The sequence below is a fragment of the Haemaphysalis longicornis genome, unplaced genomic scaffold, assembly GCF_048455015.1.
Source record: "Haemaphysalis longicornis isolate Haplotype H1 unplaced genomic scaffold, Haemaphysalis longicornis Haplotype H1 scaffold_6, whole genome shotgun sequence".
In the NCBI taxonomy this organism is placed as follows: Eukaryota; Metazoa; Arthropoda; class Arachnida; order Ixodida; family Ixodidae; genus Haemaphysalis; species Haemaphysalis longicornis.
This window is the reverse complement of record NW_027526407.1, coordinates 155,512,583-155,583,141: the sequence shown is the minus strand read 5'-3', so window position 1 is coordinate 155,583,141 and position 70,559 is coordinate 155,512,583. Positions and strand designations below refer to the sequence as shown.

Here is a 70,559-nt window from a genome sequence, read left to right as displayed (position 1 = left end):
TTCGCGACACTTTAACGCCACGTTTTCTGTTTTCTTAAAGTATGAACCAACTCGCTGATGAATAAGTTTTGTTAAATTGTAGCTGACGGTCGGTTCACTGGTTTGCCACGTAGGCGAACTTTTCATAGTCGCGCTCAAAAGCATTGCCAAGCTCTTCAAACAACTTATTATGTGAAATAATGGTTCAAATAATAAAATAGATCTGTAATGAGTTTCTATAAAAAAAGCAACATTGTTGTAAACTGCAAGCTTGGAAACTCCAATAGTAGATACAACCGTTCTTGCAAAAATACGCTTTACTTCTTGTTTACTAAGCTTCAAAACACCCCGTTTATTTTTCACTTTGTGTTTTTTTGTGGCATTGTGTTCGAATATACGGCCACTAAAGCATTTCAATCCAAGCCAATGATGAAAGTAAGACGAGCGCATGATGTACTGGTGGCCCATGACTACATAGACGGCAGTAATGTGAGCCGCATAGACGCTAGCACCTCATTCCACTCTAGTGTGTTATTCTAAGGAACTCTATGGCCGGATCCCCGTCTCGTCCGCCATTACCGTTTTCCGCAGCGCCACTTGTAGGTGCTGGAAAGAGCGGATAGGCGCACGTGCGGATTTCCTAGCCGGTCAACGTTAATCCGGAGTCCTTCACTGCATATGGTGCGCCTAGCCCAGGCGTAGCTTTCGCTGCTAAAACGTCCGAGATTTGTATTTGAACGAGTACATCATTTGGACATTAAAAAGTGCGTTTGGCATGTGTTACAGGCTTCCAAGGCTTCATTGCAAGTGCAGGATGAAAAAAAACTTACGAAACCGTTACGCCAAAACGTGAAAGAAAATAACTAGACGCGTTCCTGTCGGCATAGAGGGAATGTCGACTGATGTTTTTCTCATATTACTAAGTCACATAGCCCAGTCGTCGCGTCGTTATCATATTATCTAGAACAAGATAATGACGTTCTAGTCCGCAGCAATTATACGCGCCCGTAAAACTCACGTTTCATCTGTATTTAGTTATTTCGGCTTGGGGTACCCGTTACATGTTTCAACTTGGATTACCGCACCAGAAAGCGGCGTAGAATAAGCCTCCCAGGTGGCCCAGTTGTCAAGTCATGGGACGCGCAACTCGAGGGATCCGGCTTCGAGTCCCACCGCGGCGCATGTTTTTTAAATGCAGAGCATTTCTTAAACTCACGATGTCACCCGGCGTTGGCGTGCCTCGGCGTCCGCAACAGCCGTTCCAGGTGCGCCCTGTCCCCCACTCCTCCTCTCCCGCATCACGCTACCCTCCTCGCTCTCAACAACAGGTCCGCACCCCTCCCCCTACACTATATAAAAAATAATATTTACCGGCGCCTGGTTTCGATCCCACGACCCTGCGGGCGGAACGCAAGGTACATGGTGCTCTACCCAGAGCGCCACAAAGCCGACACAGAATGGAAGGCTACGAACGCGCCTTATATCCTTGAATCATTCAAACTACGCCAAGAAGCTGCTGATACAACGCATTCACTACGTGTGGGCGGAACGCGAGGTACATGGTGCTCTTCCCACTGCGCCACAAAACCGACACAGAATGAAAGGCTACGAACGCGCCTTATATCCTTGACTCATTCAAACTACGTAAAGAAGCTGCTGATACAACGCATTCACTACCACCAACTCCCCAAACACTAAACGTTAACGCAATACACCCACCCCCTATGCGACGCATTTACTCGAGTCCCCCTCTCGGGGAGATGGGCCCTTTTTATGCGTGCCCGCTTGCAGTGCAACTGGTTTGCTGCGAATGCACGAACACCATTCTCTGCGTCCACATCTTGTGTCCCTAGAAACGACATTAAATTTCATTTTATGATGGTTTCTCTAAAAAAAAATTGATTCCTTATAGCTACACGACCCAGATAAAGCGTTCCCAGAAGTGTTTCGCACCGTAGAATTGCAGAAACTCTGTACGTTTCTAGGATCCACCAGGCCGTTTGCGATGACATAAACCAAGAGTTTTGCTCCTCGCCACCACCGAGGCCTCTTTTACAAGATTTAAAACTTATGAAACTATAAGTTTACATTGGCAGATCCTTTCCAAAATTCCTAAATCTGGTACCCTACTTTATACTTGCCAACATTGACCCGCGGCGGCCGCTTTTCTGATTGAGGCGAAAAGCAGAAACTCCCGTGTGTACGAGATTTCGGCGCACATTAAAGATCCCCAGGTGGTCCAGTCCTCCAACACGGCGCGCCTCATCGCCTGCGTTGCGTCGGCTCGTTAAACCCTACAATGAATGAATGAATGAATGAATCAATCAATCATGAAACAATGAATAAATGAATGTGAATGAGTAAATGAAATGAATAAATGAATGTGAATGAGTGAATGAATGAATGAATGAATGAATGAATAAATTGACAACATTGTTGAGCACAGAGAAAACATCTAAGGCATATTCTTAACCTTCGCCATCCCCTGTGCGTAAATTTACTTCAAGATTCAGCCGAATTGTTTTTACCGCAGGCTTGGTGCTAACTCCACCATGCGGACTACATATTCCAATTTCGCTCCCTTCGGTGGTCACCGCGCAGGCCCCAGGTTGACTCGCCTGAGGCCTGGGAGAACATCTCGCTGCCCAGCGGCAACTTGCGCACGGTGGACAAGCGCTACGTGTGCGAGATCGAGGGCGTCGTCGTCACGGGTCGCCACTGCGGCCGGTGCGTCGACGTCGGCTTTCCCGGCGTCCTTCGGCAGCTGTTCCAGCTCATGCAGATCCCGAGTCTCGGCGGCGACGCCGGCTTGCCCTCGCTGCGCGCCAAGCCGGACTCCTGGAAGACCGTGCTGCTGTCCGGCCCCGCAGCCACGGGCAGGCACAGCCTCGCGCGGGCGCTGAGCGCCGGCATCCGTGTCTGCTCCGTCTCATACGTGTGCGTGCCCGAGTTTCTCCGCAGGCCCAAGCAGCAGCTCGCCGCCGCAACGCGGGCGGTGTTCGACGCCTCGCGTGCCGTCGTGCCCACGGTGGTGATCCTGGACCGGGTGGACGAGCTCTGCAACTCGACGGGAGACGCGCTGGACGTCTTCTGCGAGTGCATCCGGGAGGTCCTGGACTGGGACGGCGTCCCGTGCAGGTACGTCATCGGGGTCACCAACAGCCCCTGGCTCCTGTCGTCGAGCCTGCAGACGCTGTTCCAGAGGAGGGTGTACGTCCCGCTGCCAGACCGCACCTGCCGCGCCCACATCACGCAGCACCTGCTCAGCGGCTCGGATGGCTACGCCGCCTCGCTTTCGCTGGCGGACATTGCGGACGCCACCGAAGGCTTCACCAGCACCGAACTGACCATGTGCCTCCGCAGTCCGTTCTGGCAAGCGGACAAACGGAAGAGGCTGGACGAACGCTTCGTCGAACTCAACGGGCTGTCCGGCTTGATGCAGGCGAGCTGCTGTTACTCCACGGAGGACGTGGACGAGGAACTGACACCACTGTCCCAAATAGACGACGAGGTAGAAGATCCTCGAGCCCCGAGGTCCTCGCCCAAGCTTCCCGTCGATGCCGAGCTGAAGAAGGCTATTGGGGACATGTGCAAAGTGCTCGCCAAAAACGCGCGACTACGATCCCCACCCCAGCCGGCTGGCATGAGGGCTATATCGAGATCTTCGCTGAGGAACTGCAATATATCTTGACTCTATGTTGGCATATAGGTAGCTAGAACACACGGGATATTTCGCGATGGGGTGGGTTTCCCTTTTAAGGTTTCGTTTGTTTGTTTAGACTGCATTACCGATGCTGTTTGTCAGTTTATGGTGCTCAAAAACGTAAATAAGCTAGTTTATTTCTTATGATCTGTAAAAACAATGTCGTATGGTAGATACTTAGGGCTACGGCCATCTCTTGTGTAAAGGTCGCTCGTGAAGTAAGAAAATTTACTTGTGACTTCAATTATTCAAATATTCAGCGCATCGACGTCAGGGCACGTGAGAACAAGTATTATATTACCTTAAATGCTTAAGGGCAACAATATGTTGCTTTGTGTTCGTGTTCTAAGATTACAAATTGTCAACAAAACAAACAGTGATTTCGCGCACTCCTGCAGGTACATCCTGTTCGCACATGTAAATAAATCCCGTAATTTTTCATTTGGCTTGAATACGATACGTTATACGTAACCGGGAATTTTGAGTCGGGCCTCAAGCTTTTAATCAAACACTTAACGTATTGTTGAAAAGCCTATCCTTAAGTTTCCGAGCGAATGAAAAAAACGGGTTTGGGATTGCCCAAAACTAGTTGTATACGTATAGTTCGAATAAACGCGTCACTCTCTGCGAGCTGGCAGAACACCAATTCAGTGCTGGCTACGCCGGGACAATTTTTTGTGCACGATACACCCAATTTGAACGGATTGGCGGAGTGAAGGCGGGTATTAATTTGCCCCGCTAAGCTTTGAGTGCGGTGACTCGGATGACCTGCTGTGTGGAGTTAATCGAGCAGAAGCAAGAGGAGGACATAAACTCTGAAAATATTTCGGAGTCAAAAGAGGGCGATGGCAACTTGGAATTTACTGGACAAGCATCAACGCAAATAAAAGTCTAAGGACGAGACAGTACACCACCTTTCGGAGGACGCGTTGAAAATGACATTAAACCGTGTGAGTATGGTTAAAGCGGCTGCACGTCGACGCGTGCCGTGCAATAGCTACTCGGCGGGTTTAAATTCTCCAACGTATGATACATTTTGGTCCTGTGGAGGTGAGTCAGAAACTGGTGAGGAAAAATACTCGACATCAGTTGGCGAACCCAGGAAGTGAGATCATACGTACCGACGGAAAGCTGGCCAAGTATCTATCACGTTTGTGAAAAAAGTAAGTGGCTCTGTAGGGTTACCACAATATTTTATTTCACCTGGTACAAACGTGATTACGGGTTCATAGGGCCAAGATATCACCCACGATGAAGCCAACTAGCCTACAGGGCGCAGGTTGTCCGCCCTCGGCCAGATGTGGGCGTGGCTGAGCACCTGTTTAAATGATGGGCCGCGCAAACCTCGAGCCTATTTCCCTTCTTGTTGTCACAGACACACAACCGAGGAGCTTCACTGGCTGAGTTGAGCAGTTCCGCGCGGCTCCTGGAAAGCCGTGCTGCGCATGCGCGAGGTGACATCACACGACGCACAGAACGTTGCTCGCTGCCAGGCGTCTCTCACACACCCCACGCGCCCAGCGTCTTCGCCTACCTCCGTTCCGCACGTAGCGGCCCAGTCCACTCGATGATCATGCGAGGGGTGGTCGGGTGTGGAACCGATGGCTCGTGCGTCGCAGCAGCAGCGGCGTGCGCCTGTGACGGCCGGACTCGACTCTCCTCCTCCCGCGCTCCGCGGGAGGAGAATCGAGAGCGCGGGAGGAGAGTCGAGTCCGGCCGTGGCCTGTGGAGCCAGCTTAGCTCTGTGGCGATTGGTGACGCTGCGCCGGAGCCGCTGGATAAATATACATGTGTCACATGATGCGTATACCGTGTGTGTGTGAATGAAGCAGAGGGAAGCATGATAATCAAGCTAATCCTAGACAACCAGGAAAGCTAAGAATAGCCCGCTGACCCTTAGCTCACGCTACGCATAGCCGAGCTAAGCCACTGCTAATTTTATTGTGGTGTGTATGCGCTCTATCCAGAATGAAGTCACAGCACTGAAAACACCTTGAACCGAAACGGTTTTCCTGAGGGCTTTAGAACGTTGTAAAGCAGAATGTTTGGATCTACCAGCCTTATAAGTAAAAGCTCGTTAATTCAAACTAGGTTAATTCGAACTCACGCCCCGGTCCCGGCACAGCCCTGCATATTTCAAGGGGGAAAACTCCCGATAATTCGAACGCGTCGCCATCCAGTATGGTTAATTCGAACTATGATCCCCTGGTTTCCATCGCTCCTGGAAAAAAAAGGCCCAGAGTGGTTACAAAGTGTTGCAAATCCGAACCAAACCAAATTTACTAGAGATCCACCACAACGAAACATAAAAAACAACAGCATGGCGCGCGCACTCCGCTCCTGCAACAGCTTATTTAGCATCTACAGAGGACACCGCGCCACCGGTGCCGGTGCTCCGGCGGACGCCATTATTATTTACGATGCTATATTTACGAAATCAGCGGCCACAAACGTGTAGTAGCGCCTAATTCGCGATAACGAGTCCATAGGTGGCTTCTTTGTGTTCTGTGCGCGAAGTGTGGCGCGATTTCCATTCATTCTAGCGCCCGCCCTCTAATTCGAACTCCGCTTGCTTCGAACAATTTTATGGTGCCCTTAGAGTTCCAATTAACGAGCTTTCGCTTATAAGCTGCCAGAATCAATGCTGGCAGAAGTAACAGTCATGAGTCGAGCGGCAACGTACTTTTAAGTGTACGTGAGGTGAAAACAGGTATCGAAAATTGGCCCCCACCTGGAACAATAGTGAAATTCAGCCTTCCTTGCTCCTGTGTACGGTTTTTGAACCACGCATTGAAAACGACGGAGCTGTCTGTATAGGTACGTAAGTGTCACGTTTATACGCTACATGGCGCCCCGTTGGAGATATCAGAAAGTTTCGTGCCAAAATAAAATTATTTGCGACGAATAATGTCCTTCAGCTAGCGGATCTTCGACTCAATCTTATAATTGACCGTCACCGACGTGTGCCGAAAGTTACGAGAACAACCAGTGGGTAGCCACTTCCTACGCCTACGGTCCACACCACAATTGAAGATCCTCGAGGCCAGCGACCGCGCTAGGCCTACGTGGCCTAGCCACAACATCGCGTCGCCGAGCAGCCACAGCGCCATGCAAAACGCCTCGCCGCCGCTCGCCTGCGCCACCGCCTACATGGAAGCTGACCACCTCAGCCGAAGAACACTACCCCCGGACAGTGTGTGTGTACTTCGCAAGCGCAATAAGCTCCACGCCCCAGCTTCCACAACAGCCGCTGCGCAACAAAAGCCGCCGGACCGCCAGCCTCATGCCGCAAAGCCGGCGCCACGCAACCCATCGCCGCGCTTGCTTCCTGACAACTACACCATCGTGTACCGACCTCGCGATAGCCTCAACGTCGCCAAGCCGAACACCACTGAGCTCACCGATGCCTTCGCAGGCAAGTGTGCACTCCCACGTACGGCGTTTTACAATTTCGCCACCCTACTGGTACAGCCTGCATCCAACGTGATTGTTTCTAGCACCGCCGACCCCGAACTGGCCATTGCTCTTAGCGGTATACAAACACTGCAAATTTCGCACGCCAGCTGCGTGTTTTCACCGTACACGAAACCCCCGCCCGACACCCGCCGATGGGTAATACACGGCATGGACGCAGCGGTAACCCCGGACACTCTCTCGTATTTACTGCAAGCATACCTCCTCCACGCGCGCATGATGGGTCAAAGCCGATGCGGGCTACTCACCTTTCACTGCCGAAAACATGCGCCGTTTTACGTGAAACTTGGCTGCTTGTTGCACCGCTGCAGACCTTTTATACGGACAGTGCAAGTGTGTCGTGCGTGCGGAGAACTGTGGCACCGCACGGACGTGAGCCCCCATCCCGAGAATTCGCAGTACCCTGACTGTGGACAAACTTCACCCACACCTGACCATGTCTGTACTCCCACCTGCCAGCTGTGCTCCCAACCACATGCTACGGCGGGCAAAGACTGATCGCGCCGCTTCATCCCGGCCACACCAGCGACTAAGAAAACTGGTCAAGCCAACAAGCAGGTGAGCTGGTATACTGTTGCCTCTCGCTCTTTCACCGCTCAATCCCCATCCCAACAAACCTTTATGCAATCCCCCCTCCCACCGACTCATCTCCCGCAGCTCAATTCCAACCACAACACACCATTATGCAGTCCTCCTCCGCACCAACCTCAGCACCTCCCCACATACCCGCACTGGGGATTCTCGTAGAAGAAGTGCAGCAACAAAACGCGAAACTCCTTTCACGGGTAGAAGCCTTCGAAGCCTCCCGTTCTGCCCAACCCCTCTGCTTCCTGCCCCAACTCAAAACAAAGTTGAAGCAACAGTTGACGCCCGATTCCCTACCAAGATAATCCCTTATTTCGAAAAACAACTGCAGAAATCCGCCGAACAAATGACCACGCTGATCGCCGATACAGCGGAACAGATAGTCAAGCTCCTAACAGAATGTATCTCCACACTGGATTGAACCCTTGTTTCCCGACTGCCCACCACAGGCCAAGAAGGCATGCCATACACATGACACCTTGCCAATATAATGTTCCACACACACCACTCCCTCCCCTTGTTCTTTCTCTACCAGTGGGACTACCGCTCTTTCAAGAGTAAGGTAGCTTCCCTCGACCTTCTAACTACTACCACCACTCCCGACATCATCGCCCTCCAGCAGACAGATCCCTCGCGCGTTACTCTACAAGGCTATGACACGTTTGTTCACCCCTGCAATAACCGCGCTGCCATCCTTGTCACCCGCACCCTCACGGCACAGGTAATCACCTTAACTTCCCCGATTGACCACATCTTCATCGAAATCCTCCCACGTCCACCTGACAAACCCAGCCTGTACATCCTAAACATTTACAGCCCTCCCACCTTTCCGCTGTCATCCCTAGAGAATCTACTTTATGACGCAACCCAACAATCAGGGCCCAATCCTTTTGTCCCTCTAGGAGACTTCAACGCCCCCATGTAACTTGGGGCTACCCCCCCCCCCCGCCTCCAAAAAAAAAGGCACAGCTATTTTACATGCGACGCAAAATCACAGCTTCACACTTCACAACGACCTAACGGTCCCCATTCGCCTTGGAACTGGAGTCACCAGGGACACCATCCCTAATCTTACTTTTGCCTGCAACCTGCCTCTACTATCCTGCGAGACTTTACCCGACAAACTAGGCAGCGATCACTTTGTCATCCGCCTCACCGTTCCACACACAGCAAGTTATCGATGAATCGGCACCGCTAACTGACTGGCAAGCTTTCCGACATGACTCCACTACACTACCGTCCCCCCCCCAGAGAACATAGAAGAGTGGTCACCTCATACCAAGAACATATCGCTTACTCCTACAGTCCCAGCGGCTGACCCTCACCTCGAGCACCTATGGGCCGCCCGCAGAGGCCTTCTCAACAATGGCGCCGCCAAAAACATGGGCCCTCAAACGCCGCACAGCCCAGCTTACCCAACAAGCTCTTAAGTACGCACAGCAACTGCATGCCGAAAACTGGCGTACCTGCTGCGACCAGCTGGGTGGCACCCTGACCACCAAACGCACCTGGTGCATACTCCGCCGCCTCATGGGTGCGACCCCTCCCAAAACAGCCACCTCACAAAATATTACCCGGCTACTTCACAATCACCCATGCTCCTCCGCTGACATTCTGACCCGAATTCGCACCAAACGTTTTGGAACAAGCCCTACCGCCGCACGCGTCCCTGACTATGCCGGTGCAGCTAACTCAACCCTAGACGCCCCTTTTACGAAGACTGAACTTGCACAAGCTCTTGCCAAGCTAACCCGGAACACGGCACCCGGCCATGATCACATCACATACGGCCTCCTCCGCACTCTCAATGAAGAACAGCTCGACTCGCTTCTCGACTGCTACAACCACCATTGGTATCAAGGCATGGTACCAGCTCACTGGCGCCACGCGGAAATTATCCTTCTCCCAAAGCCCAGCAAGTCAATCTCCATATAGAGCCTTCGCCCCATTTCATTAACCTCATGCGTGGGCAAACTTTTAACTGTGAATACACTTTATAAGCGACCCCAAACCATCCACCGCCGGCGGCGGCGGCGGCGGCGTCGGCGGCGTCCGCAGTGCTCCTCTATAAAGAAAAACAGCATCCGGCGCCAGGTTTCGATCCGCGGACTTTGCGGCCGCAGCGCGACGCTCTACCGATCAAGCCACGGACGCGACGGTGATATCAGTGTTGACGCGCCTTATATCTTTAACGCATTCAAACTACGTCGTCAGCGGCGTGCGTTGGCGACTCAGCGGCGTTATAGCGGCTTGATAACTGCGTGGTGTACACGTGATACTACAAACCCGATGGAATAGATGGAAGAGAAGGCGGCGAGGCGGTGGGCTGCGGGGGCCGAGCGCAAGCGCCGCAAGCGGGCCGACAACCGTGTATTCGCACTTTCACATTCTCCCCCTCGGGGAAATGCGGGGGAATTTTTTTGAACACCTTGTCACACGACGCCTCACCGACTACCTCGAAGAGACTGACTAACTCCTCCACGCAATGTTCGGTTTTCGGCCCCACTTGTCAACCCACGACATCCACCTGCAACTTAAAGAGCAAATCATTGCCAACCTCAGCAAGACAGCCCAGCTCCATTCTAGCCCATGAAGTGCAGGGGGCTTTTGACAATGTCACCCATACGGCCATTCTAGCCAGGTGACACTCCCTCAAATGCGGAGTCGCTACCTACAATTACGTCCAGTCCTTTCTCGCAGACCGCACAGCGACTCTCCATCTCGGCCCCAACACCTCTGACAAGTTTAACACACCAGCCAAGGGTACCCCACAGTGCTCAGTTATTTCACCCCTACTTTTCAACATTGCACTGTCGGGACTACCATCTCTACTTGACCATATCCGGGGCATTTCACACGCATTCTATGCGGATGACCTTACCATATATATACGGACCAACAACGGATCTCCAGGCAACCAAGAATTTCGTTTACCGCAAGCCATTGATACCACCACTAACTATTTGCAGACGTGCGGCCTCACGTGCGCCCCATCAAAATCTGCCCTTATCGTATACGAGCTCGGACACGGGGACGGCCTCTTAACCCCACCCCAGACCCAACCGTCACGATCAACGGCCAGTTGGTCCCCACTGTGAAAACCCTCCGTATATTAGGTATCCCTTACCACCATGATGGCTCAGGAGCAGCCCTGCTCCCCAGACTCCAACAAATGATATGCCAACCCACCCATCTCATCCAACGCACCTGCACCTGCCGTCGAGGCCTCAAAGAAGCTGATATCTGTCGAATACTACAAGCAATGCTCTTGACCCGCATCACCTACGGAATTCCATACTTGACCCTCAAAGCTCCAGAAATTGCGAAGATCGACATCATCATCCGCAGGGCTTACAAAACTGCTTTTGGACTCCCTGCATTTACCTCTACCGAACGACTTTTACAACTAGGCCTGCACAGCACACTATCAGAGCTCAGAGAGGCGCACACCAACAACCCGTTACAACGCCTACGACTCACAGCAACCGGGCGACAAGTACTCGCCAAACTAGGATACTCCATCCCCCAAACGGGGGACACTATACAACGCCTGTCGGCTGCTCACCGAAGCGACATACATGTTCTCCCGTTACCCAGGCACATGCACCCCATCTACAACGCAGGCCGACGACAAACTGTCTACAAAATACGCGAGTGATCAAGAGGCCTGCTATACTGACGCCGCGCGCTATTGCACTCACCCCGCATACGCGGCTGCAGCCATCCAAGCAAACGGCACAAATCTCGCTACGGCTAGCCTCCTCACCACTTCCATCACCACAGCCGAAGAAGCAGCCATTGCTCTAGCAATAATACACGCCCATTCTTGCTACATAACCGTACTTACTACTCGCAAGCGGCTTTTCGGCGCTTTGCACCAGGAAGCCTATCCATTCTCGCAGCAACCATACTCTCTCAACGGGCTGAACTCGCCCGGACTCGCATTGTATGGATTCCTGACCATACATCCCTTCCTGGGAATGAGGTGGCACATGCCACCGCCCGCGATCTTATCAACTGGGCATTTCCAGAAGGGGAAGACGACGCAGCGCTCTGCGACCCTCCGGTCCTGCATCCCCTCCCTCAAACATACACGGACATCCTCCAACACTACAGGGGCTCCCGCCTTTCCTTCCCCCTCTTCACCCCTCCCGTTCCACGGTGGGCGCTCGAATCTGGCGCCGACTTCAAACCCACACCTACTACCATCAACCTCAACTCCATAGAATCTCACCAACTAGCTCCCCCTACGACTGCCCTCACTGCCCGATAGTCCTAACACAACGCCCCATCTCGTACTGCTCTGTCCCACCAACTCCCCACACCCCTTTCCCCCTGCCTCGAGCAGTGGGAGAGACCTTGGTGCGCAGCAGGCGGCTCGAAGAGCAGGAGTTCCTGATCTCTCGGGCCAGGACGGCTGCGAAGGCACACGGCGGACCGGACTAGGATGGCCACCCACAGCTACTTTCTCTTTTCTCCCTCCTTCCCTTACCCCTGTATTTGAATAAACGTTTCAATCAATCAATCAATCAATCAATCAATCAATCAATCAATCAATCAATCAATCAATCAATCAATCAATCAATCAATCAATCAATCAATCAGTTTTCTTAGCAATTCCTTGTTAGCAATTGCAGACAATCAATATAAAATTCTGGCTTTCATATGAACTACTGGATATGAACTCTACAAATTAATTTGTCGGTTCCTTCAAGGAAACGCAGCCGGACTGGTGTTATAGCGCAATACCATGACTTGCGTTAATGCAGCATCTTAAAACACGATTGTAAGAGTTTGAGCGAATCTCGCTTCAGGTTCACTATCAACATCAAAAAGTTACGCAAGGAGGAAAACGATCCACCTGCCCAATTCGTGCTTGTGAAGTGCCCCTCAAAAACTTTATTTCACGACGACAATAGAAAGAACGTGCGCCGGTCAGACTTCGGCCGAAGCGTCGGGGTCGTCATTTTGAACTTGTCCGTCCTTGAATGGTCGCATGTCCACCTTCAAAACCGAGTGAAGGTTCGACTCCTGGTTGGTCCTGAACGCATCCAACTTGTCTAATTCGCTGCTGGTTACCGAGGCGTGAAACCTGAGCAGCGACGCCTCGAACTCCTTGAGGGTAAGCTCGGGTTCGAGGAGGGCCTCCTTGGGTATCTCCTTCCAGGACAGCTGGATGGCTCCGGGCGTGTCCGGAGCGCACGGCGTGAGGAAGTCGCCGGTCCTGGAGGGGCTACCGGGCCTCCGGTATCCTTCCACCTTGACGAAATGCGTGGCGGCCTTCAGCTTCTGCTTGACCTCAATCCTTGCCTCGCGCTGCAGCAGCGTGAGGTCTTCGCACGTGAAGCCCTCGGTCATCTCCACCAGGCGGGTGAGGTCGGCGTCGGAGAGCTGGTGGCGGCTGTCCTTGAGCCCGCTGATGATCATGAGCTGGCGCGTCTCGTCCGAGGGCAGCGGCACGTACACCCACTTGCGGAAGACGCGGGCCAGAGCGGGGTCCACCGCCCAGGGTGACTTGGTGGCGCCGATGACGGTGACCTTCTGCTTGAACAGTATCCCTTCCAGCAGGCTCAGGAAGTCCGCCTTGACGCGGTAGAGGAAACCCGAGGTCTCCCCGCTGACCCCCGTGCCGCTGAGCGCGTCCAGGTCGTCCAGGAAGAGGACGCTGGGCGCGTGGTTGAGCACCATCTCGAACAGGGTCCTCACGGTCAGGTTCTCGTTGCCCACGACGCACTTGGAGGCGAAGTGCTGGCACATCACGTAGAAGAAGGTCGAGTCGTTGAACTCTGTGGCCAGCGCCTTGCCCACGTGCGACTTTCCGCAGCCCGTGGGGCCGTACAGCACCAGGCTAGACAGCGGACGGCCGTTCTCGAAGAGGCTCGGGTGCTTCACCGGGTACACCACGTTCAGCATGAGTGCGCGCTTGAGCGCCTCCAGGCCGAACACGTCGGACCAACGCACTTGGGCCTCACCCAGCACCACCACACCGCTCGTGTGGAACGCCTTGTGCTCCTCGTACCCGTGCGAGCTGCGTGCGATAGCAGGGCTATTACGACGGCAATGCGCACTGCCCCCCCGTGGGGCAAAAAACACGCAAATGAACAGAAAGCAGTGCAGAAAGCCCATCGCATTCCTAGTGCCTTCCTTTGGTAAATAAACGATTTGCAACAACAACATCCTGCAGGTATTGCACGTGCTTTCCTCGCTCCGGCTGTAGGGTGCGGGCCAGGGTGGTTATTAAGGTATGTGACACCAGAGGGAATACAAAAGATTAAGGGTAAAAAAATTCCCCCACCTCCCCGAAGGGGATCGTGCGGAAATGCGAATGCATTGGGTGCACCGATGAGTGCGGTGCGAGTAATTATCATTAACGGTATACTTAATGAAGAGAGACGAGAGTGTGAGTCCTCCAACCGATGATGACGTTGAAGCAACTGCAGTGACGTCACCGCCAGCGGGAGGTGTAGTGCTCAGGTTGCATTGTGTTACACTTCGGGCTTGCGGTATCGTTGCCGCGAGGGATTCGACTTCACCGACTTCCATCGCTATCAAGGCGCCAGGCGCGCGCTCCACTGCATTATATAGATTCCGAGCGCAGCGAGCGGAGAGAGGGTACGCGGAGAGGAGAGAGAGCCTGCCGAGCTCCGCGATGCGAGCACCCTCACACGCCCGAGCGCGATAATCCTCTCCACTCACTCTCCGCTACTCCGCCCGAGCTCCGCGATGTGAGCGCCGCGGGTCCGCTGCGCCGAGGCGACGACGACGACGACGAAGGCAGAACTACGAGGCGCGCGCTCACGTGCGCTCGCGCTGGAGGAATGCAGGCGCACGCCGACGGAGCACGACAACCCACGACTAAGAAATGCATTCGCATTTAAAATTACCAGTAGCTTAGCTCGGATATGCCAGGATATACGTAGCGCGACCTAAGGTTCAGCTGGTTATTCTTAGCTTTCCTGGTTGTCTATGATTAGCTTGATTATCATGCTTACTGCTGCTTCAATGACACACATACGCTATACGCATTATGTGACACATGTATATTTATCAAGCGGCTCCGGTGCAGCGTCACCTATCGCCCGAGAGATAAGCTGGTTCCACAGGCGCACGCCGGTGTTGCTGCGACGCCCGAGCCATCGGTTGCACAACCAGCCACCCCTCGCGTGATCATCAAGTGGACTGGGCCGCCACGTGCGGAACTGAGGTCGGCGAAGGCGCTGGGCGCGTGGGATGTGTGAGAGACGCCGGGCAGCGAGCAACGTTCTGTGCGCCGTGTGACGTCACTGCTCCTCGCGCAAGCGCAGCACGGCTCTCCAGGAGCCACGCGAAACTGCTCAACCTCGGACAGTGTAGCTCACGCTACAAAAACCACGTGACGGCACTCCCGCCCGCATCGTAAAGCAAAGCCCTCGAACAGGCTCGTTCTGAGTTCGCCAGAACGAAAAAAAAGAATAGAAAGAAGAAATCGCGACCGAGTTTGTGCCTTATCTGCCATAGATTTTCGTAGTAAGTATACTAGAGAGGAAATTGCGCCTGGGAACCCATGTAGGCGTGGGGGGTTACGGCCTTTGGGAAAGATCCCAGCTGCTTGCTTGGTATGCCTGTCGGATTCTTAAGCGTTGTCTTAGGCTTGCTTGCTTCACTATGCAGTGCTATGCCTACGAGACAGCCGCTCCGACCGAAATTGCCGAGACGCGCTTCGCTTCTGCCACTTCGCTTCTCTGGCATGGCTTGGAAACTTGAAATTCACTCAATTAGTTCATGCTCTGACGGCTGTGCTTCATTATCAGCAAAGTGGGAGGACGAGTGCCGGCGAACGACCGTTTACATAAGTACCAGCCCAGAATGTAGACACGTTAGTAGGTAATACGAAGAATGCGCTTCTGGGTTCTTTTTCGCAGTAGCAGCACATATGTTAATAGCGCCCTGACATGTTGAAAGAGCGGGTAATTTGTCGTTGCGAAATTTGTAGCAGATGGTCTTTTAGGAAAACACGAACGAAACACCGCGGAAGCGAGGTGCTCGTTGTCGTGTACCTATTGGTACACTTTCCTGCGTTTTTCAAAAAAAAATTAATATTTGAAATGTTTTCAAAATTTCCATCGTTATGAGTTTCTTCTGAAATATTACATTATTGTTAAGCACCAGCTTAGTCTGCAGAACAGTAAGTACTGGCAGATTCTCATTAAAAAACACGCTTTACATTTTATTCATTTAGCTTTAAAGCAGCGTGTTTCAATTGGCATTTGTGTAGTTACAGACTCTACTTTACGTTTTTGCAGCATTGCATTTGAATTTACGTTCACTAAAACGTTTCAATCAAAGCGAAGGGTGAAACTAAGGAGAGCGCACGGTATACTTGCTACCCATGACGACACAGACAGCCTTGATGTGAGCCGCACAGACACTAGCGCCAGATTCCTCTCTAGTGTATATATTAAGAGACTTATCTGTTTGGAGTAACAAACTTAAGTTATCTGCTACAAGCGCCCCACGAAACTTGCTGTTGCTGCTCATTTCACACATGCCATTATCAAGGTGATGCGCAGTCTCTTCGAGCGTGTTACAGGCAAAGCGGTTGCTTTCGATCAGTCTATTTGAGGGCGCTGGTTTATGAAGCGAGTTGGAGCGGCGTCACGTGGTATGTTTCGGGGGCTTTCTTTATCAGCCAAAATAAATGAGAACGCAATTAGTTCGTCGCTAAAAATACCGCAATTAGATGCCTCTTGTGGGCACCTCATTGTGCCTCATTGAGTGCCTCATTGAGACTTTAATTATTGAGAGAGTACTTAGCCAGCTAGACAATTACAATTAATTAATTAATTGCAATTAACAGCAGAATTGCTAGCTGCTAGTCCACTGTACTGGAAGCATTATGCACTACGTTTTCTTCGAGTAATGTCATTGCTCTTTTTAAAACTATTGGTACATGATAGCCGTGACAACCCGTATCTATCATTTACATGGAAGGTTAACCATATTTCAAAACCTTATGTTAAGCTTTCCGAAAATTCTGTGCTGCTATAAGGCTATCACCACATTTTTAAAAAGACGACTTTTAGCCTATTTTTTTCTCTTGAATACAAGTTTAGCTGGGTAATTTTGGGGAGATGGCATATCCTTCATTTGCAATGGGTGGCCCACAGAGTTACCCATGGCAGGTACTTTATTTTGGGAAGCTTGTGGAAGACACACCCTAAGCGCGACCTTTTATGGCACTTGACACGGCGGAGGTAGCATGGGCAATCGACGTAATCGCTACGCCTGCTATCTTTGCAGCTTTTTCGAGATCTTCGTTGGCGAGGCGACTGTCATCTTCAAGCGTCCGCTGCGGGAAAGGAACGTCGGTGACAGCGCAAGCAAGTTACCGGCATCACATCCGCCAGGGGAAGCGAGCGCTATAAAGACGGCTGTGATTCAGAGGTATGGTCACTTGGCACGGCGGAGGCAGCACGGAGAACCGACGCCTGCTATCTTTGCAGGTTGACATTTTTGCTACACTTCCTTCCTCAGCCGAAAATGTTTTTGTTCTTGCTGCCTCGACTGCTGCCAACTTCTGAGTGCTGCAAGTCTGCACACCATACTCCTGTAACGTACCATGGCTGACCCTGCTCGGTTTCAAGATGAGTTGAGAAAAGAAACGAATGTCTTTAAGAAAAAGTTGGAGCGTGACGCCCACGCAAAGAAATCCGCGAACTTAAGCCAAGCATGGACTTCTTTAGTGTGGAATGTGGAATTCGAAAAAGCTAAGCAGGAGCGAAGCGAGCTAGCGAAGGAAAACAAATCTCTCAAGAAAACAAACGAACAACTACTTTTGGACTGCGAAGCTCTGCGAAAAGAAGTGTTTCAGCATGAGCAACGCATGACTGCCTCGGAGCAATATTCCAGGAAGTGTAACCTTGGAGTGAAGGGTTTACCGTTCGCTGAGGATGAAAACCTTGTTGAAACAGTCAGCGAGATCGGTAGACTTGTAAACGAGCCCATTTCAGAATGAGATATTGATGTCTGCCACCGTGTTCCAGCGAAAAACCCGAATGTCACTTCAAACCTTGTCGAGCAGTTCAAATGCCGTTCAAAGCGTGGCACCATGCTGTAGAAGGGAAGAAAAATGAAACTTCCGATACATGACTTTGGCCACGAGTCTAGCGAACCTGTGTTCATCAACGAGCCCCTGTGGCCTGCAATGAAACTGTTGCGGAAAAAAAGGCGAAAAACTGACGTTTCATTTGGACACGTGGTGGCAAGGTCTATGCGCTTCAAGATGAAAAATCTTCTGTCATGCACATTCGAAGTGCACATGACGTAGAAAAGATTTTGTAAACTGGTCAGGCTTTCGTTGCCTGAACAGTCTATCTTGAAAGATGACTGCATCACCGCGTGATGTTAGCAACATAGTTGAAATCAACCCCGATGTACGCTTTTCTTGCCTGCGCCCATTCGTTCGGCGAGACACAAGGAAGACGAATTATCAGTATTTCTGGGTGAGCTTACTTTTGAATTTGATACTGTCATGTCGACAGAAACATGGTATACGTGCAATGCTGAAATTTACAAGCGTGACGGATATCGAAGCCTTTTTGTGAACGATCTAATAGAAATGGAGGTGGGATGCCTATTTTGCTTAAAATATGTTTGGTTGCGACATTTTGTCAGACTTTTCTTTCATATCCAACGCAGCTAAACGCTTAACGGTTATATAAAATAATTCAATCTAATCCGTAGCGTACCGAGCCCTTGATGCCGATGTAAATACATTTATTGAATTTCTGGACCGCCTCCTCAACAACATTTTTAAATTACGTTATTGGGGTGACTTAAACATCGGCCTCCTGAAACGATCTCCTGCTCAGGAAGCTTTTTTATTAACGGTGGAATCCAATGGCAATTATATTCTGACACAGACGGCTACACGCGTTACGATGCAGAGAGCCACACTTATTGATGTATTTATCTCTTATATAAATATCAGTAACTTACTTTCAGTTGTACTGGAGAGTGCAATCAGCGATCAATTTCCCATTCATGCGCTCGCAAAATTTGCTACGAGTAAAGAACGCGAATTGCCAGCCCAGAATACAGCCTGGCACTCTCTAGCGTTGTTCTCCTCTGCTCTTTCAAATCAACACTGGGACGACGTCTTTTGCTCTGAAAATGCTGACGAGGTGTACGAGGCATTTATTATCTGCTTTAAACGCATATACCACGCCCACTTTCCTGAGAAAACCGTGATAAAGTCTACAAAAAGTCGCAAGCCACTGATAAATCGAGAATGTCTTAAAATGACAATAAAGGAAAACCAGTTACATAAGAAACTTACGAAAACAAAGTCCCCCACTGCTCTCTAGCAAGCCTTAAACAATACCGCAACAAAGTAACGTCTTTTCTCAAAAAACGAAAATAGAAACTTTTTACACAAGGAGTTTGCGAAGGAATCCTGCTGTTGTAGCGCACAAGTTTGGAAAAAAGTTAATAAATTCTTAAACCGGGCCCGATCTCTATCTGGAGTCACAGATCTTGTTTCTGAGGGTGGACGTATTGAGGGGGTGGAACTGGAAGAGAAATCTAAAACGTTTTTTAAAGATATTATCTATACCGGTTTGACTTCTGATATTGCTTACAATACTATACAACGGAACAATATAGCATATTTTTGGAACCAACTGATGACACAAGGTATGCAGCATTTTGTCTTCCTTTAAGAATATTAAGAACAACAGGTCTTGCAATATATATGATAGATGAACTTCAAATCACACCAGTAAAATTTTTCCTCACTCTAATAGCACCTGCATTAACGTATATTTATAACTTTGCCAGAATATTTACAACACTAGAACTTCTCCAAGGCATCTGCAGAAACCTAAAGTAATTGTATTATATCAAGGCGGAGATAAGAATAGTTGTGAAGTTATAAACCGATTTCTATACTACCGGTTTTTTTTCAAAAGGTATTTATTTATTCATTTAGAAAATACTGCAGGCTAAGAATAGCCCAGGCAGGAGTGGGGGTGGTACAATACGAGAACATGACCAAAAAAAAGAAACAATACAGGTGGCACAAACTAACAGGCAAATATACAACATATTACGGTACAAGATCTAAGTCACTTCAAAAAAATTTTCAGTACACCTTAGCATGTTTCCAGATTCAAAAATGTGGTGTGGTAGTTCGTTCCATTCTGTTATTGTGCGAGGAAAGAAAGAGTATTTGAAATTGTTAGTTCGAGCAAAGATAGGAGTCAAGTTTTGTGAATGATATCGCCTAGTTGGACGCGAAGATAACGGAGAAAGAATGTTTGATAGGTCAAGTACACTTTTTTTGCTTAATAGATAGAAAATAAATTTTAGCCTTGCTGTTTTCCTGCGACTTTCTAAAGTTTGAATTTTGTTATCATGCATTAGTTCAGTTGGGGAATCAGATTGGCGAAATCGGTTGAAAATAAAACGGACGGCTAACCTTTAGATTTTCTCTAAATTGTTAATATCTTTTTTAGTATGCGGATCCCACACCTCACATGCATATTCCAAACCAGACCTGATTATTGCATTGTATGCTAGCAGTTTGGTACTGGGGGGAGAACTACTGAGTCTATGCCTTAGCATGCCTAATTTACTACGTGCGGATGAACAAATATTTTCAATGTGAGAAGACCAAGTTAGTTTGTTAGTGATTGTTACGCCAAGATATTTGTAACTTTCTGTTAGTAAAGTGGGGGTACCTTTTATACTGTACGGGTAAATAAACGGCTGTTTCCTGTTAGTGATGCGCATGAACATAGTTTTATCAGGGTTTACATTTATTCCCCAGCGGTCACACCACGTAGTTATGGCTTCGACAGATTGGTGCAGCATTATATGATCATTTGAAGAGTTAATTGAACGGAATAAAAGACAATCATCGGCAGATAAGCAGATTTCTACACCTTGTTTAGCACATGTTGTAATATCATTATTATAAATAAGAAAAAGCAAAGTCCCAAGGACAATTCCCTGGGGAACACCGGAGGTAACAGGGAGAGGGTTAGAATAAACACCGTTTATGTCAACAAACTGTGTACGTGAACTCAAATACGATGCAACCCATTTAACAATTGTAGAGAATTTATGGAATCGAGAACTGTATCGAGAAAATTATTGAAAAAAGATAGTTAAATTTTGCAACAGGTTTAAATTGTTATCCACATCCCAACATTGTTTTTTTGCGAGGTAAATCTACGAAATAAGCTGTATTGTCTCAGAAAGAAATTATTTTTAGCGCTTTTTAAAACAAACAATCATGTGTTGGCATCTTTGTAGATTTTTCGAAGGCTTTCGATCACCTTAACCATAACCGTGCACTTAAAATTAGAACTCTATGGCATACGAGGCACTGCACTAGAACTCCTGAAATCTTCCCTACGTCATTGTCAACAACGCGTTAAAATAGGGCCACATACATCCTCATTTCAAACAGTTAGTGCAGGGGTGCAACAGGGTAGTATTCTAGGGCCACTTCTTTACGAAAAGTTTTCACTCAGCCCGATATGTGTATATACATAGGTAATTCACCGGTGCAGTTTGTAGATGCCGTCAAGATGTTGGGAGCATTTTTTAATAAGACCATGACTTAGGACACTGAGATTCAGTTCATACTGATGGGTATTGTGGCAAAGTTCACCATTATTTTCGCAAAATTTCGGTATTTTCTGCCACAACCTATAAAATCATTTATTTAATATGCACGTTTCGTACACACCTAAATTACTCTTTCTTGGCTTGGGGTACTACCACTAAAACAAATATTAATGAAATATACACCCTCCATAAGAAAGTCATACGCTATATTGCAATCGTAGACTACCTTGCTCACACAAAAGAACTGTTTACTAGTTTCTGCATATCATCGATCTATACTATGGACGAATATTATTTAGCCTTTAAATATAAGCGATGCAATTAACTTAGCTTTCTTGTAATACCGTCTCAGACAAAATCTCTCAGAATATTTTTTTCGCAAAAAAGAAATTTGGCACATTTCTCTCTCTTGTACAATGTACGGACAACAAATGCTTCGACACACACCCTGCCCTCTCTTTTGAATAAATTGTTATCAAAGGCGTGTAATTCCCGAAACATGTTCACTAGTTGATTATCTATGTGCATCATCTATGTAATATTTTCATTTTATAATGTTGTGTTTACATATTTTCCTTTCTTTCTCTGTCGTTAAGCATGCCTGCATGAAGTTTTTTCCCTGTTAGTTTTATGCTGTGTTGTTTCTGCTTTATTTTTATTCTTCGTTCATAAATTCATCCGAGATCGTGTTGTTCTTGTAATATGTAAGGTAATAATGTCATATACGCTCTGTGCGGTTTTGTTCCATGCCTTGCACAGCGGGGCTCGGGCGTCCCTCAAGTGACTTTTTTTCGCTTTTTTCCCGGGCCTACGTGCATCGATCGTTCTTTTTGGCGATGTTAATGAAACTCACTTTGACTTTGACTTAGAATTCAAAGCAAGGTTTTACCTCCACAGGTAGCTGCGCGCAATAACATTGCTGAACACTCGGAATGTCTCGATTAATTAACAGTAATAGTGCCGTCATGTGCCGAAAAGCTGGGCATGACTTCTATTTTTTGATGTTGTGGATAACGGCTGTAGCGCTGTCATCCTCTCACTGCTACCACCCAACGAATTTCAAATTTCCCGCCTTTGCAGTGCTCGCGTGCCCCAGCCTGAAACTGCGCCTGCGGGAGTTCTGTTAATTTTGTGCTTGCTTTTCTAGCCGCTCGTGCTGGCGTTACACTGACACTTTTTTTCACTTAATATCGTAAAAACCAACCCAACGAGCGTTCGTAAGGAAATAAACGTGGGCGACGCCGGTTAATAACGTATATTTTGCCTCAAATATTTCTAGAGTTTTCTTTGCGCTAAACAACGGGGAGATGTATGACAAGCGCCAGCGGTTCACAAGTTTCGAAAGCTTATGACTAGAGACCGGAAGTTTAGGCAAAATGTCTATTTTTTCCTCGAGTCCGTATCAAGCCTATTTGACATATAAGCATGAACTAACGGAAGGGGAGTATCTTAAGCAACACTTTATTGGGCCCATAATGCCTATTTTCACTTTATGGGCTTTTTAGCGCCTATTTTGACTATGTATAAGCCTATATGGGCTTTTTAGCCCCTTAACGGCCTTCTTTGTGTTATATATGCTTTTTTTTAAGAGCGAATGCTCTTTATAAGCGACCCCAAACCATCCACCGCCGGCGGCGGCGTCGGCGGCGTTGGCGTCCGCAGTGCTCCTCTACATTTAAAAAAGAAACAGCATCCGGCGCCAGGTTTCGATCCGAGGACTTTGCGGCCGCAGCGCGACGCGCTACCGACTAAGCCACGGAAGCCACGCTGATATCAGAGTGAGTAACGCGCCTTATATCTTTAACGCATTCAAACTACGTCGTCAGCGGCGTGCGTTGGCGACTCAGCGGCGTTATAGCGGCTTGATAACTGCGTGGTGTACACGTGATACTACAAACCCGATGGAAGAGATGGAAGAGAAGGCGGTGGGCTGCGGGGGCCGAGCGCAAGCGCCGCAAGCGGGCCGACAACCGTGCATTCGCACTTTCACATTCTCCCCCTCGGGGAAATTGCGGGGAATTTTTGTTATATGTCCTTCTGACGCGTTGTTTCCGCGGACCAACAGCGAGAACATTAAAGATGATAGTCTTTCTTGGGCTACTTAAACCCAGAAATTTTGGTCAGTCTGTATATCTGTCTGTCTGTCTGTCTGTAACTCGATTCAGCCACCCGGCCAAAGTAAAATGCTTACTGCGCAATAGTCTTATATACTCACAGCCGAATTAAACAAAAATTACGCTCATCTTCCCGCGAGGGAACCCTGGTGTGATGCGACGAATCGGGGGGTTCAATTGGTGTTTCCGTTGGGTTGATTCTCTAAATCGCGTGAAACGTGTTGTGAACGCGTATGATGCATTTCCATCACAAGCGGTTGTTCCTATTGGCGGTGAGATGTTTGAGTGGCGCCCCCTGGCGCTGACGTCGGCTTAAGGACTCGCGCCGCTGTCGTCTGCTACGCTCCGCTAGTGAGGGGCAGAAGTGCCTGTGCTGGAAACCACCCGCTTTGATGCTTCAGTGCATTAAAAAGTGTATTTCTTGTAATGCAGTTATTTTTGCCAGCTTCTGATACATCTGAATAATTTCAAGCTGCATCCCCCACAAGTTTGCAACACACGAGGAGAGAAAGAAGAACTTTCTTTAGAGCATCGGCCAGAAGATCGTGTGTAACTCGCCCTTTCTAGCTTATTCGCGAGGTTCACCGCTCGGAGCTCCTCGATAAGAGTTCAGAATGCGTAGGCTTCCCTAAAGTACGTTTTTTTTTTTATTGTGGGGTTTAACGCACCGACGCAACGCAGGCGATGAGGCACGCCGTAGTGGAGGGCTCCGGATTAATTTTGACCACCTGGGGATCTTTATCGTGCGCCAAAATCTCGTACACACGGGCGTTTTTGCTTTTCGCCTCCATCAGAAAAGCGGCCGCCGCGGCCGGGAATCGAACCCGCGACCTCGGGCTCAGCAGCGCAACGCCTTAGCCACTGAGCCACCGCGGCGGGTCCCTGAAGTACTTTTGAGATGCTCTTATAAGACTGAGCAGTAAAATGCTACGCACCAAGCAGCGGGCCCTTAGACGCGCATCGCACAGCAGGAAATAAAATGGCTGTCTGCTATTTTTTTTTTCATTGTAATTGACTTGTAGGAATCCGATAAAATGTTTTTTTTCTGTGCAAAACGCATTAATTTTTATGCACCGTCACAAACGTCTTATTAGTAGGCTCGGGAATGTTTGGGAGGCTCACAAAGATTGTGTGGATATTTTCTTCAGGCTGTATTGGCTGTATGGCGTACATACCCTCCTTCACAAATTGTCCTTCTTTATGGCTGCGTGCAAGAAGGTGCATATCCACAGCGTGCGTTGTTTACTCACATGCAAATACAATCAGAAGGTTGGTGCTACGCCTCCGCGATCGCGCCCTACTAGAAGGCGGCTTTTGTGCTCCGAATTTCTATCGTAACCATCATTATAATAATGAACTGACTCTCAGCCCGAATGATTATGACATGATTACGGTGTTGAAGGCTTTAAATAGTGAACGCATTAAATAGTATGCGTGCATATATTACATGAATCGATACCGATGAATATTTCCAAGCAGCTATTTGTTGCTTTCTAACCCTTCCAGGCGTAGAGAAGAAATCCTGGTCTACTCGGGATGGCGTTCTACGAATTGAAAAAAAAAAATTACTCTTACTCTCTTGTCCTGGACTGAGGACCCCGCCACCAAACCAGCTCGTTTTTAATGTTAAATAATGTTTTCTCCTCCTCCTCTTACTCCTCCTGCTCCTGAGTGAAGCTCTGCTCTAACGCATGTCTGAATATTGGGAAAATATGGCTCTGCCATGGGAAATGTACAAAAATATGCCTCCAGGTTTTAACAAATATAGTGTTACAGTATCTTTATCATAGACGTGACTGGTTTTGTTCAATAAAACTCCGTACTGGCTGGAAGGCTGGTTAAAACTAGCAACACACACTGGGTTATTGGGAACTCAGTCTAGTTTTTGCAACCCATATATAGTGCGTGTCGGCATGGTTTCATTGCATGAAAACGTAAAGTGATGTGATACAATACTTTTGGGCGTCCGGCAAGCTTGTAAAACTGTTTTACGTTACGTACGATTACTGGGGATCATAATGCCTCCTGCCAAAGCCAACATCCCCGAAGGCCTGGAATTTGTTTTGGTTTTGCTGTTGTTTCGCTGTTGTCGGTTACTAGCAACTGGCTGTTACCTTTGTTCGAAAGATTGCTTAATACAGAAGCTGTCGCCTAGCTCCGACTCTTCGAGCTCCGCACAGGACCGGCTTCGTAAGGAATGGGGCCACGCCGCCAATATTTGTTCCGTAGCAGTATCCAAAACTAAATTTTAACTCACGCCGTGAGCTAGAGTTTGCGATTTCAAGACCATTCTTATCATAAAAAGTTACGCAGATGCAAAATCTCGCGCGGGCAAGCATCAGACGTCAACCGAGCGCAAAGAAACAGCAGGGAGAGCGAGCCCGAGTGAAGCAGACGACAAATGCGAGAATTCCTAAGCCGACGTCACGGAGGCGCGCTTCGCAGCGCCACCCGTGGTCGCGCTCACCGCCAAGACGCGGGACGATGGGCGTAATTTTACTTTTCATGCACATGCATACGCGAAATGAGAGAGACTACGTGTTTTAGCGGCATTGACCACCCCCAAGCTCTTTATTACATTTAAGAATGATGGCTTTATGGTCAGTAAAGTGGACCGTCAACGGTTGCTGTAGCAATGGTCGGTCAAGCAAGGTCATGTCAAGTGCGAGAGCGAGCGCTTGACTGAACCGCCGCAACGCGATCCCACTTTATATTCACAGCGCTTGAAGAAGAGGAGACAATGAGGGAGAGTCGCGCATGCGCGCACTTGCGCGCGCCGGAGCAGTTGTTAATGCAGCGTTACGCAGCGAAGCGCGCACAAACAAGCGCGCCAGCTGTGGTGTGCTAATGAGCCGGAGTGAGAGTGTTGCACCAGGCTGTTGGGAGAAGAACGGAGGAGAGATGCGGACGGACGGCGCGACGACGACGCAGGAGGGACATGCCTCAGAGCAAGAGATACGTCGCATCTAATAAGCCCGGTTTATATGTTCATACTTGTCAACTTTGTTGAACAAGAACAAGCCATTACGCAAATATAAGACAGGAAATTAGTACACAAGGGATATTTACAGTGTTCCTTTGTTAAGAAATTCCTGGATGCTTGGTTTTTTGATAGCAAATGATATTCTAGAACATCTACTGCAGAACAACGCGTACCGCCTGCTGTTGCCCGCGCCACCTCCGGGCGGCATATGAGAAATCACGCGACAACAGCAACGAAAGGTTCCGCTAGCTAGGTTTCACGTTTTGCTTGGAACACACGTGGAGCACGGCAACGCGGTTCTATAAACCTTGAAGTCGGCCGCCTCGATTCACGTGCGTCTCCGCCGTACTGCGGCGCTGGCATCGAGCAACCCCGCCTGTAGCAGTGGAACGCGGTAAATTCAAATTGCCTTGAAGAAACCTTTAGTGTGTTTACCTTGGGATGAGCGCGACGGAACAGAAACAGCGTGAGAGGTGAGCGGGAAAGCGAAGGGGGCATTTCCTTGGCAAATGTCTACAAAGATTATCGTCTTTTGACGACATTTGCAACGAAAGGAGCAGATACGCGGCCAATTTTTTCCCATCGCCCCGTCCATTGCTAACGCAATAAAACCTCGGCACCGGTGAATCTATGGGATTCAACGGTGCTGTGAAGAGCTGAGCAGGTCGTTCTGCTCTGTAAAGGAATAACTACCTGCAGTTAAGATTTTTCTTCGGATTGCAGTTGTCTTCCAGCAGTAGTCACCGATTCTCCCCCTTCCACCACAGCCAATAGCTACGACTTAAAAACTCGGCTAATGGCGGAAAAGTACTACAAATACACTTGCCGGTGCTAGTAACAGCATTGCAGACGACAAAAGCATCGTAGCCGAAATAAACAATTTCGGCTGCGATAATAAACCATAAACACTACAAAAAATAACAATAAACAATAAACCCCACGCTACACTTGAACGTGACTTGGCCCATTTGTGTGCTTATTTCGCGCTCTTAGCAAAAAGCATTTCCGCAGCTGAGAGCTTGGGCGCCACTCTGACTAAGAATGCTGAGCTTATTTCGAAAGTCCAGGACTTACCCGCCAGAACCCCCAAAGGACCGGTTCCTGATAGAGCCATTCGTGTCTGACAATCTGCCATTCTGTCTGACATAAAATTCCTGGATTCCCTGTGCTAAAAGAGCTGCCGAAGGTTCTGAGCACGAAACATAATGATATTTCAGATGGAATAAGCTCATGAAGTGTCCCTAAGAACAAGCACGCTTTTCCAACTTCGGTGAACGTTGAGTGTTGTTTTTTTCGCACACAATTATCGACCCAAACGATGTACAACTTCAAGCCGCAAATAATTGCGATGGGTGTGGCTTACCATTTCTTTTAAGCTTTTTTTTTGTTGTCGAATCACCTTGCATTTCACGTAAATCTGTTAAAATAGCAACTCTTGTGTGACTTATTTTCCCGAATAACATATAATTACTCTCCCACACAATACGTGTCCGCAGTTGTAACTGCAAGTCATAAATTTGTAGCAAAATATGCTGCTCAAGTTAATACGAATAGAGCTTATACGTGCATAAACGACAATATTTGGTGCCTATGAATGCCTAAATGGCCCTTTTCAATGCATATTATAGGCGCCTAAAGCCGTGATTGTTCGTGGTTAAAGTTCCGGTCTCCACAAGCTATGACATATAAACCGCTTGGCTTTCGAAGCCTCTGTGGGACGCCGCTACGACGGTACGCCATGCGGCTCTATATAGTTAGGTCCGTTATCTCCATGCGCCACCTGATTCCTGAAGTCGCCTGAGATCGAGCGTTAAAGCTAGCTACAACGACAAGGCGAGCGCCTAAAGTGCTCTCACTTAAAAGGTAAAGACAATACAGGCGCAGTTTTCCCCGATATGCCATGCAGGCAACTAGCCCAACTCAAGCTGGAGAGAAATTGTCAAACGACTCCCGCGATTTCTCAGTCCGCACGCAGCAGCGCAGGGGCGGCTTACGGCTGGCAGAGGCTGAGGCTGCTACTCCTGGTGATGAGCCTCTGCTGCTGAGCGGCGCCCGAGGACGACGGCGCCGGACTGCTGCTGCGCGGCGCGCACTCGGCGTTGCCCGCGCGCGCCCCGAGGAAGCGGATAAACTCGTGCGTGCGCTGCAGGTAGCCGCTGCTCTCGGCGCGGATCTCCTTGGCCGCCACGAAGTACAGGAACAGCGCCTGCTTGTAGAGCCGGAAGGCCTCGCTCAGGTTGCGAGCCTCCTCTTCGGCCGCCGCCCGACGGCCGTAGTCGATGGCCAGCCGGACCGCCTCTTCGGCGTTCATGCTTCCGCTCCTGCCCCGCTCTTCCTCCGAAACGATCGGGAAAAGACGGCAACGGAAACACCACACTGAGGCATCGCGTAGCGTATTGGCAAGGCGCGAATTTATGCTTCACAGGGAAAGCTTTTCCGGACACTCTTGAAGAGAAGTTTTCCTTGCCCCTTCCATTCACTTTGAACATGTATCTCTGACATATCACAACGGTATATGTATAGTTGAGAAGGTTCTTGAATTTACAGCGCAAACAACTAAAAAACAAGGGCGAGAGGGAGAGGGGGACGCACGGGCGCCTACTTACAACTGCCGTTTATTGCTGTGACATCTGGTATATGCATACAGCGGATATCAAGTCAACACGGAAATGGAAACATACAACGCGAATACAAAACAACAAAACTGCCACGAAATTACTTCCAACATGTGCTCACACTCTGTGCTTAAACAGTGTTCCAAGTAATTTCTTTTGCTGATTGCATGGTAGAAGGGAATCGTGCAAATGTTTCTTCTTCCGTGTCTTCACATGAGCTTCCTTAATTTCACTTGCGTGTTTTTGCTCGTTTTTATACAACATTGCGGTGCTATGGAAGGTAAGCTAGCGCCCTGCACAGTCTCGACACTGGATGTCCGCTTTTTCATATCTCCACGTTCTAATTCCGTTCATTTAGCTCAGCATTGGCGCAGCTCACTGTTTTCCCGATATATTCTCTCCCACACAATAAAGGGATGCTGCGAACTACGTTTGTGACACAGGAAATAAACTGGCATTGGGGCTTTTTCCTACAATACTGAAATCGAGGGGTTTCACTATTAGGCTGCCTGCACAGCCTCGACAGTTTACTAGGAGCAGAAAAAAAAGAACACTCACATCAAACAATCAAAATTAGAAAACAGGGTGGTGCAAGCTCTAACCGACACACGCACTGTTCGCAGGAGAATCTTGCATAACCGTAAGCTCGGAAATCTTGCATAACCGTATGCTTGGGTGATCAGTCCATCATTCAATATCCGCACACACGATGTCATTACATAGAACTTCATCATCCGCTGTCTGGGTATCTGTAGATAATTGATAACGGCCTTACCCCAGCGTTTTGCGTATCCAGACATGATTTGATTATATTAAATAAGTGAAGAAACGAGGAACCAAGTGAATAAATGAACAAAACTTAATTCGTGATTGTTAAACCATTTCCTGCAGTAACCATCGAAACCGCTGAGAAATGTGACTTGGCCAGACAGTTGGTGTCTTTCCCGTTCTCGTTTTAAAGCGAAGCTTGCTAGGTCTTACTTGGGGCGGTGTCGGAAAGAATGCACTGCAGGAAAGCCAACTTTACTCAGTAGGTTTCCACAAAAGGCACATGATGATGACGATCGTGAAATGCGAAGCTTTCTCCGATGCAAACGCACTGTCCACAATTCAATCAGCTAAAGTCTAAGTCAACAACGACGCTGAGGCAACCGAATCAGCGCATACAGATCACTTATACACAGACTAATAAGGAAAAAAAACTGCGGTTGATTCCGCTGTCATAGGAATCGGTAAAACACGAAAGGGAAATGTGCAGCGGAATCTGCAGCTGAGCATGATTTGCGGGTCGGCGGCTGTCTTGTGGGTGTGCTTGGCGAGCGACGTCTTGTTGGCGGGTCACCTCGCAAAGGTGTACTGGCGTAATTGCCGTGACGGATATGACTGCAGTGAAATCTTGGTGTATCCCGGCATAAACACGTGCGTGTTAAAATATGAAAACCGAAAACGAACAACCCTATGTATAACGTACTCTTTAGTACTAAAGATCGCTTCCCCGCAGAAGACCCCGTGAACAGGGGTGTAACCTTTACAGGCCGCTTGCTTCGTTGTGACGGATATGATGTCAGTCAAACCTTGGTGAATCCGGGAATAAAACACTTTCGTGTTAAAAAATAACAACACCCCTTTCGGTTAGCTCAAAGTTGTCGTCGATTTGGACATCGGCCGATTGAATGGTGGTCATTGCATTTGCATCGAAGAATGCTTCGCGTTTCAAACATCGTTCTTCCGAGAAAAAGGCGTTTCTCTCTCAACATACCTTTTTAAAACAAGAGAATGCGGGCAAGAAACAAAAGTACCCCACTCAAGTATTTTTTTTTTCATTTGCGGCCAATCGACGTACCAATCACTGCGATGCCTCGAAAAGCCAAGCCGTCGCTTAAGGTACAAAGTTTCGAGGGCACAGCTTTCTAATCGAGGTTATTAAACAACCATTGTGCCCCATTTCCTGAGCGTTTTGTTAGACTAAGGTGCCACACATTTGAGCGGGAAAACTTAATCCGCGCGCGAAGAAAGTCAAATCATTTTTCACTACACTTAAAACCTGTAACTAATTATTCAGTAACAATATGTGTCGGGTAGTCTGATATTTGATGTCTATAAACGTAGTGGGGGTAAAGCACGTTATTACAATGCACCGTCGAAATATAATGAGTTCAATAAAACGTGGAACCCTTCAGTCTGTGTAACGCGATGTAGTATCCGGGGTTTTCGCATCTGGGTGTTTAGATGGTTCTACCACCAGAGGGTACGCTGCGCAGCGGGTATACATGTGACATCAGTCTAAATAAATAAGCTTTTTGGCTTGACTCTTCAACTCGAGTGCACGTCTCCGGCTTCACCCCTTCGGACCCGTCGCCGACACGACGCCACATGCGACTACAACACGATTTTAGGCCACAGCCAGCGCGCACATTGTTCCCAGAAGGGAATTTGCAGTAAGGGCACACAAAAAGATTAAGGGCACACAAAAGCTGTTTCAAACATAGTTGGCTAGCAAATTCTTTTTTCGTTTCATGAAATTTGAGCTATTTTTTTAGAACTCACTGCGCTCTAACACAACCGAGTCGGAACTTTAGCTAAAATCAACTCAACGCGGGGCAGCACAACTGAGTGGTGAAACAAAAAAGAAGAAAAAATTCCGGGCCATCTCCACTAACGTGAAAACTGGGGAGGGGCGAAGCATGCAGTGTATAAGTATTCTTAGAGAAGCTTTTTTTGCCAAAGGAGATGAAACCGTTCAGGGGTAGAAGTATGCAACTTCGCTATAAAAGTCTTTTCTATTTGAAGCACAAAGCTCTCTCTCTCTCTCTCTCTCTCTCTCTCTCTCTCTCTCTCTCTCTCTCTCTCTCTCTCTCTCTCTCTCTCTCTCTCTCGCTTTCTTTCCCTCTCTCTAGCGCGAGGCGTAAACGACTCTTCCGGTGTTCTAAGTGCAGATCACTTTACGGGCTCGCCTTGTCGTCTGTGCTCGCTAACTCTCGATGCGACTGCCGGAATGAGGCGCCACAGCGATATAACGGACTCAAGTAGAGCCTCCTCTATACCTTCGTCAGGGAGTCAAGCTGAGGCTTCGAAAAATACGCGGTGTAACTAGCCATGACCGTTCGAACCACGTGAACCGCTGCCGCTTGTCATACATCTCCCGCTGTTCAGTGCAAAGAAATCTGCAGGTACATTTCAGGCAAAATCTGTGAATATAACCGGTAGTCCCGCGTTCATTTAGCAAGAAACGCTCGTTGAGTCGGTTTTTACTATAACAAGCAAAAAAAGCTGCCGCGCAAGACAAAAATTGCGGTTTCGAAATGACGCAGAAAGGCTCCAGCCACGCAAGAAATAACTTAAGCGTACGGAATGGCGCACAACAGCTCCAGCATACGAAATTAAAGTAAGCACAAAGAGAACAGAACTCCCGTTGGCGCAGTTTCAGGCAGGGGGCGCGCGAGCTCTGCGGAGGCGGGAAACTGGCAATGCATTGGGTGGCAGCAGTGAAGGGATAACGGCGCTGCAGCCCATTATGGCGAATCACTTTTCTGCCCTTCCGATAAATTTCACATTGAGTGGAACGGCTTTAAATTTTTTTAGGACGCGTTACGAAGCGCTCCAGCGCGAGGCGTAAACCAGTGACCCGGTGTTATTTTTTAGTACGCGTTACGTTACGTTAAACGAGTTCCCCGGTGTTTTGTACCGTGATTACATGAGACGACGATTACGACGGTGATTGCGACGGCGACTACGACAACGACGACGACAGGAGGTGCCAACAGCTCCAGCCTCTAAGGGGCTTCACCCCGAACCCACTCTTTGCAACTGCAACGTGCACTGAGGTGCTAGACAGGCCTTCAGCTGACCACAGATGGCTTCGCGGGAGCTGCGGACTTCGACTTTCGCTTCTTTCGTTTCCCCGTGTCATGCTGTACCCATTACCGGGAAGTCTTACCTGATTTCTGCCGAGGAATGAATCGTCTCTCTCTGGAGAACCGTAGCTGGCGCCTCAGGACGATTACAGCGACGGCGATGTCTGTGGCAGTCGCGATGCTTGCCTGGCACCGGAGGAAGACGACGAGCGCTAATTCCTTGATGACACCGAACAGGTCAGACCTGCATAGTACTGGGCTTGCTTCCTGAGATGGGCGGTGAACACGCAGTGCGGTTTGAATGCTGCAGGTTGCACGACTGAAAAAAAATCGTTCACTTTCGAGTGAACGAAAAAAGACAAAGAAACAGCAGGGTGAGGAATAGTTGTTACTCCGTAATTTTTTTTTTCATGGGGACATTCACGTAACCCCTGAATGCGCACTGCCTCCGCTCTTTAGCGAACACCTGTACAAGTTAAGAAGGAATGGTTTACAAACAGGGTTGTTCGTTCTCGGGTAGACCCCAAGGTTACCTAATCCTGAACCCGAACGAGGTTCAGGAGAATCGGATTAAACGCTATTTCTCTTCGAATGGACCTTTTCAATGTAGCGGTCTGCACAACCGTGCGCTGACAGGTCCGCCGTTCTTAACCAGTACTTGCAGGAAGCAACCCCGACAAGCACAGCTTTTGAACTAATCGAGAAAGAACTGGCATAAATCTGCCGCTCGCTATACTGCAGGCTGGTAAATGCGGCAGCGATATTGTTGTGCCGAGCTAATGGAAGTTGTGATATCAAGAGAACTTTCTCCCGGCTGAGATACGTTCAACGATAGGACAGGTCTTTAATGGAGACCGACATGTGGCGCATGCAGATCATAATGTATTGAGTTGTTTTATTTCCATAAAGTATACATAATTTTATCGGGGATTTGTAGAGGAAAAAGCCGCGCCAAGCAGCTTGACAAGCCCTAAAATCCATTGACAGAGGCAGCTGCAGCAGGGGTCGAGTGAGAAAGAAAAGAAAAACAAAGAAGTAAATCTTTTCGATAAAAAAGGAAAAGAAAAAATGACAGAGAAAGAGAAAGGGACTCCCTCCCTCAACGAAAAAAACAACAACAGCAACAGGAACAACAATAACAACTACAAAAAAACAAAAGAAGAAGAAATTGGCACTAGAGTTAGAGAGAGAGGGAACTTTTAGTAGAAAAGGATGACCACTGGTCACGATGGACTGGAGGGGGCGAGGGTAAAAAAAATAGCTGGTCGTTCAGTTCGTGATGATCGCAATAGGGATCGCAAATGGGTCCAGAGTTTGTGCAGGTTTGCGTGTTCCTTCGGGGGAAGACCCACTCAGACAACCCGTGCTAGACCACTTTTAATTCAATAAACTGTCATTTCAGATAATAGTTGTGCATCAGTTTGTTGTGGATCGGGATGTGGTTGGTTCGCTCGAGATGCACAATTCAAGGCGTGGGTAATTCAATTGAATGTCACAAGTAGAATGGTGCGACCGGGACAGCGTTCAAGCTAGTGACAATTGTAGAGCGCTAAATATTGGGGCAAAACAGAACCAAGGCGACAAACACTATTAGAAGAACAAGAAAAGTACAGCTTACAGGCATCAAGCATCACTGATACAGGAGGCGCATTACTAGAGAATTGAAAGAGAAATGTGGATTTCGCGTTGTGGGCGAACAAGATATGAAATGACATGAGCATCAAAGAAGAAAAGGGGTTCTTGCACTAACGAAACGCATTCAAAACTTCAGGCAAGTATGAAAAAAAGAAAGAAGTGTTGGCGGTTCCAAAGGGGTGCCGCTACAGAAAGTACGTACGTAAATGTGTAAAAGGTCGATGACCAGCGTTTTGTGAATACAAAATGTTTAATTTCTTGGAGGTAATGAATCCTCCTTACGGTCATCATTACTGATTCATTTCAAACAAGCGGCAAATTTCGGAGAGTATTTGCTGAAAAAATGAACGTTGATTTCGTTTGTCCACGAACGAGACGGACCCGAGGTAATTTGTCCTCCTGGCGCACCCGTCGTGCGCCGCCTCCGCTGCGCTAGTTGGCCGTAGGGTTCGCCTGAATGAACTCGGCGTGCTTGGGCGCGTCCTCCTCGCTTAGGTCAGGCGTGATGACGGGCGCCACGGCGTCCATGTCGGGCTTGTTCAGGTGATTGCACCTCTCGGCGTCCTCCTTCATCTTCACGGCTTCGAGGTTGTGGAAGTTGCGCGCCAGCGCGTAGCGGACGATGCGCTGCAGCTGGTAGCGCGAGAAGCGGGCGGTCTTCTTGGCCAGGTCCTCCATGTCTCCGTCCTTGTACGTCGGGCAGCGCAGCTTGCCCATCTCTTCCTTGATGATGGCCAGGCGGGCCTCCTCGGTCTCCGGGATCGGGATGTTGATGCGGGCATCGAAGGCGCCCTTCATTCCCTCCTCGATGAGCCAGGGCCGGTTGGCGGTGGCAATGATGATCTCGCGGTACTCCTTCTTGGCGGCCACCTCGTCCAGGTACTCCCGCAGCCCGGACTTGACGGCATCGACCACGGGCTTCTTGGCGTCGGGGTAGTCGGCCAAGTAGAGCTGGTCGAGGCACTCCAGCACCAGGACGCCCGTGTTGTGCTTCTTGAAGTTCCTCACCAGCATCTTGGTCATCTTGGCCGCGTCGTGCGTCAGGCCACCGATGACGAAGAGGTCGAGGTCGACGATGAAGATGGACTTTTCGGGATACTTGACGTAGAGAGACTTCATGAGCAGCGACTTGCCCGTGCCGTGCGGTCCGTGGAGCAAGATCGTCGAGGCGGCCTTCGCCTTCGGATCCGTGATGATCTGGGTGAGCACGAGCTTGGCGCCGTCGATGCCCTGGATGTCGCAGACGAAGTTGATCTTTTTGCCCGAGGTCACGGTTCCGGCAGCAGTGCACCACGGCGGAAGCACCTGCGCACACACGACGGCCCGTGTGTCTACAGCCCCGCCACAGCGATCTTGTGCGGCTGTGGCCCTGTCGTCGAGGGGTTTCCCCCTCCACTGCCACTTGCACGAGAAAGAGCACTTCTACGAACCTCCCACAAATAGCAATCGCCACAAAGCTCGTAAATATTTGAATAACCGGAACCCCATATTTAACTCACTAAAACACATTATAGGTGTTTTCCCACCGTAACATCGCACTGGGTTCGAATTAATCGTTGTTTGTAAGCAGGGGGAAATTGCTAGCTTGGTACGTTTGGCATGAGCAAGTTTGCGCAAGTCTTAGAACCAACGGAAGGTGTCGGCGGAGTCAAAAAAGGTGGGTTGAAACGAACAGCCATATATTATTCTTCAATATCACTGCGTAGTTGGGCACAACACGTCAAGTGCTACTTCTGCCTACAGAACAGAAACTCCAGTCTGAAGTGTGTTCGTGCAATGAGAGAGTGCGGTAGCTCATACATTCAAACGGGGGAGAAACAGGAGTTCTCTGCGTCTAAGTTCTTTTCGGAGCGCTGCAGAAACTCTGCAGGAAAGCACGCTGTACTAAAAAAAAACAATGCCGGTTTAGTTTGTGTCCGCGTTCTAGGAGAGAAACATTTTAGTTCCGGTTGCCTCCGTCATGCTGAAGATGAAAAACCAGTCATGAATGTGTTTGTAGCGCCAATGGGGATGTAGAATCTACGTGAGTAGCCGAACTGTTTCTCCGTGAAGCGGCAAAGCATTTTTTTCGGCACTGTATTGTGTTTGCGTTTAAAAATGTAGCTTCTGGTCCCCTCTCAGTGCCAGTAGAGACAACCGCTTTGGTTTGGTCTGCGGTTCGAGAACAGTTTCAGCCCGAAGACTTGAAGCACAGCGAATGAGCCCTTGCCCACGAAATGCAGCCCAGCCCAGTGCGTTGTCAAACGCATTTGTCACGAATGAGTAGACGGAAACAACAGCAGGACGGTAAAGAATTGAACGGGTGCAATTACAAACCACACAAAAGTTGTGAAACCTGTGACCATTGCTTTTTATTTTGTACGCGTTATCTAGATTGACCTTGAGTCCAGCGTGCTCTGCTGAAGTTATGTCGTCTGACAGGGGTGTTTGCACGGGGCTATGTAGGCCTTGCAAAAGTTTCGTAGCGCTGACACAGACGAGGGTTAAGTGACTGGACACAAACAGGGCGCTACTGTGGGTCCAGTGGCTTCATTTTTGTAGCGGAAGCTACACTGGCCGTGGTTGAGCAGTTTCGCGTGGACCTTGAAGTGCCGTGTTGCGCAAGCGCGAGGAGCATTGGGTTGGATTGGATTGGATCGAATTGGATTTGATTTGGATTGGATTGTGTTGGATTGGATTGGAAATTGACTCCAACTGGAGTACGTGTGTAGAGAATTGGGTTTGCACATTCGCCGGTCTGCGCATTCCAGAGGAGTGACGTCATAGCCGCGACAGACGCACTGGCGCCGGTGAGCGCCCAGCTGTGCGCCTCCGTTTCGCAGTGGCCAAGTCTGACGCTGCGCCTGAGCCGCTTGATAGCCGTTTCGCGTTGCTCCTGCAGAGCCATGCTGCGCATGCGCGAGGGGCAGTGACTGGACTGGACTGGACTGGATTGGATTGGATTGGATTGGATTGGATTAGATTCGATTGGATTGGATAGGAAATCGTTTTAGTGAACTGGACTGGACTGGATTGGATTGAATTGGATTGGATAGGAAATCGTTTTAGCAGCAGTAAGCATGATAATCAGCTAATCCTACACAACCAGGAAACCCAAGAATAACCAGCTGAACCTTCGCTCACGCTACGTATTTCCTGGCATGACCGAGCTAAGCCACTGCTAATTCTGTCTGTGCAGAGCTAAGAAACTTTTGCAGTGTCCACCCAACAGGCCCAAAGTAGCACTCTATGAAGGCCGCTAAGCGCCACCGGCCCGACAAGTGCATGTTCCCGCTCACCTGGGACAGCACGGAGGCCTGGTGCAGCTTCTGCAGCTCGGGAAGTCCATCTCCGGCCACCTCGTGTTCGGCGTCTCCGGCGAACTCCTTGAGCTTCTGCGCCCGCTCCACGTAGGGCGCGCACGTGTTGCGGATAAGCAGCGCGGCGCTCAGGTACGACTCCATAGCTTTGCGGTAGAGCCGGATGGCGTTGGCGAACTGCTTCTTGCCGTCCTCCACATTGGCCTGGTTTGACAGGTCCACGGCCGCCTTGATGTCGTTGATGAGCGTCACCGGCACAACCATCGCGGCTGCCGACGCTTCTGCAGGCCCAAGAGGAGGAGGCCAAGCTGCAGGAGCTTCCTCGCCAACGCTGATCGAAGCGGGATGATGATGATGGCAGCCAACTTTGTTTTCTTACCGTGTTATTCAAACGGTATGCGAAATAACCCGCGGAAACCTTTTGTGGTCCTTCACTTCCGGTGGACATTTTTCGTATCGAAACGCCCGTTAAAAGCTATTGAAAAAGCTCAAAACAAAAGAGGACGGAAACAAGACAAGATAAAAAATTAGCAGTGGCTTAGCTCGGCTATGCCAGGATAGACGTAGCGTAAGCTAAGGTTCAACTGGTTGTTCTTGTGTTTCCTGGTTGTCTAGGATTAGCTGATTATCATCTGTACTACTGCTAAAACAATTTCTAATCCAATCCAATTCAATCCAGTCCAGTCCAGAAGCTGCGGCGGCGCTCCGACGCGCCAGCTTTGCGCCGTGAGACGTCACTGCTCCTTGCGCATGCGGAGCACGGCTCTCCAGGGCCCACGCGAAACTGCTCAACCTCGTCCAGTGTAGCTCACGATAGAAAACGAGGAGTAATAAAAACAGCCACAGACAGGCGCAGGATTCAACCTGATTTTGCAGTGAAGCTGCTTATGGGTGGGGTTCAACTGGCGCGCGCACCTTTTTTTTTTTCAAACACAACCTTTATTTACAAAGATATACATATATACATAATGCACTGGCACGCTCGAGGCGGTGACCAACGCTGGTACGCGTACATACTGTCGCCACAGGAACTCCAACCACCTTTAGGCGAGCCTTCCCTTCAGTCGCAAATTATGCGAGCCAGTGGGACTGCGGCGGCAACACAGAACAAACAAGCACGAAAATATGGAATTCAGAGACACTGTAATATAAGATTGCATGAACAGAGATTTGTGGGAAGGTAACATGTTCCCATGTGGGTGTAAACTATGGGCAAGGATATAAAGCGCCTGTTCAGAGGAAAGAAACGTCTCTACAACGTACTAGTGGGGCAACATCACAGCTGTTGCCAGCGGTGCATCTCTTTTTCTTTGAAGCGCCGGAGTGCTTGGCGTCCTTTTTGCAGTAAGTCGCGGAGCTCCGTGTCAGAATCTCATGCCCCCAAAACGCACACTGTCCCTTCCGCCTTTGCTGTGAAGTGCCGCCAGGTAGGTTCCTAGCAAATTCCACTGCGTCCACTCGAGCCCCCCACAGCGAGTGGAGTCCGAGGACGAGCACGCAGTCCCGAAGCACCTTGTTCTTTGTGGGCGCACTCTGGTGCCGGAGGCCTTACCACGACAGGTCCCATCGCTCCGTTACAGCCTGCCACTGTGGGCGTTACAGCGGCTTGCCTTAACATATACCCGCCTCGCTCAACAAAATGGTGCTGTCTCACTTCCTCCGCTTCATGTTTTTACAAGGCCAGAACGACTAGTTAGCATTCAATCGACTCCTTACCCACCATGGTATTCAGACAATACCCATAACCCCCCCACCCCCCCCCGTGCACCTTTTTACCTTCCACATGAATGCACTGTTCGGACTCCGAAGCGGTCTTTCACGAGCAGTTAAGGACGCCGCTTAAAAAAAATTACACCATCTTCCCGTGGGGAACCCTGATGAGGATGCGAAGCATCGTAGCGGTTCCGTGTGGTTCCATTGTGTTGCCGTTATGTTGAGTGATCTGGTTTTTACTAGCGCTAGAGGGAATTCCGCGTCCGTGTCCACACCGGTGGCAAAGGCACGCAAGTGCTGTTGTGTTACAGTGAGTAGGCGGTGGTTCTCGAGGCGCCGAAACTCGTCCATCATGTTCGTGTCGATGTTGTCTCTGTGGTAGAATTGGTAGTGTCCGTCAGCTTTGGTAAGGTAAAGGTTGTTGACATTGGTGCACCGGCTGAGAGCAATGTACACGCCCTCCTCTTCGCAGCTTTGTCTTCTCGTTCTTTTTCTTCTTCGGCGGTTCCCCTACGGGAAGATGACGACGGTGATTGAACGCGAACCTATCTCGTGATGGATTCTTTGGTTGGCCAGTCCCTAGGGGCATCCTGCCACAATCAGCATCACAGGCGCTGCGGACGGGGCTGGTTGAGCTGCAAGGTGCTTGGCGCTTCCCGCCACAGCTTTCCCATGGGAAATTCAGCATCCCCCTCTAAAGTTTTCACTTCGTCGTTTCCGTTGACGTTCAGCTTCGCGCGCCTTCGTTGTATCAGTAGCTTCTTGACGTAGTTTGAATGAGTCAAGGACATCAGGTGCGTTCGTAGCACTTGCTCCTGTCCCGGATTTGTAGCGTAGTGGGAAGAGCACCGCGTACCTCCCGTTGCGGCCAGAGAGTCGTGGGATCGAAACCGGGCGCCGCTAACTATTTCTTTTTATTATAGTGTCGTATCGCGGAGCTGTGGGTGTAAGGAGGAGAGTTACGCATGCGCAGTGAGCGTGTGGAAGGCGCCGCCATCAATGACGGAGAACCAGGCGAGCCTATGAAATGCTCCGCATTTAAAACACAACAGCAACACTCAAGTTTCTTCCGCCCCCTTCTCCCAGAAGACTACAGACAAGACCAAGACGCAGCTCGCTGCACCTTACCCATCTCTTGACGTCCTTCCCCTAACAGGCCCATATCTCGCTTTGACTCCGGCAAAGGCTTTTCTCCCAGTCTTACCCCGAATAAATGCCAAACCACATGCACGCTTAAAACCCACGTACATGCGCAAAGACGTAAACCGGCGTAAGCGCGTAAGAAACCGGCGTACTCCGGCGTAAGCCGAATGCATTGCTATATACGCGCTTGTTACGCCCAAGTCAGAGTCCGCCAGACTTTGACGCAAACTTTGGGGCGCACGGTGTTGACGCAGACTTCTGATGGCAATGTTATCTGGCGGTCAGGTCGCATAACACGACAGTAAATGTATAAAATGCTAACTTTAAGATTAATTATTTGATGAAACGAAGTATTTTGTAAAAAATTACTGGGCTTTCTGGGTACTGGGCTTGCTTCTTGAGATGGGCGGGGAACACGCAGTGCGGTTTGAATGCACCTGGTTGCACGAGACTGAAAAAAAAAATCGTTCGCTCGAAGCTAGCAAAAAAAAAAGACAAAGAAACAGCAGGGTAAGGAATAGTTGTTACTCCGTAATTTTTTTTTCATGGGGACATTCACGTCACCCCTGAATGCGCACTGCCTCCACTCTTTAGCGAACACCTGTACAAGTTAAGAAGGAAGGGTGTAAAAACAGGGTTGTTCGTTTTCGGGTAGACCCCAAGCTTACCTAATCCTGAACCCGAACGAGGTGCAGGAGAATCGGATTAAACGCTATTTCTCTTCGAATGGACCTTTTCAATGTAGCGGTCTGCACAATCGTGCGCTGACAGGTCCGCCGTTCTTAACCAGTGCTTGCAGGAAGCAACCCCGACAAGCACAGCTTTTGAACTAATCGAGAAAGAACTGGCATAAATCTGCCGCTCGCTATACTGCAGGCTGGCAAATGCGGCAGCGATATTTTTGTGCCGAGCTAATGGAAGTTGTGATATCAAGAGAACTTTCTCCCGGCTAAGATACGTTCAATGTTAGGACAGGTCTTGAATGGAGACCGACATGGCGCATGCAGATGATAGTGTATTGCATTGTTTTATTTCCATAAAGTATACATAATTTGAAAGATGCAGCGATGGCGTAGAGGTAGAACACCCGCCTCGCGTGGAGGAGGACCGTGGTTCGAATCCCGGTGCCGGACAATTCCCAACGGATTTAAAAAAAAAAAATTCGCGCATTGATGGAATTGCACAAAGGGGCTTTGGGTGCGGCCTGACCCCGGCGACCATTGCCGGTAATGCACTCCCTCACCAGAGCCGGATTGGCCACCCTGGTGTAGTAACGGCCACAACCTCCCATGAATACATGTATTCATGGAAGGTTGTGGCCGTTACTACACCAGGGTGGCCAATTAACCCTCGGCCCTCAGTCCCCAGCGGCTGCGAAGCAACTGACCACGGCGGTGGTCAGACCTGTGACGCAGCAGAGGGTGCTAAGAATCCCTGAATCCGGACAGGCCGCCAATGGAATCTGAACCTGGCAACGTTTAACGTGCGAACCTTATCTAGCGAAGCAAGTCTCGAGGTGTTGTTCGAGGAATTAGAGGGCATTAAATGGGATGTAATAGGGCTTAGCGAGGTTAGGAGGGCAGGCGAAGCCTTGAAGGTGCTGAAAAATGGACACGTCCTATGTTACCGTGGTCTAGAGGACAGAAGAGAACTGGGAGTGGGATTTCTAGTCAATAAAAGCATAGCTGGCAACATAGACGAATACTATAGCATTAACGAAAGGGCAGCAGGTCTTGTAATTAGGCTCAATAAGAGGTACAAGCTCAAGGTGGTGCAGGGCTACGCGCCCACATCCAGCCACGACGACCAAGTAGTGGAACGCTTCTATGAAGATGTGGAATCGGCAATGGCTAAAGTAAAAACGCAGTATACCGTAGTTATGGGGGACTTCAATGCTAAAGTAGGCAAGAATCAGGCTGGAGACAAGGCAGTTGGGAACTATGGTCTGGGCTGTAGAAATAGCAGGGGGGACCTACTAGTTGAGTTTGGAGAACGGAATAACCTACGCATAAAGAATACCTTCTTCTGTAAACGCGAGAGTCGGAAGTGGACCTGGAGGAGCCCGAACGGGGAGCACAAAAATGAAATAGACTTCATATTATGCGATAACCCTGGCGTCGTGCAGGATGTGGAAGTGCTCGGAAGGGTAAGGTGTAGTGACCACCGCATGGTAAGATCTCAAATTTGGCTAGATTTGAGGAGGGACCGCAACAAGCTAGCACGAAAGAAGCCGATAAATGCGTAAAGTAGAAGAATTCAGAATCGCGCTGCAGAACCGATATTCCGCCCTTAACGAGGAAGCCGAGCTTACCACACAGGAAGCCAGCGACAACCTCACACGCATTCTCACGGAGTGTGCAGTAGAAGTCGGGGGCACGATGGCTAGACAGCATACTGGTAAACGTTCTCAGGAGACGAAAGATCTAATCAGGAAACGGCTAACCATGAGAATCTCCATCGCAGCTAACAGAATAGAACCAGCAGAGCTCTCGAGTTAATCAATAAGCGTAAGACAGCTGACATACGGAAGTATAATATGGAGAGGATCGAATACGCTGTAAAGAACGGAGGTAGCCTGAAAGCAGTGAAGAGACGTCTTGGCGTGGGGAAAAATCAGATGTATGCACTTAAGGATAAGCAAGGCAATGTCATCACAAATAGGGATAAAATAGTCACAGTGGCCGAGGAGTTCTATAGGGATCTGCACAGTAGCCGGGACATAAAGGATAATGCCGAACGAGACAGTAGTTCAGAGGAGATAGACATCCCACCAGTAACGACCGAAGAAGTAAATAAGGCTTTGAAATAAATGAAAGGGGGCAAAGCACCTGGTGAGGATCAGATAACAGCAGACCTCTTGAAGGATGGCGGAGAAATTGTACTTGAAAAACTGGCAAAAATTGTACTTGAAAAACTGGCAAACCTGTACACGCAATGCCTAATGACCGCAATGGTACCGGAATCTTGGATGAACGCGAACATCATCCTAATCCATAAGAAAGGCGACATGAAGGACTTGAAAAATTACAGGCCGATCAGCTTACTGTCAGTCGTCTACAAGGTATTTACCAAGGTAATCGCTAACCGAATCTCTGCAACCTTAGATTTCAGTCAACCTAAAGAACAAGCAGGGTTCCGTAAAGGTTATTCAACAATGGGCCATATTCACACGATCAATCAGGTGATAGAGAAGTGCGCTGAATATACTGAACCCCTATATATAGCCCTCATAGATTATGAGAAAGCATTTGACTCGGTCGAAACCCTAGGAGTCATTCAGGCATTACGGAACCAGAGGGTAGATGAGCATTATGTAAGAATACTGGAGGATATCTATAATGGGTCTACAGCTACAATCATCCTCCATAGATAGAGCAGTAAAATACATATAAGGAAGGGTGTCAGACAAGGAGACACAATCTCTCCAATGTTATTCACAGCATGCTTACAAGAAGTATTCAGAACGTTGGATTGGGAACAGGTGGGAGTAAGGGTTAACGGAGAATACCTCAGTAACCTCAGATTTGCTGATGACGTTGCCCTGCTAAGTAACTCGGGGGACGAATTGCAAAGCATGCTTTCCGCACTGGGCGAACAGAGTAGAACCGTGGGCCTGAAAATTAATATGCAGAAAACCAAAGTAATAATCAATAACCTCGGGACAGCACAGCAGTTTGAGATAGATGGGGAGGCAGTGAAAGTAGTAAGCGAATATATATACTTAGGCCAAGTTGTGACCCCAGATCCCAACCATGAGGCAGAGATAATTAGAAGGATCAGAATGGGGTGGGGTGCATACGGCAGACATTCTCAGATAATGAATAGCAGCCTACCATTGTCGCTGAAGAAGAAAGTGTATGACAGCTGCATCTTACCGGTACTCACCTACCGGGCAGAAACTTGGAGGCTCACTAAGAGGGTTCAACTTAAATTGAGAACGACTCAGCGGGCAATGGAGCGAAAAATGATAGGTGTAACATTAAGGGACAAGAAGAGAGCGGAGTGGGTCAGGAAGCAAACTGGTGTTAAAGACATATTAGTAGAAATTAAGAAGAAGAAATGGACGTGAGCAGGGCATGTAATGCGAAGGCAAGATAACCGCTGGTCATTAAGGGTAACAGAGTGGATCCCTAGAGAAGGCAAGCGTTGCAGGGGGCGGCAGAAAGTTAGATGGGCAGATGAGATCAAGAAGTTTGCGGGGATAAATTGGTCACAGTTGGCACAGGACCGAGGTAATTGGAGAATAATGGGAGAGGCCTTTCCCCTGCAGTGGGCGTAGATAGGCTGGTGATGATGATGATGATGATGATACATATTTTGATGGGGGATTTGTAGAGGAAAAAGCCGCGCCAGGCAGCTTGACAAGCCCTACAATCCATTGACAGAGGTAACAGCAGTGGCGGAGTGAGAAAGAAAAGAAAAACAAAGAAAGAACCCTTTTCGATGAAAAAGAGAAAGAAAAAAATGACAGAGAAAGAGAAAGGGACTCCCTCCCTCAAAGAAAAAAACAATAGCAACAACAACTACAATACCAACTACAAAAAAACCAAAGATGGAGGAATTGGCGCTAGAGCGAGAGAGAGAGGGAACTTTTAGAAGATTGACTCATTGATAGGCTTTAATGAGAAAGAGGCAAGAAGCCCTGGCGGGGAAAAGGGAATAAGGGGTGGGGGTGGGGTGAGGGCTTACATATTATCGAAAGGTGATAGTATTCAGTTCTTGTGTAGCGCTCTTGAGTAAAAAAAAGCACATTCAAGGGCAGTACTGTGAATCTGCAGAAACTGGGCAACAAGTTGCTGATCTTCCAGAGGGTGCACCGAAGAAGGGACCGGCGTTCACGTAGACTATTGAGTTTGTAAGAGAAAAAAAAACACACTGAATGGCACTACTGTGAATGTGCACAAACTGGACAAAAGTTCTTCCAAAGGGCACACAGAAGAAGGGATCGTCGTTCACGTATCAGACAACCTTATAGAGACCACTGTGTAGTGAAAACCGCACCATTCCTTCAAGTAGGGTGGTGTCACTCCGAACTCTTAGTAAGTGTTCTTGCACATCCTTTGGGAGGGCATGAGAGGCGAGGAGTTGTTCTCGACCCCGAACAAAGTGAGGGCATATCCATATTAGGTGAAAAAGGTTAGAGTCAGTGTGTGATTCACAAAATGGACATTTTGAGGGAGAGTCCCTATGTGGATGAGTCCATTTACGAATGATATCCGGAGTATAGGCAGAGTTCGCGTAGACCTTATTAGCAAAGATTTCTCCTTGCCTATTCGGGCAATTGAGAGTAGAAATGAATCCTGGTGGCGATGCATCAAACAGCCGTTTCCTACTCATCACCTTGTACTGTCGGTATTGCTGGGACCAAATAGGAAGGGATGCATCCGGTTGTGGAGGAGCAGGCCCGTTATGTGGTAGGACCGAAGAGGTAGCCATGGGAGGGTTGAAGATACACTCCCGGGCAGCATTGTGTGCCATATGGTTACCTGTGGTCCCTAAGGTGTGAGCCGGGGTACAGACCATGCGGATTTGAACATTTTCGCAGCGTAACTCTTGAATAGTTCGAAATATTGTAGTGGCCGTTGAATTTAATGAAAAGGGATGGTTTAGTTCCCGAAGTGCAACATGTGAGTCGGTGATAAAGAAAAGGATGACCACTGGTCACGATGGACGAAAGGAGGGGGGGGAGGGGAGGGTAAAAGAAAATAAACAAACGCTGGTAGTTCAGTTCGTGATGATCGCAATAGGCATCGCAATAGAGTCGAGAATCTGTGCAAGTTTGCGTGTTCGTTCGGGGGAGGACCTACACAGACAATGCGTGCTAGACCACTTTTATTTCAATAAACTGTCATTTCACATAATAGTTGTGCATCAGTTTGTTGTGGATCGGGATGTGGTTGGTTCACTAGAGATGCACAATTCAATATATGGGTAATTCAATTCAATGTCGCAAGTACCATGGCTCGAGCAGGACAGTGTTCAAGTTAGTGACAATTGTAGAACGCTAAATCTTGGGGCAAAACAGAACCAAGGCGACAAACACTATTAGAAGAACAAGAAAAGTACAGCTTACAGGCATCACGCATCACTGATACAGGAGGCGCATTACTAGAGAATTGAAAGAGAAATGTGGATTTCGCGTGGTGGGCGAAGAAGATATGAAATGACATGAGCATCAAAGAAGAAAAGGGGTTCTTGCACTAACGAAACGCATTCAAAACTTCAGGCAAGTATGAAAAAAAGGAAGAAGTGTTGGCGGTTCCTAAAGGGTGTCGCTACAGAAAGTACGCACGTAAATGTGTAAAAGGTCGATGACCAGCGTTTTGTGAATGCAACATGTTTAATTTCTTGGTGGTAATGAATCCTCTTCATGGTCATCATTACTGATTCATTTCGAACAAGCGCCAAATTTAGGAGAGTATTTGCTGAAAACCCTGATGTTCCCCGAATACAAGGTTTAAAAAAAACACAATTTTTAACGCGTTAAAAGTGAGAAGAAGCTCGTGATACCTACTTATAAAATAGAGTGTACTATTTAGCCTCCACCTCTCAAGGCCGCTCATATTGCGCGGGCGGCAGCGGCCCACCCTCCTCCGGCACTGCTGCTTCCTTTTCCCGGAGGGTAATCCCCGGCTCACGCTTCGCGCTCCGATTTCAAAGACGATAGTCTTTCTCGGGCTGCTTAAACCCAGAAATTTTCGTCTGTCTGTATGTCTGTCTGTGACTCCATTCAGCCACCCGGCAAAAGTGGAACTGTATATACTCACAGCCAAATCTACACGTCTAAGTTCGGTTTATATGTTCATACTTGTGAACATTGTTGAACAAGAACAAGACATTGCGCAAATATAAGACAGATAATCAATACATAAGTGATATTTGCAGTGATCCTTTATTATAAAAATTTATGGACGCTTAGTTTTTGTGAAATAAATACTACATCCAGTGCAGAAAAAAATTCGCACTGCCGCCTGCTGTCGCCCGCGCCACTATAGCTTCTGGTGGCATTTTAAGAAATAAAGCGGCAACAGTTACGAAAGGCTCCACTGGATAGGTTCCCCGTTCAGCTTGAAACGTAAAGTAGGACGCTTCGATTCTCGCGCATCTCCGCCGTACGGGAGCGCTGGCATCGAGGCACCCGGCCTGGAGCAGTGGAACGCGGTAAATTTAAATTGACTTGAACAAACCTTTGGCGTGTTTACGTTGGGATGAGCGCGGCGCAAGAGGAACAATATGAGAGGAGAGCAGGAAAGCGTAGGGAGGCATTTACTTGGCAAATGTCGATAAAGACTATCGTCTTTTGTTGACATTTACAACGAAAGGAGCAGATACGGGGCCAATTTTTTTTTTCCGTGTAGATTTAAGCATCTTACAATGAAGTTTTTCCCCTCACGCGTTTCATGAAACGTAGAGATCTAAGGCGTTCGTTTTAGTACCGCATTCTCAGCTCTACGAGCTCGTATTCAAGAAGTGACAACTTGATCGTAAGGTAGTATTCCCTCCCTTTATGTCGAATGCTTGGAAGGTCCGTAGTCTGGACTGTTCCTTTACGGCCTGTCTTCACACTCGCTTCGGTTGGGACGTCAAAGAGCATAATTTCATTGGTTTGCACTGGGTACCAGCGTAGCCTCACCGAACCCTTTGTGGGCTGTCACACACCAAGGGGCTACATAAACGACAGTCCCAGGTGAAGCACAACCGTGTTAAGTGGCCAGGTTTGTGAAGCTGCTCACACCTGGTAGAGCAAAGCACTTTGTGGTTAGCCGCCGGTGCAAGCATTCTTGCTCCCCGAAAGAAAACGGGACATAACCAAAACGTTGGTCAATTCGAACCTTCTTTTACAATCTCTTACGTGCGAAAAGCTTGATGAATCCGGGCCAAAAAGTCATCGAATGGACTGGTGATTTTTACGGGTATAAAAATGTTAATCTAACAATTTCTGCAATTTACACCGTGAATGAGCAAACCATATTGTCGGTTGTGAGAACATACAAGACATGAGAGGTTAGCGCTGGCTGCCGCTGATTATTTCAGGGCATGCCCGTTGATTTTGCTTGTCCACGAACGAGACGGACTCGCGGTAATTCGTCCTCCCGGCGCACCCGTCGTGCGCCGCCTCCGCTGCGCTAGTTGGCCGTAGGGTTCGCCTGAATGAACTCGGCGTGCTTGGGCGCGTCCTCCTCGCTTAGGTCAGGCGTGATGACGGGCGCCACGGCGTCCATGTCGGGCTTGTTCAGGTGATTGCACCTCTCGGCGTCCTCCTTCATCTTCACGGCTTCGAGGTTGTGGAAGTTGCGCGCCAGCGCGTAGCGGACGATGCGCTGCAGCTGGTAGCGCGAGAAGCAGGCGGTCTTCTTGGCCAGGTCCTCCATGTCTCCGTCCTTGTACGTCGGGCAGCGCAGCTTGCCTAGCTCTTCCTTGATGATGGCCAGGCGGGCCTCCTCGGTCTCCGGGATCGGGATGTTGATGCGGGCATCGAAGGCGCCCTTCATTCCCTCCTCGATGAGCCAGGGCCGGTTGGCGGTGGCAATGATGATCTCGCGGTACTCCTTCTTGGCGGCCACCTCGGCCAGGTACTCCCGCAGCCCGGACTTGACGGCATCGACCACGGGCTTCTTGGCGTCGGGGTAGTCGGCCAAGTAGAGCTGGTCGAGGCACTCCAGCACCAGGACGCCCGTGTTGTGCTTCTTGAAGTTCCTCACCAGCATCTTGGTCATCTTGGCCGCGTCGTGCGTCAGGCCACCGATGACGAAGAGGTCGAGGTCGACGATGAAGATGGACTTTTCGGGATATTTGACGTAGAGAGACTTCATGAGCAGCGACTTGCCCGTGCCGTGCGGTCCGTGGAGCAAGATCGTCGAGGCGGCCTTCGCCTTCGGATCCGTGATGATCTGGGTGAGCACGAGCTTGGCGCCGTCGATGCCCTGGATGTCGCAGACGAAGTTGATCTTTTTGCCCGACGTCACGGTTCCGGCGGCAGTGCACCACGGCGGAAGCACCTGCGCACACACGACGGCCCGTGTGTCTACAGCCCCGCCACAGCGATCTTGTGCGGCTGTGGCGCTGTCGTAGGGGGGTTTCCCCCTCCACTGCCACTTGCACGAGAAAGAGCACTTCTACGAACCTCCCACAAATAGCAATCGCCACAAAGCTCGTAAATATTTGAATAACCGGAACGCCATATTTAACTCACTAAAACACATTATAGGTGTTTTCCCACCGTAACATCGCACTGGGTTCGAATTAATCGTTGTTTGTAAGCAGGAGGAAATTGCTAGCTTGGTACGTTTGGCATGAGCAAGTCTGCGCAAGTCTTAGAACAAACGGAAGGTGTCGGCAGAGTCAAAAAAGGTGGGTTCAAATGAACAGCCTTACGTTATTCTTCAATATCACTGCGTAGTTGGGCACAACACGTCAAGTGCTACTGCTGCCTACAGAACAGAAATTCCAGTCTGAAGTGTGTTCCTGCAATGAGAGAGTGCGGTAGCTCATACACTCAAACGGGGGAGAAACAGGAGTTCTCTGCGTCTAAGTTCTTTTCGGAGCGGTGCAGAAACTCTGCAGGAAAGCACGCTGTACTAACAAAAACAATGCCGGTTTAGTTTGGGTGCGCGTTCAGGAGAGAAACATTTTAGTTCCGGTTGCCTCCATCATGCTGAAGATGAAAAACCAGTCATGAATGTGTTTGTAGCGCCAATGGGGATGTAGAATCTACGTGAGTAGCCGAACTGTTTCTCCGTGAAGCGGCAAAGCATTTTTTTCGGCACTGTATTGGGTTTGCGTTTAAAAATGTAGCTTCGGGTCCCCTCTCAGTGCCAGTAGAGACAACCGCTTTGGTTTGGCCTGCAGTTCAAGAACAGTTTCAGCCCGCAGACTTGAAGCACAGCGAATGAGCCCTTGCCCACTAAATGCAGCCCAGCCCAGTGCGTTGTCAAACGCATTTGTCACGAATGAGTAGACGGAAACAACAGCAGGACGGTAAAGAATTGAACGGGTGCAATTAGAAACCAAACAAAAGTAGCGAAACCTGTGACCATTGCTTTTTATTTTGTACGCGTTATCTAGATTGACCTTGAGTCCAGCGTGCTCTGCTGAAGTTATGTCGCCTGACAGGGGTGTTTGCACGGGGCTATGAAGGCCTTGCAAAAGTTTCGTAGCGCTGACACAGACGAGGGTTAAGTGACTGGACACACATAGGGCGCTACTCTGGGTCCAGTGGCTTCGGTTTTGTAGTGGAAGCTACACTGGCCGTGGTTGAGCAGTTTCGCGTGCACCTTGAAGTGCCGTGTTGCGCAAGTGCGAGGAGATTGGGTTGGATTGGATTGGATCGAATTGGATTTGATTTGGATTGAATTGTGTTGGATTGGATTGGAAATCGAATCCAACTGGAGTACGTGTGTAGAGAATTGGGTTTGCACATTCGCCGGTCTGCGCATTCCAGAGGAGTGACGTCATAGCCGCGGCAGACGCACTGGCACCGGCGAGCGCCCAGCTGTGCGCCTCCGTTTCGCAGTGGCCAAGTCTGACGCTGCGCCTGAGCCGCTTGATAGCCGTTTCGCGTTGCTCCTGCAGAGCCATGCTGCGCATGCGCGAGGAGCAGTGACTGGACTGGACTGGACTGGACTGTACTGGACTGGACTGGATTGGATTGGATTGGATTGGATTGGATTGGATTGGATTAGATTAGATTGGATTGGATAGGAAATCATTTTAGTGAACTGGACTGGACTGGACTGGATTGGATTGAATTGGCTTGGATTGGATAGGGAATCCTTGTAGCAGCAGTAAGCATGATAATCAGCTAATCCTAGACAACCAGGAAACCCAAGAATAAACAGCTGAACCTTAGCTCACGCTACGTATTTCCTGGCATGACCGAGCTAAGCCACAGCTAATTCTGTCTGTGCAGAGCTAACAAACTTTTGCAATGTCCACCCAAAAGGCTCAAAGTAGCACTCTATGAAGGCCGCTCAGCGCCACCGGCCCGACAAGTGCACGTTCCCGCTCACCTGGGACAGCACGGAGGCCTGGTGCAGCTTCTTCAGCTCGGGCAGTCCATCTCCGGCCACCTCGTGTTCGGCGTCTCCGGCGAACTCCTTGAGCTTTTGCGCCCGCTCCACGTAGGGCGCGCACGTGTTGCGGATAAGCAGCGCGGCGCTCAGGTACGACTCCATGGCTTTGCGGTAGAGCCGGATGGCGTTGGCGAACTGCTTCTTGCCATCCTCCACATTGGCCTGGTTTGACAGGTCCACGGCCGCCTTGATGTCGTTGATGAGCGTCACCGGCACAACCATCGCGGCCGCCGACGCTTCTGCAGGCCCAAGAGGAGGAGGCCAAGCTGCAGAAGCTTCCTCGCCAACGCTGATCGAGGCGGGATGATGATGATGGCAGCCAACTTTGTTTTCTTCCCGTGTTATTCAAACGGTATGCGAAATAACCCGCGGAAACCTTTTGTGGTCCTTCACTTCCGGTGGACATTTTTCGCATCGAAACGCCCGTGAAAAGGCTATTGAAAAAGAACAAAACAAAACAGGACAGAAACAAGACAAGATAAAAATTAGCAGTGGCTTAGCTCGGCTATGTCAGGATATTCGTAGCGTAAGCTAAGGTTCAACGGGTTGTTCCAGTGTTTCCTGGTTGTCTAGGATTAGCTCATTATCATCTGTACTACTGCTAAAACAATTTCCAATCCAATCCAATTCAATCCAGTCCAGTCCAGTAGCTGCGGCGGTGGCTCCGACGCGCCAGCTTTGCGCCGTGAGACGTCACTGCTGCTTGCGCATGCGGAGCACGGCTCTCCAGGAGCCACGCGAAACTGCTCAACCTCGGCCAATGTAGGTCACGCTACAAAACGCGGAGTAATTTAAACAGCCACAGACAGGCTCAGGATTCAACCTGATTTTGCAGTGAAGCTGCTTATGGGTTGGGTTCAACTGGCGCGCGCACCTTTTTTTTTCAAACACAACCATTATTTACAAAGATATACATATACATGGTGTCCCAGCTATCATGCACCAAGATTTTAAAAAAGAGTAATGGCGTAACTCGACGAAAACCTAGTGTGTAATGTTTGCAGTACTGTGGAGAAGCGGACAGCATTTTTTTCGTTAATGAGACTTAATTAATTAATTGTAATTAATTATCTAACTCGCGAAGTACTGTCCTAATCACTAAAGTGTCAATGAGGCACTTGTAGGTACCCACGAGGGTCATCTAACTGCGGTATTTTCAGCGACGAACTAATTGCGTACACAATTATTCTGATTGATATAGAAAACCCGCGAAATATGAAAAATACCACGTGACGGCGCGTCCGCGCGCATCGTAAAGCAACGCCCTCAAACAGGCTGCCTCTGAGTTAGCCAGAATGAAATAAACAAAAGAAAGAAAGAAGAAATCGCCACCGAGTTTGTGCCTTATCTGCACACGCGCCTTATCAAGGTGATGCGCTGTTTCTTCGGGCGGGTAACACCGGAAGCAGTTGCTTTCAATCAGCTTATTTGGGGACGCTGCTTTACAATGCGCGCGGATGCGCCGTCAAGTGGTATTTTTCATATTTCGCCGGTTTTCTTTATCAGTCAGAATAAATGAGTGCGCAATTATTTCGTCGCTGAAATTACCGCAGTTACATGCCCCTCGTCGATACCTACAAATGCCTCATTGACACTTCAGTGATTAGGACAGTAATTATCGAGTTAGGTAATTATTTACAAATAATTAGTTAAGTCTCATTAACGAAAAAATTAGTCACCGCTTCTCCACAGTACTGCAAACATTATCCACTAGGTTTTCTTCGAGTTACGCCATTACTCTTTTTTTAAAACTTGGTGCATGATAGCTGGGACACCCTGTATACATAATGCACTGGCACGCTCGAGGCGGTGACCAACGCTGGTATGCGTACATACTGTCGCCACAGGAACTCCAACCACCTTTAGGCGAGCCTTCCCTTGAGTCGCAAAGTACGCAACCCAGTGGGACTGCGGCGGCAACAAAGAACAAACAAGCAGGAAAATGTGGCATTCGGAAACACTGTAATGTCAGATTGCATGAACAGAGATTTGTGGGAAAGTAACATGTTCCCATGTGGGTGAGAACTATGGGCAAGGATATAAAGCGCCTGTTCAGAGGAAAGAACGTACTAGTGGGGCAACATCACAGCCGTTGCCAGCAGTGCATCTTTTTTTCTTTGAAGCGCTGGAATGCTTGGCATCCTTTTTGCAGTGAGTCGCGGAGCTCCATGTCAGAATCTTATGCTCCCTACACGTACACTGTCCATTCCGCCGTTCCGGTGAAGTGCCGGCAGGTAGGTTCCTAGCAAACTCCACTGCGTCCACTCGAGCCCTCCACAGCGAGTGGAGCCCCAGGACAAGCACGCAGTCCCGAAGCACCTTGTTCTCTGTGGGCGCACTCAGGTGCCGGAGGCCTGACCACGACAGGTCCCATCGTTCGTTTACACCCAACCACTCTAGGCGTTACAGCGGCTTCCCTTCCCTTACAGCGGCTTCCCTGTCTCACTTCCTCCGCTTCATGTTTTTACAATTTAGCATTCAATCGGCTCCTTAGCCACCATGGTACTCAGACAATACCCATAACCCCCCCCCCCATTAGCCCCGTTTTACCTTGCACATGAATGCACTGTTCGGACTCCCATGCGGTCTTTCACGAGCAGTTAAGGGCAACGCTTAAAAAACACAACAGCAACCCTCATGTTTCTTCCGCCCCTCCTGCCAGAAGACTCCAGACAAGACCAAGACCCAGCTCGCTTAACCTTACCCATCCCTTGACGTCCTTCCCCCAACAGGCCCAGAGCTCGCCTTGATTCCGGCAAAGGCTTTTCTCCCAGTCTTACCCCGAATAAATGCCAAACCACATGCACGCTTAAAACCGACGTACATGCGCAACGACGTAAACCGGCGTAAGCGCGTGAGGAACCGGCGTACTCCGGCGTACGCGGAATGCATTGCTACGCACTTGTTACGACCAAGTCATAGCGCGCCAGACATTGACGCAAACTTTGGGGCGCACGGTGTTGACGCAGACCTCTGCTGGCTACTTTATCTGGCGGTCAGGTCGCATAACACGACAGCAAATTGACAAATAAGCTAACTTTAGGATGAATGATTTGATGAAACGAAGTAATTTGTAAAAAATTGCGCCCACCTCTCCGCGAGGGGAACCCTGAGTAGATGCGACGCATCGTGGGGTTCACGTGGTTTTTCCGTTGGATTGATTCTGAAATCGTGTGAAACGTGCCGGGAACGCGTATGATTATTATGTTTTATGATTATTATTATATTTTATTGGCCAACCTTGGTCAATCTCTCTAAGTGGTATGCTTGGGGCTTCGCTGTCGCAACGACCTTTACTCCATCATTGTTGCTGTAAGGGGGAGCTTCTTTTCTTTTATTGCAAGTGTTAATCATTGCCCCATCATGCGTTGTATCAGTAGCTTCTTGGCGTAGTTTGAATGAGTCAAGGATATAAGGAGCGTTCGTAGCATTTGATTCTGTCTCGGTTTTGTGGCGCAGTGGGAAGAGCACCATGTGCCTCGCGTTCCGCCCTCGGGGTCGTGGGATCGAAACCGGGCACCGCTAACTATTTTTTTTTATAGTGCAGGCTTGCCGCAACTACTGTTCAGGCATCTCTCCCTCAGCGCTGAAGATACTATCTTCAATGAAGGATCCCCCCCACATCCAGATTGTATGGACACCAGGCCATTCTTCCCTCGAGGGAAACGAGGCGGCACACGCCGCTGCCCGCGCTCTTACATTATGGCATTTTCGTCGACGGAAGAGGACCTTTCCGAACCCTCCATCTATCCTCCGGTACCTCCCCGATACACTGAAATCCTATATCATTATCGCCAACTGCGGCTTCAATACCCTCATCCTCACACTACCCTCAGCACACAGGCGGCTCGCATTTGGCGTCGACTGCAGACCAACACATTCTACAACACGACGATACTCCACTACATCTCTCCCTCCATTTACCCCCAGAACTGCCCTTTTTGCTTCGTCCCAAACGCTACCTACCACCTGGTGTGGGAATGCCCCTACGTGCCAAACCCCCTCCCTTCCCCATCCCCTGAGCAGTGGGTGCGCGAGCTGGCCAGCTCACGGTGCGAGAGAGAGAGAGACTAAACATGTTTATTGTTTCTTATTAAAGAGTCCTTAGGGTGGCCTCCTCATTCCAGGAGTCCATTGGCACGGGCCGCGTCTTCTGCCCTCTCCACCAACTTGCGCTGGACGTCGAGGGAAGAGCTGGCCAAGGCGCTCTCCCAAAGCTCATAGTGGGCGGGTCAAGTGGGCTTTGTGTGCAGCCGCCGATCATGTGAAAAAGCGTTCCAAACTCCCCGCAGAAGCGGCACAAACGGGGATACAGGGTGGGGGCTATGTAGTGGTTTCTGCTAGGGTGGGGGTGCGAGGACCAAGAACGCCTCATCACTCGCGCCCAAACAGCTGCGCTAGCTCGCGGATATCTGGACTGAGAAAGCCACCCACTTTTATGCTCATGAAATGTTTTCCAATCCAATCCAATAGTACAGGGGCAGGGGTGTGGACGAGAGAGGGGCATCGGAGAGGAGAGGGGTGAGCGGCGGAGAGCGCACCTCATGCGGTGAGGAGAATGGGGGAGGGGCGGACGACAACAACGCCGACGCTGCATGGACAAGGCGAGTGAATGAGATGCAGTCGCATCTAAAATACGGAGAGAAAACTACCGGACAAAACACGCGAAGCAACGACCAAATACGGGAACATGGCAGTTCACGCCAAATGTAGCGGAGGGTTAACGTTTTAATGTCCCCAGAACTGTTTCATTTGTTTCTGTATAAATATACGTGCTTCTGTGAGAATAGGCATTATTGCGCGGCGCATAGCCACACTGCGCGGCGCATTGGTTTACGCGCGCTTTGCGGCGATATGCGGATACTCGCTCTGTCCGACGTAGTCGGTCGGCGTATAGGGAGTGGCGTATGTCGGCGCAGGCGTACGTCGTTACGCGAGTACGTCGATTTTACGCGCGCATGCGGTTAGGCGACTCGCGACAACACAGAATAGCAGCGAAGATAATTAGTTGCCATGCGCTGAACGCGTCGTGACATCATTGACAGCTCATACGTAGAATTTCTGGATTTTTTCTTTCCAGGATAATTCGTGCACGGGTTCCCCGAAAGCCAAACATTTTTTGGGGCGGGCCTTAATGGCAATTTAGGATCGCCGTGGCGGCCGCCAAGAGGACCAGCACTGCGAAAAGGTGTGCAAAGTAGTTAATGTCATGCCTCATCACCAATTACGTCTAAAAAAAGCCACAAATTTTGTTTTTGCGTTCCTCTGACGAACTTTCCTAAGTGACAAACTGGACTATGACGAATGATCCCATGTGACCAAACGGCCTATTACGAACCGGCCGATGACGAATGATCTTATGTGACCAAACGGCCTATTACGAATCGGCCTATGACGAAACTCCATGTGACGAACGGGCCTGCACCCCACTTAAATAATGCTGATAAAAGTGGATAATTTTATTTATGCATTTCTTGGAGAGATATGCCACGGTTCGTTATTTCATTCAATTCGTTTCCCAAAGAACTCTTTTTCTACTTGTTTTTGACACTAGCACACTCTGCCGAGAGCTAGTTTAACTTGTACTTCTCTCAATTTAATTTGCCAAGGTTCGTTGTCGGTCTGCACCAGGTGTCTATCCAAGTAGACCTAAGTTCCTCCCATGCTCACAAAGTTTTCTACTAAGAAAGTCGCTTTATGGGCAAAAAGGTATGTGCATAAAAAGCTTTAAGAAAGGCACAAGGGTACGTTAGCTAATCTTTGGTGTTATGGTCTGCACAAAGTACAATGTCCAGGTCACATTTGTTCTTTTTTTTTAGTTTGAAAAACAGGGAAAGAGACAAGTACTCTATTACCAGAGTGCTCTCGTTTTCTGACCCGTTCTCGCCCACTATGCTGATGAAGCCCATACGTTTTCTTTTGTTGGCTTGAAGGCTTTCCAAGTGCAATACGTCATTTTTTTATTTTTGTAGTTGTTTTTAACACATCGCTTTTTTTTTTGTTTTCATTTCACCCAACCGATCAATGAGCCGAATTTTTTGTTGTCAACATTCTAAATTTGCGGCACACGACTACCGGGATTCAGGGCCTGCCCGGGCCGGCTCGGCCCAAAAAGTGTTTTCGTTCAAGCCCAAGCACCGCCCGGGCCCGAGAAAATGTGTGCTGCCCGTCCCGAGCCCGGCCCGCGGGCCGGGCCGGGCTCGTCTTTTTGGACCGTCCCGGGCCCGAGGCGTTCTAAGCGCAATCGCCTTTTATCGTATCTCTCAACAGCGCCATAATGAATTTACACTTCGCTTCTTTTTGTTCTCTGAAAGATCAACAAAAATGTTTTTGTTGTCCACAATTTATAATTTGCGGCACAGGATTGCCGGGCCTCAAGGATGGCCAGGGCGGCTCGGGCTTGCACGGCCCGAAAATTTTGATTCAAGCGCAAGCCCGGCCGGGGCCCGAGAAAATGCGTGCTACCCGGCCCGAGCCTGCCCCGCCAGTGCACTACGTCAGACTATCTAGCTACGCCACCGCACCCAACTGTTTCAGGGCTGTGCCCTTGTGGTGTGCTGTTTTGTCGTGTGCTATTTTGACGCCGTGCTATTTTGTCGCGTGCGCTTTTGTCGCTGTGCTGTTTTGTCGCTGTGCTTTTGTGGCGTGTGCGCTTTTGACGCTGTGCCCTTCTGACGCTGTGCCGTTCTGTCGCGTGCTGTTTTGTCGCGTGCTCTTTTGACACCGTGCTGTTATGGCGGTGCTCTTCTGTCGCGTGCCCTTTCGTCGCGTGCTGTTCTGTCGGTATACCGTCTGTGGCAGTCGCGATGCTGCCTGGCACCGGAGGAAGACGACGAGCGAGAATTCCTTGATGAGACCGAAGAGGTCAGACCTGCATAATACTGGGCTTGCTACTTAATATGGGCGGTGAACACGCAGTGCGGTTTGAATGCTGCAGGTTGCACGACTGAAAAAAAAAATCGTTCGCTCGACACTAGCAAAAAAAAAAAAAAACTGACAAGGAAACAGCAGGGTGCGGAATAGTTGTTACTCCGTATTTTTTTTTTTTCATGAGGACATTCATGTCGCCTCTGAATGCGCACTGCTTCCGCTCTTTAGCGAACACCTGTGCAAGTTAAGAAGGAACGGTGTACAAACAGGGTTGTTCGGTTTCGGGTAGAACCCAAGCTTACCTAATCCTGAACCCGAACGAGGTTCAGGAGAATCGAATTAAACGCTATTTCTCTTCGAATGGACCTTTTCAATGTAGCAATCTGCACAATCGTGCGCTGACAGGTCCGCCGTTCTTAACCAGTGCTTGCAGGAAGCAACCCCGACAAGCACAGCTTTTGAACTAATCGAGAAATAACTGGCATAAATCTGCCGCTCGCTATACTGCAGGCTGGCAAATGCCGCAGCGATATTTTTGTGCCGAGCTAATGGAAGTTGTGATATCACGAGAACTTTCTCCCGGCTGAGACACGTTCAAAGATAGGACAGGTCTTGAATGGAGACCGACATGTGGCGCACGCAGATCATAGTGTATTGAGTTGTTTTATTTCCATAAAGTTTACATAATTTTATCGGGGATTTGTAGAGGAAAAAGCCGCGCCAGGCAGCTTGACAAGCCCTAAAATCCATTGACAGAGGCAGCTGCAGCAGGGGTCGAGTGAGAGAGAAAAGACAAAGAAAGAACCCTTCTCGATAAAAAAGGAAAAGAAAAAATGACAGAGAAAGAGAAAGGGACTCCCTCCCTCAACGAAAAAAACAACAACAGCAACAGCAACAACAACTACAATAACAACTACAAAAAAACAAAAGAAGAAAAATTGGCGCTAGAGTTAGAGAGAGAGGGAACTTTTAGTAGAAAAGGATGACTACTGGTCACGATGGACTGGGGGGGGGAGAGGGTAAAAGAAAATAGCTGGTCGTTCTGTTCGTGATGATCGCAATAGGGATCGCAATAGAGTCCAGAGTTAGTGCAGGTTTGCGTGTTCCTTCGGGGGAAGACCCACTCAGACAACCCGTGCTAGATCACTTTTAATTCAATAAACTGTCATTTCATATAATAGTTGTGCATCAGTTTGTTGTGGATCGGGATGTGGTTGGTTCGCTAGAGATGCACAATTCAAGGCGTGGGTAATTCAATTCAATGTCACAAGTACAATGGTGCGACCGGGACAGTGTTCAAGCTAGTGACAATTGTAGAGCGCTAAATATTGGGGCAAAACAGAACCAAGGCGACAAACAATATTAGAAGAACAAGAAAAGTACAGCTTACAGGCATCAAGCATCACTGATACAAGAGGCGCATTACTAGAGAATTGAAAGAGAAATGTGGATTTCGCGTGGTGGGCGAAGAAGATATGAAATGACATGAGCATCAAAGAAGAAAAGGGGCTCTTGCACTAACGAAACGTATTCGAAACTTCAGGCAAGTATGAAAAAAAGAAAGAAGTGTTGGCGGATCCTAAGGGGTGCCGCTACAGAAAGTACGTACGTAAATGTGTGAAAGGTCGATGACCAGCGTTTTGTGAATACGAAATGTTTAATTTCTTGGAGGTAATGAATCCTCCTTACGGTCATCATTACTGATTCATTTCAAACAAGCGGCAAATTTCGGAGAGTATTTGCTGAAAAAATGCCCGTTGATTTTGTTTGTCCACGAACGAGACGGACCCGAGGAAATTTTGTCCTCCTGGCGCACCCGCCGTGCGCCGCCTCCGCTGCGCTAGTTGGCCGTAGGGTTCGCCTGAATGAACTCGGCGTGCTTGGGCGCGTCCTCCTCGCTTAGGTCAGGCGTGATGACGGGCGCCACGGCGTCCATGTCGGGCTTGTTCAGGTGATTGCACCGCTCGGCGTCCTCCTTCATCTTCACGGCTTCGAGGTTGTGGAAGTTGCGCGCCAGCGCGTAGCGGACGATGCGCTGCAGCTGGTAGCGCGAGAAGCGGGCGGTCTTCTTGGCCAGGTCCTCCATGTCTCCGTCCTTGTACGTCGGGCAGCGCAGCTTGCCCATCTCTTCCTTGATGATGGCCAGGCGGGCCTCCTCGGTCTCCGGGATCGGGATGTTGATGCGGGCATCGAAGGCGCCCTTCATTCCCTCCTCGATGAGCCAGGGCCGGTTGGCGGTGGCAATGATGATCTCGCGGTACTCCTTCTTGGCGGCCACCTCGTCCAGGTACTCCCGCAGCCCGGACTTGACGGCATCGACCACGGGCTTCTTGGCGTCGGGGTAGTCGGCCAAGTAGAGCTGGTCGAGGCACTCCAGCACCAGGACGCCCGTGTTGTGCTTCTTGAAGTTCCTCACCAGCATCTTGGTCATCTTGGCCGCGTCGTGCGTCAGGCCACCGATGACGAAGAGGTCGAGGTCGACGATGAAGATGGACTTTTCGGGATATTTGACGTAGAGAGACTTCATGAGCAGCGACTTGCCCGTGCCGTGCGGTCCGTGGAGCAAGATCGTCGAGGCGGCCTTCGCCTTGGGATCCGTGATGATCTGGGTGAGCACGAGCTTGGCGCCGTCGATGCCCTGGATGTCGCAGACGAAGTTGATCTTTTTGCCCGAGGTCACGGTTCCGGCAGCAGTGCACCACGGCGGAAGCACCTGCGCACACACGACGGCCCGTGTGTCTACAGCCCCGCCACAGCGATCTTGTGCGGCTGTGGCGCTGTCGTCCTCCACTGCCACTTGCACGAGAAAGAGCACTTCTACGAACCTCCCACAAATAGCAATCACCACAAAGCTCGTAAATATTTGAATAACCGGAACGCCATATTTAACTCACTTAAACACATTATAGGTGTTTTCCCACCGTTACGTCACACTGAGTTCGAATTAATCGTTGTTTGTAAGCAGGGGGAAATTGCTAGCTGGGTACGTTGGGCATGAGCAAGTCTGCGAAGTCTTAGAACCAAGGAAAAGTGACGGCGAAGTAAAAAAGGTGGATTCAAATGAACAGCCTTACATTATTCTGATATCACTGCCTAGTTAGGCACAACACGTCAAGTGCTACTGCTGCCTACAGAACAGAAATTCCAGTCTGAAGTGTGTTCGTGCAATGGGAGACTGCGGTAGCTCATACACTCAAACGGGGGAGAAACAGGAGTTCTCTGCGTCTAAGTTCTTTTCGGAGCGGTGCAGAAACTCTGCAGGTAAGCAGGCTGTACTAACAAAAACAATGCCGGTTTAGTTTGGGTGCGCGTTCTGGAGAGAAACATTTTAGTTGCGGATGCCTCCGTCATGCTGAAGGGAAAAAACAGTTATGAATGTGTTTGTAGCACCAATGGGGATGTAGAATCTACGTGAGTAGCCAACCTGTTTCTCCGTGACGCGGCAAAGCATTTTTTTCGGCACTGTATTGCTGCCCAGCCCAAGGCGTTGTCAAGCGCATTTGTCAAAAAAGTAGCCGGAAACAACAGCAGGAATTACAAACCAAACAAAAGTCGTAAAACCTGTGACCATTCGTTTTGGTGACCAGTGCTATCTAGATTGACCTTGAGTCCAGGTTGCTCTGCTGAAGTTATGTCGCCTGACAGGTGTGTTTACACGGGCTATGAAGGCCTTGCAAAAGTTTGGTAGCGCTGACACAGGTAAGGGTTAAGTGACTGGACACACACAGGGCGCTAGTGTGTGTCCAGTGGCTTCGTTTTTGTTGCGGAAGCTACACTGGCCGTGGTTGAGCAATTTCGCGTGGACATTGAAGGGCCGTGTTGCGCAAGCGCGAGGATTGGATTGGATCGGTTTGGATTAAATTTGGATTGGATTGGATTACATTGAATTGTGTTGGATTGGATTGGAAATCCAATCCAAATGGAGTACGGGTGTGTAGAGAATTGCGTTTGCACCCGCCGTGGTGGCTCATTGGCTAAGGCGTTGTCAGCTGGATCCCACGATTCCAAGAACTTTCTGTGCCGAGAAGTGAAAACGGACGGCCACGGGGCACTTGCCACTCAACACCACCGGAGCTGCCGCCCGAGAAAGCGCAGTACGACCGTAATTTACGGCAACGACCTCGTCGTGTGAATCCGAGCTCCTCCAGAGCACCAACGCGCCCCTGACTCGGGTGGTTATGCCCGAGGACAGGAGGCGACTCCAGACGCAACGCGCGTTCCCTCACTCTCACGTGTACGTTCCTTCGCCTAGAGAGGGTCGCCCCATGCCTGCGCACCGCGTCAGACGTTTTCTCTCCGTGCTCCTCTGTCCTGATCCATTGTAACCTCAGTTTTTCTCTATTATTATACCTTTAAATTCTCAAACCCTACAGTTATCTTCGTGATGTTCTTTTCCCCGGGGCTTCTCCTCCAAGCCGCAGTAGCGCTGAGGATCTGACCCCGGGTATCCTCAACCGACAAACTCAGCCTCCGATACAAAAACTGCACATTTATTTACAGCCCGGCAGGCGACTAAAAAACAGGACTCGCGCGGAGCTCGAAGACGGCGGGCCGAGCTCTCCTGCGCCCGGACCGCGTCTCCCTGTCTTCATCTTCCCTTCCTCCTAACGCTGACGGCCGGGGAAGAAGGAAAAGCCAGTTGTCCCCGTCGGTGGCCATCGCATGTGGTGGTGGTTAAGAGATCCGGTGCGCGCAGGCGTTCGAAATGCGCGGCGTCTCAAGGCGCCGCGCGACACGTGCATTTCATTTGTGCGCTGCTCGCCCCAGGGCCCCCGCCAGTTCGTGCGTCGAAGCGCCCGACACCTCCACCACCACTGTGAAACATAACTTCAGGAATGTTTCACACACGAAACACACACCACACACACTTTTGGCACGTGCACCATCGTTCCTTCAGTTTGACGACACAACAATCAGCACGGCCAGTGCCCCTCGACCCTGGCTGCAGGTCACCATGACAAAATAGGCACAATCCTCATCTAGCTCAATCAGAGCGAGCGGCCTTTAGCAGGTGGTACGCACCGGCCGTCGTCGTCTGAAAACCCCCTTGCCATGCGGCTCACCCCGTCGCACAACAGTAACAGGGGCCCCTCTCCTCCCCGCTTTCTCGCTCGAGAAGGAACCGCTTCTGCCTCGCCGGCCTGCGTTGCAGCCACGCTGCACTGCGGTGAAGCTGGCTGACACTTCCTCCCTTTTTTGTCCGAACACCCCAGTTCAGCCAATCCTGAGCTCGGAGCGCCGTGCTCCACTACGCACCGCTGGTCAGCGTAAGCAGGAGAAGGCTGCTTAGCGGTCACATTACCGCTGACACTGACTTTCTGTTCAGCTACGCCTGCAGTCCTACCTGCAACTGCCTGGGGCTGCATTACATAAGCAGCCGTACACTGATTTACACTTTCCTCCTTCAATTCGTAGGAGCTCCCAATGGCGATCACATTTTCGCGACATGACATTTGGGGATCTCCATGAAACAAAAGATGCAGTGTGCGTGACACCAACTACATCCTCGCGCGATTCCCGTTCTGCTGCATTCTGAAAAGCAACGGGCCGCTCGCCCACGCTCCCAGAATGTTCTCCGTCTCCGCACGGTGCGACGACGGGCTCACGCTCAACTGAAGCCAGCCTCAGCCCCTTCAGAACGGCTGATTTAAGAACTGCGTAGCTCTTGCGCTGCTCCCCCGAGAGTCCAGCCAGGCACCCTCTAGCCCTTACGCTCAAGTATGGAATAATTACCCCTGCTCGCCATTTTGGCGGAACACAGTAGGAGTCTAGCATGGCCTCGGCGTCAGCGAACCAATCAAGCACAAGCGCTTCCTGGGAGGGCATATCTACGAGCACCCCTAACAGCATGCTCATGCAATCTAATCTCCCATCCATCTCGCTGCGCCCTCGTGCTTGCTGCCCGATCGGTGAAGCGGTGGCATTGTTAGCGCTTCTCAAACGCTCACTCCTTAGGCGTTCCGCTGCTAACTCCGCCTCAGCGACCTTTAATTTCGCCTGCAGTAGGGCCATCTCGTCAGCGAAAGACATGGCTGACCTAATTCTGACGCTCGCTGCCTCGTCAGCCCTCACAGTCAGCTCCATCTCACCATACCTAGCTAACCACCCCCCATTATCTCAGGGCTACTCATGCAGCACCCCCTACATGTCATGGTGAGCCACGCACCCAGGATCAAGTGAGGCACTGACCTGCATAGCTCCGTGCCTGTAGAGATGCCGCACTGGTGCAGATGGGGTATCCATTTAGGCGCCGCTCCTTCCGCCGAGGTGTCCACCAACAAATCCCGCTGACTTCTCGCCTGCCGACAGCTCGCTGCTCCGGCCGCTCCTCGTTCAGTGGGCTGCTGATGCCTCCACTGACCGCTGGTCAAGCTGCTTCTCCGCCACTCAGCAGGCCGCAGAGATTCCCTCGGTCGCCGTTGAGAAGTCCGTTGAGCGCCGATCGAGCCGCTTATCCACCAAGCTGCCGAGCTCCGCTGCTCCTGCCGATCTCGCTCAGCAGACCGCGATTCCTCCACGAGCACCGTCCGTCGAGGGTCCGTCTCGCCCGCGGGCCGGCTGAGTCGTCGCTGTTGAAGATCGTGCCGACTGCGCCAGTTATCTTCGTGATGTTCTTTTCCCCGGGGCTTCTCCTCCAAGCCGCAGTAGCGCTGAGGATCTGACCCCGGGTATCCTCAACCGACAAACTCAGCCTCCGATACAAAAACTGCACATTTATTTACAGCCCGGCAGGCGACTAAAAAACAGGACCCGCGCGGAGCTCGAAGACGGCGGGCCGAGCTCTCCTGCGCCCGGACCGCGTCTCCCTGTCTTCATCTTCCCTTCCTCCTAACGCTGACGGCCGGGGAAGAAGGAAAAGCCAGTTGTCTCCGTCGGTGGCCATCGCATGTGGTGGTGGTTAAGAGATCCGGTGCGCGTAGGCGTTCGAAATGCGCGGCGTCTCAAGGCGCCGCGCGACACGTGCATTTCATTTGTGCGCTGCTCGCCCCAGGGCCCCCGCCAGTTCGTGCGTCGAAGCGCCCGACACCTACTTTCTCCCATTCGATCTTCATTCTAGCCATGACGTAGCTCCCAGCGTTGCGCTCCTGAGCACGAGGTCGCAGGTTCGATTCCCGGCCGCGGCGGCCGCTTTTCTGATGGAGGCGAAAAGCAAAAACGCCCGTGTGTGCGAGATTTCCGCGCATGTTAAAAATCCCCAGGTGTTCAAAATTAATCCGGACCCCTCAACTACGGCGCGCCTCATCGCCTGCGTTGCTTTGGCGCGTTAAACCCTACAATCAATGAGAATTGGATTTGCACATTCGCCGGTCGGCGCATTCTAGAGGAGTGACGTCATAGCCGCGGCAGACGCACTGGCGCCGGCGAGCGCCCAGCTGTGCGCCTCCGTTTCGCAGTGGCCAAGTCTGACGCTGCGCCTGAGCCGCTTGATAGCCGTTTCGCGTTGCTCCTGCAGAGCCATGCTGCGCATGCGCGAGGAGCAGTGACTGGACTGGACTGGATTGGACTTGACTGAATTGGATTGGATTGAATTGAACTGGATTAGATTGGATTGGAAAAGAAATCGTTTTAGCAGCAGTAAGCATGATAATCAGCTAATCCTAGACAACCAGGAAACCCAAGAATAACCAGCTGAACCAGCTCACGCTACGTATTTCCTGGCATGACCGAGCTAAGCCACTGCTAATTCTGTCTGTGCAGAGCGAACAAACTTTTGCAATGTCCACCCAAAAGACTCAAAGTAGCACTCTATGAAGGCCGCTCAGCGCCACCGGCCCGACAAGTGCATGTTCCCGCTCACCTGGGACAGCACGGAGGCCTGGTGCAGCTTCTTCAGCTCGGGCAGTCCATCTCCGGCCACCTCGTGTTCGGCGTCTCCGGCGAACTCCTTGAGCTTCTGCGCCCGCTCCACGTAGGGCGCGCACGTGTTGCGGATAAGCAGCGCGGCGCTGAGGTACGACTCCATGGCTTTGCGGTAGAGCCGGATGGCGTTGGCGAACTGCTTCTTGCCGTCCTCCACATTGGCCTGGTTTGACAGGTCCACGGCCGCCTTGATGTCGTTGATGAGCGTCACCGGCACAACCATCGCGGCCGCCGACGCTTCTGCAGGCCCAAGAAGAGGAGGCCAAGCTGCAGGAGCTTCCTCGCCAACGCTGATCGAAGCGGGATGATGATGATGGCAGCCAACTTTGTTTTCTTCCCGTGTTAGTCAAACGGAATGCGAAATTACCCGCGGAAACCATTTGTGGTCCTGCACTTCCGGTGGACATTTTTCGCATCGAAAAGCCCGTGAAAAGGCCATTGAAAGGGCTATTGAAAAAGCTCAAAACAAAACAGGACAAAAACCAGACAAGATAAAAAATTAGCAGTGGCTTAGCTCGGGAATGACAGGATATACGTAGTGTAAGCTAAGGTTCAACTGGTTGTTCTTATGTGTCCTGGTTGTCTAGGATTAGCTGATTATCATGTTTACTGCTTCTAAAATAATTTCCAATCCAATCCAGTCCAGTCCAGTCGCGGCGGTGGCGGCTCCAACGCACCAGCTGTGCGCCGTGAGACGTTACTGCTCCTTGCGCATGCGCAGCACGGCTCTTCAGGGGCCACGCGAAATTGCTCAACCTCGACCAGTGTAGCTCACGCTACAAAATGGAGAGTAATAGAAGCAGCCACAGACAGGCGCAGGATTCTACAGGATTCTTAAGCAGCGAAGCTGCTTAAGGGTGGGGTTTAACTGGCGCGCGTACCTTTTTTTTTCGAACACAACCTTTATTTACAAAGATTTGCATATATACATAATGCACTGGCACGCTCGAGGCGGTGACCAACGCTGGTACGCGTACATACTGTCGCCACAGGAACTCCAACCACCTTTAGGCGAACCTTCCCTTGAGTCGCAAAGTACGCAATCCAGTAGGACTGCGGTGGCAACAAAGAACAAACGAGCAGGAAAATATGGCATTCGGAGACATTGTAATATGAGATAGCATGAACAGAGATTTGTGGGAAGGTAACATGTTCCCATGTGGGTGTAAACTGTGGGCAAGGATATGAAGCGCCTGTTCAGAGAAAAGAAGCATCTCTTCAACGAACTAGTGGGGCAACATCACAGCCGTTGTCAGCGGTGCATCTGTTTTTCTTTGAAGCGCTGCAGTGCTTGGCATCCTTTTTGCAGTGAGTCGCGGAGCTCCGTGTCAGAATCTTATGCCCCCAACACGCACACTGTCCATTCCGCCTTTGCTGCGAAGTGGCGCCAGTTAGGTTCCTAGCAAACTCCACTGCGTCCACTCGAGCCCTCCACAGCGAGTGGAGCCCCAGGACAAGCACGCAGTCCCGAAGCACCTTGTTCTCTGTGGGCGCACTCAGGTGCCGGAGGCCTGACCACGACAGGTCCCGTCGTTCGTTTACACCCAGCCGCTCTGGGCGTTACAGCGGCTTCCCTTAACACATACCCGCCTCGCTCAACAAAACACTTCCTCCACTTCATGTTTTTAGAAGGCCAGAACGACCAGTTAGCATTCAATCGACTCCTTACCCACCATGGTACTCAGACCATACCCAAAACCCCACCCCCCCCCATGCACCCTTTTACATTACAAATGAATGCACCATTCGGACTCCTAAGCCGTCTTTCACGAGCAGTTAAGGACGACGCTTAAAAAACACAACAGCAACCCTCAAGTTTCTTCCGCCCCCTTCTCCCAGAAGACTCCAGACAAGACCAAGACCCAGTTCGCTTAACCTTACAGATCCCTTGACGTCCGTCCCCCAACAGGCCCAGACCTCCTCTTGACTCCGGCAAAGGCTTTTCTCCCAGTCTTACCCCGAATAAATGCCAAACCACATGCACGCTTAAAACCGACGTACATGCGCAACTGCGACGTAAACCGGCGTAAGCGCGTGAGGAGCCGGCGTACTCCGGCGTACGCCGAATGCATTGTTACGCGCTTGTTACGGCGAAATCAGGGCCCGCCAGACTTTGACGCAAACTTTGGGGCGCACGGTGTTGACGCAGACCTCTGCTGGCGATGTTATCTGGTGGTCAGGTCGCATAACACGACAGCAAATTCATAAATAAACTAACTTTACGATTAATTATTTTATGAAACGAAGTAATTTGTAAAATATTGCGCCCACCTCCCCGCGAGGGGAACCCTATGTAGATGCGAGGCATCGTGGGGTTCACTTGGTGTTTCCGTTGGATTGATTCTGAAATCGCGTAAAACGTGTCGGGAACGCGTATGAATATTATGTTTTATGATTATTATTCTGTTTTCTCTCTAAATCTCTCTAAAGTGGTATGCTTGGGGCTTCGCTGTCGCAACGACCTTTACTCCATCATTGTTGCTGTAAGTGGGAGCTTCTTTTCTTTTATTGCAAGTGTTAATCATTGCCCCATCATGCGTTGTATCAGTAGCTTCTTGACGTAGTTTGAATAAGTCAAGGATATAAGGCGCGTTCGTAGCATTTGATTCTGTCTCGGTTTTGTGGCGCAGTGGGAAGAGCACCATGTACCTCGCGTTCCGCCCACAGGGTCGTGGGATCGAAACCGGGCCCCGCAAACTATTATTTTTTTTATAGTGTGGGGGTAGGGATGTGGTCGAGAGAGGGGCATCGGAGAGGAGCGGTAGTGAGCGGCAGAGAGCGCACCTCACGCGGCGAGGAGAATGGGGGAGGGGCGGACGGCAACAACGCCGACGCTGCATGGACAAGGCGAGTGAATGAGATGCAGTCGCATCTAAAATACGGAGAGAAAACTACAGGACAAAACACGCGAAGCAACGACCAACTACGGGAACATGGCAGTTCACGCCAAATGTAGCGGAGGGTTTTGTGCATGGCGAGTATGCGTACTAATCCTTAACGTTTTAATGTCCCAAGAACTGTTTTAGTTGTTTCTGTATTAAATATACGTACTTCTGTGAGAATAGGCATTATTTGTTTTATTTGAGTTAAAATGTAGTTGAACTGGTCGCCACAAAGCTGAGTGCATGGTAGTCGAGCCACACTGCGCGGCGCATTGGTTTACGCGCGCTTTGCGGCGATATGTGGATACTCGCTCTGTCCGGCGTAGTCGGTCGACGTAAAGGCAGTGGCGTATGTCGGCGCAGGCGTACGTCGTTACGCGAGTACGTCGATTTTACGCGCGCAAGTGGTTAGGCGACTCGCGACAGCACAGAATAGCAGCGGAGATAATTAGTTGCCATGCGCTGAACGCGTGGTGACATCATTGACAGCTCATACGTAGAATTTCTGGATTTTTTTCTTTCCCATAACGTGCTTGTCGTAATGTGGCAGCAGAAATGGTTATTTTTATAGGGAAGCGGTAAGTTTTTTCTGATCGGCTGGTTCCTTGTTTTGTTTTGACACTCCAGCATTGATTGCTTTTGTGAAACCAACCTTTACTTATTTTAAACTCCTGCATTGTGGAAGTTTTCCTTCCCATTTTTTGTTTCGTTGAAGGCGTGTATATTGTCACGATAAGACGAAGTAGGGGGTAGCAGGGCATACCGCTGTAGTCACGACGATCGACGACGAAGAAGCTGTAAGCGGGGGTAGCGAGCACGGGCTCCACTATGGTGTACGAAGAAATAAGTTTGCGCAGAAGACGAGGACGAAGAGACCAGAGGACAGGACGGGCGAACTTCCAAATTTATTTTGCGTGAAAAAGCACGACACAATATATACCCCACCGGTGTCCCCCTCTTTCCTATCACCATTTGCCCCACCCGATAAGGCGTAACAAAAATCGCAAATCAAATACAACAAACAAAACAAACCTATAAAAGGGCGTAACATAACAGCACCAGATAACAGATACGACTTTGTACGTCTTCCAAAAACCGTGACGCACTTTAAAACAAAGATGATCGAGTAAAATTAGAGCCAAAGGGCAAAACACGGGTATAAGA

At 49.8% G+C, this 70,559-nt stretch overlaps 5 protein-coding genes across 5 annotated transcripts in view; 1 reads left to right on the top strand and 4 right to left on the bottom strand.

The window, feature by feature from the left end:
• LOC144142006 (vacuolar protein sorting-associated protein 4B-like) overlaps positions 1 to 3,848 on the top strand; it is a 5,051-nt gene extending 1,203 nt beyond the window's left edge. The window contains exon 2 of the mRNA XM_077673436.1: positions 2,581 to 3,848. Within this exon, the coding sequence (XP_077529562.1) occupies positions 2,581 to 3,670 (1,090 nt within the window). The 3' untranslated portion in view covers positions 3,671 to 3,848. The remainder of the gene's footprint in view (positions 1 to 2,580) is intronic.
• An 8,828-nt stretch (positions 3,849 to 12,676) lies between these two features.
• Positions 12,677 to 28,763, bottom strand: LOC144143328 (vacuolar protein sorting-associated protein 4B-like). Its single transcript, XM_077675097.1, has 2 exons — positions 28,447 to 28,763; positions 12,677 to 13,769 (listed from the first exon to the last, which is right to left on the bottom strand). Exons 1-2 carry the CDS (start codon positions 28,761 to 28,763, stop codon positions 12,677 to 12,679), a joined length of 1,410 nt encoding a protein of 469 aa, XP_077531223.1.
• Positions 28,764 to 34,988: 6,225 nt separating this feature from the next.
• On the bottom strand, positions 34,989 to 38,119 carry LOC144142005 (vacuolar protein sorting-associated protein 4-like). The gene is made up of 2 exons (XM_077673435.1): positions 37,835 to 38,119; positions 34,989 to 35,861 (listed from the first exon to the last, which is right to left on the bottom strand). Exons 1-2 carry the CDS (start codon positions 38,117 to 38,119, stop codon positions 34,989 to 34,991), a joined length of 1,158 nt encoding a protein of 385 aa, XP_077529561.1.
• A 10,718-nt stretch (positions 38,120 to 48,837) lies between these two features.
• Positions 48,838 to 52,005, bottom strand: LOC144142004 (vacuolar protein sorting-associated protein 4-like). The gene is made up of 2 exons (XM_077673434.1): positions 51,721 to 52,005; positions 48,838 to 49,710 (listed from the first exon to the last, which is right to left on the bottom strand). Exons 1-2 carry the CDS (start codon positions 52,003 to 52,005, stop codon positions 48,838 to 48,840), a joined length of 1,158 nt encoding a protein of 385 aa, XP_077529560.1.
• Positions 52,006 to 60,493: 8,488 nt separating this feature from the next.
• Positions 60,494 to 66,736, bottom strand: LOC144142003 (vacuolar protein sorting-associated protein 4-like). The gene is made up of 2 exons (XM_077673433.1): positions 66,452 to 66,736; positions 60,494 to 61,366 (listed from the first exon to the last, which is right to left on the bottom strand). Exons 1-2 carry the CDS (start codon positions 66,734 to 66,736, stop codon positions 60,494 to 60,496), a joined length of 1,158 nt encoding a protein of 385 aa, XP_077529559.1.
• Between the last annotated feature and the right edge of the window lie 3,823 nt (positions 66,737 to 70,559).

Coding starts and splice junctions, on each gene's coding strand:
- LOC144142004 (XM_077673434.1), bottom strand. CDS start 52,005: ATGGTTGTGCCGGTGACGCTCATCAACGACATCAAGGCGGCCGTGGAC. Junction 49,711..51,720: donor AGGCCTCCGTGCTGTCCCAG/GTGAGCGGGAAC, acceptor GTGTGTGCGCAG/GTGCTTCCGCCGTGGTGCAC.
- LOC144142003 (XM_077673433.1), bottom strand. CDS start 66,736: ATGGTTGTGCCGGTGACGCTCATCAACGACATCAAGGCGGCCGTGGAC. Junction 61,367..66,451: donor AGGCCTCCGTGCTGTCCCAG/GTGAGCGGGAAC, acceptor GTGTGTGCGCAG/GTGCTTCCGCCGTGGTGCAC.
- LOC144142005 (XM_077673435.1), bottom strand. CDS start 38,119: ATGGTTGTGCCGGTGACGCTCATCAACGACATCAAGGCGGCCGTGGAC. Junction 35,862..37,834: donor AGGCCTCCGTGCTGTCCCAG/GTGAGCGGGAAC, acceptor GTGTGTGCGCAG/GTGCTTCCGCCGTGGTGCAC.
- LOC144143328 (XM_077675097.1), bottom strand. CDS start 28,763: ATGAACGCCGAAGAGGCGGTCCGGCTGGCCATCGACTACGGCCGTCGG. Junction 13,770..28,446: donor AGCCTCAGCCTCTGCCAGCC/GTAAGCCGCCCC, acceptor TATCGCACGCAG/CTCGCACGGGTACGAGGAGC.